Source organism: Battus philenor, unplaced genomic scaffold (genome assembly GCF_028537555.1).
Source record: "Battus philenor isolate CCGP_79_NKW_IND1 unplaced genomic scaffold, ilBatPhil1.0.hap1 SCAF_13, whole genome shotgun sequence".
Classification (NCBI taxonomy): Eukaryota; Metazoa; Arthropoda; class Insecta; order Lepidoptera; family Papilionidae; genus Battus; species Battus philenor.
Window position 1 is genome coordinate 8,880,157 of NW_027181675.1, and position 64,531 is coordinate 8,944,687.

Here is a 64,531-nt window from a genome sequence, read left to right on the forward strand (position 1 = left end):
TTATTAAGGATTTAAGCAATGTTGCCTAAGTAATTGAGAATTATACGCAATCATATTGTGGATAGTCAAGTTCCAGTACCCTTTACATAGCCGACAATTATTAGCTTCACCAAATTATCCGAGCTCGTCCGTGCAACGTGACCGAAACAATTGTGGATTCTATGCAAACATATTTTGAATAATCGGGTCCTTGTTCTGAGCTCATTGGGGATACACGTATTAATGTGGCGTACTGTTCATGAGATTATTAATATTCGGCGCCTACACCACTCATTGCGTTTTTCGAGACTTAAGCACAAAGTTTATCACAAAAAAATATATTTTTTGGACTTGATGATGAGAGCAAAAAAATTTTGGACAAATATACAATACTAAATAGCACAACCTACAAGATTTTTTAGCATATACACCTCGCTAGTTAAGCTTTTATATTTAAACCCGGGGTAACACTATACTACGAGTACGTTACTAAACATGAGCTAAACGCATGCTTTGTGAAAATAAATTACATCACCACACACAAGAATTTTGTCCATTGTAATGACATCTGTATCTTTCAGTATGCTGAAATTCGACAATACACCGCAATTTGTAATTTAACTTATTTATAGTAAATTAATGGGATTCATAAAAATAAAAACAATTAAGAAATACATAAAAAAATTGACAACATCTACCAATTAATTGTTTATTTAAAACGAAATTAAAGAACTTCATACCCTAATTTCTTCACAAAACCTAATGTGTAGGCCTACCAAAATGTTATATTTACGTATATATATCGGATTACCTCTGTGTTCTACCTCATGGACAAAATCGATATCGGCACAGTATTTAGGTTAAACCTCAGCTATGAACCGAGTCTATAACAAATGCCTAACAGATCAGGGAATTCCAAATAGCTTCGAACTATCTAAGACGCAAGATTAAATTCTCTTGTACAACATAGATGTCACAGTTTGGACGGAAAATTTTCATCTGTCTTACATAATACACGCAGTGAAACTCACTTAAAAAGTAACTTTTAACTATTGTCTATTATCATTAATAATATTATTTTATAATATTTTTTTAAAATAGTATTTATATATAATTTGGAACGCATCGAAATGTAGAATTCGAGTCTTAATCTAAATCAGCTGCAAATAAGCTTGGAGTTTTTGACAATGTATGTATTGAGTATTTCTCACGGAGGTAGTTTCTAACACTATACAAAGCACGGATGGGATTTTGTGCGATGTACTGTGATCATATATTTATAGCTTTAAGCTCGTTTTAGTACTAAATGACCGTGGTGTGGTTTGAACACATATAGATTGGCCAGTTTCACGTTATTCGTTTTAGATAACATTTTACGTGGACTTCACAGGAATTGCAAAATCTAGTGTCACGAGATTCCTCCCTTTACGGTAGACGAAGAGTTTCGCTTAAAAATTTTCAATGCGTACATCATAGTAGTGGGAGTATCTCAATGTTTGTCATGTCTGTTTCAGTATTTGCATCTAAATAAGAGGTTTATGCGATATTTAGATAATTAAATAAATATTCTATTAACTATCCAGAGCGTTTTAGCAATGCGTCAATTCTTAACATCAAGGGATAGATAATAGTAAAGAGTACATCTAAGGGGAATATGTTTTAAATAAAGGAGAAGAATATTCACACATTGTCAAAATAATAAAAAAAAAACAAGATAGAATCATTTTAAATTTTATTGGCTTGGTATTATGGGTATTCAGAACATGGCACTCACAACAAATTTAGTAAAAAGGTTTGTGTGTCATTAGTCAATGTGTTTTTCAAGGTTTTCTGATTTAAATTAAAGTCACAGGGACTTTTAAAATCAGGATAAATTTAAAACGTTCGTTTAATAATCCATTCCCCGCAGAAAACGTTTAGGGAGGTAATTTGGGAAAACTTATTGGCTACTTTATCTAAGAGATTGGTCACAAAACTGATTGAAATTCCGTCCGAATACTTTGGACTTTTGCTTTTACGCGATTTTATTAAAACATTGCATTTAGAATCTCTTTCACCAGAATTTCCTCAATCAGGTGTTATTGGAAGAATCATTGATTAACAAATAGATTCCAGATACAGCTATTAATGTTTTTTATATTAAAATACAGGACTTCGTAAAAATCATTCTTTATATGTTATTTATAAATTGCCCATCTAACTCATCTGCTATATTTATGACAAGTGTATTGTTACATGTATATTGTTATATATATTTTAGTTGTTGCCTATAATATAATTAAAATATATTGCTCCGGGATAAGCCTGTAGGTATTTAAGATAAAACTAATTTTTAGAAGAATTCCATTGTCTTTAAGTAATTGTAAAAGGTACAAAACATATTTCGACTAAACTTCGTCAACGACTTTTGTCTAACATACTTAAAATAGTATTTCTTTAAGCTTTGGTGAAGGTTTAATGGTATACAATAGAGACCAATTTGCATACATGATACATTTTTTCTGGTATTAAAGCTGTTAGTTAAAAAATTTCTAAGTAATTAAAAAGATTTAATACAAAAACTATTAAAAAAATGTAAAATAAAGTATTAGCAAAATAGTTTTTTTGTAAATCTAAACATTCTTTTTATACCTAGTTATTTAGGATAATGTACATTTAGTTAATGACAAGTTTAATAGAGATTATTTAATAAAAACCCGTCTTTATTGGATTAAATATCTTTTAATGGCCGGTTATAAATTACGAGTAACAGATATTAAATGAAATAAGGAATTGAATTTTATTGCAGAATTACTCGTCAGAAATGGCAGCGGGCAAGTGACAGCCGGCGACCGTCGGGGCCAAAATGTTCACGAGTGGCAACCAAGAGCTGGTAGTAGTGGCAGCAAATAAATTGCAATCACATGTTTCAACGTGGCATACACAGGTCCATGAACTTCAGAATTTCGCCCAACGGTGCGATTCGCTTGCATATTCAATTAGTGCTCCAACTACTACTATAGGAACAAAGCATATAAATTATTTAATTAAAAGCTGACAACTTATATAACTTTCTACATATTTTATGACTATGTGTTCGTGGTACAAAAAGTATCATTTAATTTATTCAATAAGATCAGTTTATGAAGACCATTTTCGAGCGACTAATCTTTTGAATAATGTTTATTAATATTCTTAATACGAATTTCTATTTAAGCGTCTGTACTATTTTTTTATGTAGGCGTAGCATTTGAAAATGGAAAAAAATTGAGTCTGAGGTTTGAAATTAAACTCCACCAATTCATTGCTCTCTGTGCGTGTTTAAAAATATCAATTTTAAAAACAAGAATAACGAGAATTTTTAATTAGGTTAGGATAGGTATTTTATTATAGTAAAGCAAAATTTAAAAGTGTTGTATACTTTATTTAGTACGGTTCATAAAAATAAAGATTACTTCTTATTAACGGTGATTAAGAATCATGCTTTAACCTTTCCGAAAATCCCTCTCTAATGGCCGTTTCGTTTGAGATCAAATCATTTAAAATGCACTTTTTTGTTATTTTTTTAAATACATAATTTTTATTTCAATGAGTACAGTATCTGGACAGAAGAAAAATGTTATTTCCTCAATTTTTAGTTAAATCATTTTTGTATTAAATATTATAATTTTAAAATAACATAAAATAATAAAATCAATTGTTAGCAAGTAGCAAAAGAATTATGCAAATACAAAATTTTTAGGTTTTGCGGTCAGATGTGATTTGGCTGTAACATTTATGCTTCTTTTGAAATCTTGGTTTCATCAAAATATGTTTTGAATCAAAAAGCTTTGTATTGTGATGCATTAGTCGGACATTTGGCTTTTGTAGAACGGTGAAACACTTTTATGTATAATAGATATTCACGCTGTGAATATTCTTTACAAAAGCGTTTAAAAACCTTCAGTCATTTCCTATACAAAATAACTTCCAACTGATCCTAATGGAAATCTACGGTGAAGGCCTATGCTTAGCTGTAGACGTCTTATGGCTGTATTAATTATGATAAAAGAAAGAAAAAAGTTTTTTTTTATTGTCGTCTTTCTTAATGTCTTCTTTATCGTCATCATTATCATTTCAGCCAAAGAGCGGAATGCTGTATGGACCGCCTCTCACATAGATATTTACTAGGACCGGTTGGAATCGGCCTGCATTCAATGTCTTCCAACGGCCGTAACACAGTCATCTTTTGAAATTTCTACTTATGTTGATGTAATACTTTGCGGTTTTCTTCGTTGATTCAGCCCATATACGCCCCCTGCAAGGCATATAAACCCCCCCAAAAGATATCTTTATATTCACCACGCTTGACAAACGGGTTGGTAATCACATTGTGGTATTATGGTATGCAGAGGCCGCTACTCCTCACCACCTGGATTAATGTACAAAGTGTGAATCAAATAATCATGAGAATCGAGCACGCGACCTATGATCGCATGTCTCAATCTTATAATAATAACAATACAATACTTTAAATATAATTCATTACGACCATTCTTGTGAAAACCAACAGAAAAATTAATAATTCATAAATAATTTTTAATTAAAACTGCTGCTACCGTAGAAGAATAAACATACATAGCGAAATAACAAATTGCCATCAAGTTTCTCGTGCTTTGAATACGCCGTGCATCCCAATCTTCTACCAGACGCAAAGTTTGTTTGCTTCCAGCGGAGACGCTTTTACCGATACGCAAGTCGGCCCTTTTAAAATAATTAATTAATGCGATCAATAGACTCTAAGCATACATGATTTATCAACTGAGCACAGTTACTAACCTTATGATAACAAACATTGTTTACTTTGTTATTCAAATATTATTAAAGGTACCACAGTACATAAAGTATAGTTTTAGGAGAATTAATTATATTTCCTTAACATTTATTACGTCTATATTTTTTACATTATTTGCAATAAACTAAATTAAAAATGAATAAGTTGTATCGATTGCGAAAATGCATTATCTTTATAAAAAAAAGTAAGCAGTACATTAGTTAAAAATTTCTTTCATCTTACAAGAACTTACAGAGATCATATTATCTGTTTTTTTTCTTCTACTTTTTCTGCCAATATAAGCTGATTACAAGGTATATGCGTCCCACAAAGATATCTATGGGGGATATAACATAATCGCCATACTTGGCAGGCAGGTCGGCGATCGCAGTGTGGTAATATGGTTCGCAGAGGATGCAGCTGCCCATCCTTTGGAAACTTGTGAGCAGTAATGATCCTATATGATTAATGCTCAAATTGTATATTATGTATGTTTGTATCCCGATAATCAAACCCGCGACCGATCGATCTTAAGTCTCAGTCTATCGCTGTTTCTTGTAACCCACTGTCCCGCGTACGGAGGACTTCGGTACGATTTCAAAAGTAGGTTGAGTTAAAAAAATAAGTGAGGACACCATCTCCTCATTAATAGAAGAAACACCCGACATGCCAGTGTTCCTTGATTATTGCAGAAAATAGCAAAACATGTAATAAATGTAAACAAAACTAATATAAAGTGAATAAAACAAAACTATTTAATCTGTGATAAAATGTAAAATAACCAAATTATAAAATGTAAAATAAAAGATAAGATAAAGTAAAAATAATGTGATAACCAAAAGATGTAATAGTAAGGGATGAGGCAAAGGAAGTGAGGCGATGAATGATCGGTAGAATGTAGTCTACCGCTGACTTACCACTACTCTATTGTTGTTCTCTAATTACGTGTAAGATATATTTTATGAATATTTCTTCGAAATGTTAGTACAATATGATTTGTAGATGTATATATTACATCTCTTTCACTTGTTTCTTTTTTCCTTTTTTACAGGTTTTCTTTTAACTAATCTAAAATACACAGATACATCGATGGATTTTTAACGTTATAATATATCCGTTACTTTTTTACATAGCTTTTTGTAACACAGTTAGACTAATGATAAAACATGTTTTGGCCTATTAACACAACATGAAACATTGTAATTTTTAAGCGTTAGTTTTGTTAATACCGTTTGATTTTTAACATTTAAAGTAATAAACGAGAAATATGATGCGTGTAATGAAGGTTTAATAAAATTGACAAAGTAATATTTAATTCAAAGAACGTTAACAAGCTTAGCTTTTACGGTAAAAGAAAATATTAACACAAGTTAGCATGGCTGTTAATTGTTTAGAAGTGTTAATAAGTTTCTAAGAGGCGAGAGGCCTTACATTTGTTATAAAATTCTCTTAACCCTCATCAAGGAGTTAACAACATTACTTAACTTTTTTGCTGAGTTCGAATGCTTTAAATGCTTAAGTACAATTATTAAACAATTATCTAGATATATAAACAAAATCTATGAACTAAGAACAAAATCTCGAAACATGTTATAAAAAAACATACTATGTAACTTTTTAAGCACTCTACATTGCACACGTTTATTCAGTTGCTCTCAATAATAGAAAACATCGTACATGTTTGTAAAAAATGTGTAATGACAAAAAGATGGTAAAAAAGGCCTCTAAACATGGCCACATCCTTGGCTAACATCCTTGGCCTCTAAAACATGTGAAACCTTTAAAATATTTATGTCTTCTATGTGTACCTTTTCCACATAAATATATATATAAATACATATGTATATAAATAAATATATTATATATTTATATATATATGTATTTATATATATACATACATATATTTATATATATATATATGTATATATATATAAAAATATATATATAATAACTTGTTTACTATATATATATATAGTAAACAAGCCTGCGTACGAACTCTAAACTTTGCTAATACGTCCTGTTTTCTTTATAATTTTAGACCACTTTATTTGATTCATTACGTATTTGTTACTAAAGAAAAAAAAACATAAAACAAATGTTAGTATATATTCTATTAAATATCAATCTAATAGAATATATAAAATAAATATTAAATAGCCAATTACAGAATTGGTTACAAGAATTAGTTCACCGCATGTATTTCATTTTTTGGTACATTCATTACATTCACGTATACTACGAAAGTAAATAATATTAGTAAAAACCGTATTTTTTATTTACATTTTTTGATACTAAAGCTTTGGAATAAAATAAGAAAACATATAAAAGAATTTTTAGAACTACGATACACTTTTCTACTACTTCATGTGCCTAAATTAATTATTTAAGAAAACTATTATTATTTAATATTTAAAAACAATTTATCAATAAGTCACTGATTCTAGAAAGTTATATAAGTATAAATAACAGACCAAAACTGATTCAATTGGTTTTACGTATAATCATCAACGATTTTCCAAGAAATTTATTAATGTTGTCTAGGTACAAACATTGCATCTAACATTCGAAGACTAAATCGTAAACAAATCGGATTGGAATTGTAAATTCACTGAATATTTGGAACACAAACGGAAATTGGCTTACATTCCGTTTCAACAAAGCTCCCCAGTGGTTCTTGATCCTTTAAACTATTTATTCTGTGACACAATGGAACACAGCTAGAAATTTATGGAAAAATAATGAAAATCCGTTAGAAAATGACGTGGTTATATTTCAGTACAGTGGGATATAATAATGCACATGGCTAAAGTACTATACATATGATATATCGAAACATGGACTTTCAAGAATAAAGTTAAACACAGTATGTATATATTCACACATACACACACATATTTATATATATATATATATATATATATATATACATGTGTGTGTGGAAGTGCGTGATATATGCGAATTGTACAGGTCAATGACAATGAGCCGTGATAGACCTATCGTAAAAGACTGGGACATGCGATCTTAGATCGCGGGTTCGATTCCTGGTATATAATTTTATAATTCACCCTTAGTGCATTCATTATAAAGGATTGCCACTGCTTACAAACATGTTTCCAGAGGATGAGCAGTAGCGTCCTCTGAATGCAATAATACCTCTCTGCGATCGCCAACACGCCTGCCAAGCATTGCGATTATGGTATTTACAACTTTTGGGGAGGCATATGCCTTGCAATGGACATCTAAGGGCTGAAACGACGAATGGTCAATAATTTGGAGCATTTTTGGGTTAAGAAAAATTTCAAAATCAGATGCCAAGGTACTAGACTGAACGATGATAACGTTTCAGGCGCTTTAACCGAGGCTTTCAGATTAAAGTGGTAATGGAGTGAAAATATCGAGAGACGTCGTAAAGAAAAAAGTGGACACTACTGTCTACGAAATGGAAAGGTCCCAACGGGAAAAGAAAAGTTGGCCTGCCTGAGAAAAGGTAGGGGATGTCGGAAATAACGGAAAAGAACTAGTGGAAAACGTGACACAATATATTTGCATAAGCTGGCGTTTGCCAGTTTGCCTACACCTATAGGATAGTTCAAAGTGTTGGAATATATTATTAATATACTAAGAACTAACATAAACGAAACACTAGCTAAACCACCAATAACGTTGGCTGTTAACCTTAATACAAGTGAAATATTATTATTAAATAAAAGACCTCTAATTCTCTTAAGATATTTTATGTTTAAAACCTATGATCTTAAAAGGGACCTTTAAGAGACATCTGGTTGGGTTGAAACTTAATTTTGTAGATATTAGCGATGATTGCGAAAAGAATTTTGGTTGAAAATCAATCATGTGAAGAATTATTGGCGAAGAAACGTTAAAAGTTTCATAACAAGTATAAAATAAAACATTTTTCCAAAGACAAATTATAAAATTATAGATTTATTATTACTAACTCTATATTGGAATCGTGCCCATAAATGTTGGAAAGATCGCTCGATCCTAGCGATTTTTTTCAGGATTAAAAGTTTTATTTAGAAGATATTACAAATACAAAGTACTGTTATGTTTATGTAAAGATCATTTTGTATCAATTTTATTTTCAGATTTAAAATTATTCTATATTACCAAGTTTGATTATTTGATTGCATTATTGTACCTATACTTACTACATAAAAGATGAATTCACCTTTTTACAATAATAATAGTAGGTAAAAATTATTCAAACGATTTAGCTCTCATAAATTTTACCAAAAAATCGTTACAAGTTTTACGTCAGCACATTTAGGTCGCCTGCCCTCGTTTCCTTCTTAAAATGCAATTTGTTCCAATCTTAAATACATTACTTACGTCGTTCGTTTCCGAAAAGTTCAAGATAAAACATTGTTCTTTTTATACCTCGAACGGACAGTTGGAGTCCATATTTTTAAGTGACGACTATGATTAAAGTGTTAACATTATTTTTATGTAAATTCATCAATTTAATCTTGGACTCATCAAACGATTTTTATAGAGAATAATATTATACAGGTTGTTAAGTCATAGGTGCCAAAAATTAAAAAGCGTGAATGCAGTTTATTTTTTAACAAAAAAGCTTTACAGCTTTTACACATATTTCCAACCATCCTGTAGAAAGTAATAAATCTGAAATATGTCACATTATTTTTTTTGTAATGCGGCAGGCCAATAACTTCTGTAAGTACGTCTACAAGGAAAGTTAGTAATCAACAATTAATTGTAATATGTGATCTTAACTTTAAAAATGCTCTTATAATCAGGTCACTTTGATGACATACAAATTGATTTTGATTAAGGTGCAATATGTAATTGACAGTAAATGAGTTATACATTTGTTAAGTTTTACACCTATAAACAATCACTTCATATTTTTCGATAGATTTTTATTAATGTTAGAATATTACAAAAACGAAACGTTAGATATTGAAAACAAAACTTAAAGATATTTATGTTTTAACAATTTGTTATTTTTGCTTTGTGTCTCGCACCGGGAATTACTTATAAATTTGTTTCGCAAAATTTATAGCCAACTGAAACATTTTATTAAAAACAAAAATTGATGAAAATTTGAGTAACAGCTGCCATTACGCAAAAGATTTATGAGTCTCCTTAATCGATTATTGTATAATAATGGATACAGAGGGACAGTTTGTTATCACGTAACAGATAAGTTGCCAAGTAACTAAATTATTAGCTTTCGTTAGATTATAAAGTAATTACTGAAAATTAAAACTTTATAATCAACAATGGTTCGTTGATGTAATTTATAATGTAATGAAAGAATTCCATATTTATTGGTCCATAGTGGTGGTTGTCAAAACATGAAAACGATTTTAATAATACATTTGTAAAGAAAATTTTTCTAAACATTGATTTACTATCGACTTTTAAAATTCTTCTTACATTCTCAACGTTCGTCCTATTTATTATTGTCACTCCGTGCACCCAACTCAATGTTCACGTCTACATATGCCCAGTTTTTCTTCGTCCGTTGGGAGATACCACACGAACTCATTTATAAAGGCAGAATTTATAACACATTTATACAATTTCACTATCAATATACCGCCTGCGTCGCCCAGTCTGTCTTTTGTGGGTAATTTCATAAAATCCATCTTCATAATTTATAACAAGTCAAAAAAATACTATGTTCAAGTATTATATCTAAAAGAGCACAGTCCAAAATATACTTTGTCTTGATGAATGCACTCTCTACTTCCTAGCAAGTGGAAATTGGTAAAATTCGGTGTTATCTGTCATTCACTCTGCAAAAAAAAATCCTATCAAGTTTCAAGTCTAAAACTTTTATGGTTCCAGATATATCGTGATAAGTCCTGTACATATGTGTAAATCTTTTACTATACTTTGACAGCACAGCATTATATGTAGTATATACATATAATACTGTGCTCTATAAGTAAAGTCATTTAAAACTTCCGGGCATTGGGTACATGGTACACAAGCATGCAGGTAATATTTTTTTTCTAGGTGGAACCCCAGCGCCTGTGTATCTAAAGTTGGAATATCATTTGGCTCAGCCCAAACCAGTTTGAAGGATGTTTTGTGTCTCAAAGTGCCAAGTCTTGATTGGTCCGAAAATTGAACAATTTGTAACAAAAAAACTTCAACAAACGCTGTGTGACTTCTGGCTATAAAGCAAACTCATAAGCCCAATGCGAGTATGCCGTTAACACTATTGGGGCGATAAAACCGAATCAAAATCTTGGAGGCTGTACTGGAAAAAGACCATTCCGACTGTTTTGAGGCCTGAAAAGAGCCTGACAAAAGTGCGTTTGATACGAGTACGAGGATAACTTTGAAGAGAATGAAATTGATTTCGAAAAATAAATAAAGAATTTACATTTTATGAACAAATTCATCTAACTTTTTATCACAATCATCTATAGCTAGGTACATAACATATATTTCATAACATTAATTAGAACTCTTTTCGGACAGATCTTTATTCCTGAGCTATTGAGAATACTAACTTATCATTAGCCTGTGGTTAAAAGCTATTAAAAGTATTTTTGATTTCGGGAACGTTCCTTGAGTTCATTAGCAAATAAAGTAAAAACTTGTTGATGAGACAGCTAGAATGAGCAATCTTCTTTCGACCTTACTCTTTGTTGTCTCGACCATATATAAAATTAAATTAAAAGCTCATTAATTTTAAAAAACAGAAATACGATCTTAACAAATCAAGATTTACTAAATTATCAACATAAGTTTTTAAGTTACATAAAGAGGTTGGAAAATTTAATTGTTTTCACAAAGTTGAAGCAATAAACATAACAATATTATATTACTGCAGCTATATAAAGCGAGTAACCGACAATAGAAAAAGCTTAAGCAAAAAATAACAACGGAATAGGCTCATGTTTTTCTTCGTGTTGTGGCTTTTAATAAAGGCCTTCAGATGGGCGCAAAAAGGAATGTATTAATGACGTTGTTTGATATACAATGGCTGCATTATTTCAAGCTGTAAAGAACTTTCTAACAATACCAGAAGCCGCGACGTGTCACCACTGCCTTCTCTCACTTTGCTTTCAAAGAAAATTATGATTTTGTGCTGATTTAATTATTAAAACAGTAACATTAGAAGATTATACTACACAGATTTAAAAGGTTGTTAAACAAGTACTAAAGACCGTGTTTACTTTGCAATTAAAGTATTGTTTTTAATGCTTTGATTTTTGGAAAAAATTATTTGTGCTTTAATTTATGAGCCTACATATGTATTTTATAGAGCTATCCAACTCTTCATAAAATCATCATTTTAGTTGCAGAACGTGCAAATTGAACTCAAGTTTTACCGTTATTTTTCCGATAAGACCAGATGGACGACTATCCGCCTTATAGATGGACGTTGGTCATCTGTTCAGGGCTCTACGAGGACTGCCCACTGTCTATTAAACTTGCCAATCTTTTTTCGATCGCGTAGACAAACCCCAAGCTTAGCCTCACAGTGACACCACGTTTCAGTGTCGTAACTTGTTACCAGCTCGTCACTAGAACTTTTTCTTAGAGCACTCAGGAATTAAGATATAACAGTAGATGTTACGTAGTTTACGGTATTGTACGTTTGAAAGAAAAAATATAATGATACGGCCTTTCCAACAATACTATAAACAAACTGTATCCTGTACTTTAAAATAACTTAAATATACTATTAGTGTTTACGTAATTCAATATAAGTGGATTTGTTAAATAAAAGACTAGGTAAAAACAAAAATAATTGTTAAAATGGACGAGTAAAATTACTCTGAATATATAATACTATCTACACCATTTTTATAGTTAATTAATCACGTAAGCTTTTGTTATTCGAGAGCACTGATACGAACGTGAATGGCGGCAGCGGCGCTCAGCGAAATTCAATATAATAAAGTAATCAGTTAAAAGCCGTGTATTGATGAGGTCACGTAGGTTTAATACCGTATATGTGCCATGATTCATTATTTCTCATAAATAGATACAGTCTAGCTAATCCCGTGGAGAAGCTCTCTAATATTCGAGAAACCCAATTAAGAGTTACCTTATCAATCCTGATAACGATAAAGTAACTCAAAACTAAAAAGACCTAAACACAAAAATACAAGCACTGCAGACCTATGGAATTAAGAACGTTTAAAAAAAACACTGCCATTCAAAATTTTTATGTTCAGGTTACTTTCAAAAAGGTACTATATACTCTAAAGCAAGGAAAAGCCTCCTCCATGATCATTGTTTAACATGGGTGTGCCTCAAAACTCTGTACTATACATCTTTAATATCTTTTTTTAAAGTCTTGTCTATTTCAATGTTTCAGTACGTGATATTTTGTAGCACAGGATTTTTCAGAATACTGCAATTTTATAGTAGAAACCATAAAACCATTATCAATGGTATGTTTCGAACCAAGACAAAAACACTAATATCGTGGTGAAACAAAAAAGGAACCTACCATCAATAGATTTCATATTCTTAGCACGAAGTTACTCGAATAATTTTGCTATTTATTCAATAGTGATTAAACCATGAGAAATATAATATCAGAAAGGCAATAAATCTAGCACCGGAGTAATTTGCTATCGGGTCGTATTATTGAAATAGTTCACAAAGTAAGGAAAGTGATATCAATCACAATCGTAGCAGCACCAAGAGGCGTGAAACAAATTACTTTGTAACAATGAAACATCGTGTTTATGTTTTAATATTTATTACAGTTATTTAATAAACAATTAAAAACAAAGAATATTCACTTATTATATAATAAGTGCATATATTTGCAAATTAAAAATAATGTTAATGTTGAAAAGATTATTTATTTATATAAAAATATGTCATTGGAAATATCCTTTAATTTTGTAAAATATTCAATCACAATTATGTGAATATTAATGTAATGTGAATAGTAAGTATAATATACTTTAAAATAACTTGCATTTTATTTCATTCATTACATCCATGATTAATAAAATCGGTAAAGTGGTGGATAATAGATAAATATTATTACGACGTGATCGATTTTATTTGCATTTTTACATTAATTTAAAACAAAATGATTTAAAAAATATTGAAAAATAAAACCATTCACCATCATCATTTCAGCCGAAGAACGTCCACAGCAGGACACAGACTTCCTCCAAATACATCACATCCCACATATACCCACATATACCAAAGAAGCCGGTAATAAGCGGCCAGCATCCTTATTTTGCTGTACTTGCCGGTTTGTGGTTTTTACTCTACAACTCTAACCTATAAGGCAAAAAGCTTCTCAGCTTTCCAATACACTGAGTTATGTCCAAAGCATCCAAAAAATATAAGACAAAATATTAATTTTATTATGCCTTTTCCTCTCTATATCAATTGCCAAATATATCGTTAAATATGGTATAACTTTCAACTTCATTAAAATTATACTGAATTTATTGGTGTTGTGTGCATAGTTTCAGTTAATCGAGGACGAAATTTCTCTAATATATTAAGAAGTTACTCCATAAATTTGTTACGAATTTGCGATTAATTTGTAACTTCGTTATATTTTTAATTTCTGACATATTTAACTAGTGTATGTAAATTTGCTATTAATTCAGGAATCTGGTAATATTTTGTTTACATTCGGATGCATCTTTACCTAAAGTTAACTTTAGGCTTAAAAATTATATGGGCAGCTTAAATGAGTAATTATCATTTTCATTCCAGTCGTATGACGTCCACTGCTTGACGTAGACGTCTTCCCCATAGATTTACAATCGCACGATCTTCCGCATTCAATTATATACTACTGTTCCTAATGATGTTAGCCTGGGGGGCTTTTACAGCTTCTTCGGTGGTGAGTTCAGTAAACGAAAGTGTCTTTAATTTTAATTTTCGAAGAGACAGATATAACATAAGTAAAGAAATTATAAAATATATAGTCTCTACCTGCTCATTTCACTCATACAGTCATCTGTCTGGCTCTCTCATCCCTGGATTTACTGTCTCTAGCGCCATTCAACGCTAGATCAAGTTTCGGTTTAGGGGGCAATGCGTCTGATCACTCCATGGACGCCTAGGAGAAATAAGAGATCGGCGACCTCCCAACTCGATAGCATTGCATGTTAGTAACGACTTCAGTGGTGGGTCTAAAAGTTGAAAGTGAGGTTGAAACTAAGCGTATACCGCACTCTATCCCCTCAAGCGCACGAAATCTGTTAATGTCATTTTAGTGTAGATCTATATCAAATAGAAAATTCCCGGGATTATTTCCAAATAAACGCCCATTTCCTAACCGTAAATACCAATCTTAATTCTTAATAAAATATTAATAATCGCATAGCTGTAACCGATTGTATTTGAGAAGATTCGAGACTGATTAAAAATTCTGTTTGCTAAAAAGAGTAAAATAATTTGAGCGTGTAACGTTTTTTGAATATACTATAGCCTTTTGATACAAAATTTAAATTTGTTTTTAACGGGAAAGCGTATATTGGTCGATGTTTGCTCCGTAAGGCGTGTTCACGTTGTCGATACTTCAATTTAATACGTTTATAAGCGAAAATAAGGGTATTATAAACCATACACCGGATACAATGATCGGATTTAAAAACAATTAACTCTTTATTTCGAAAACGTTGCAGGTAAACAAAAATTAATTTTTATAAAAAAAAGTGTTCCACATTTTTTAAATATATTGTATAGAAATATTTATAATGTTATTTACTGCAAATTAATATGTAGTTACTTAAAACCGAAATTTTCTCGTAACAAACTCACATAAAATTAAGTATATAACTTACTATTATGTAATATTATAAATATAAACAAAACACAAATCTTAATCATTGTTTCAGTTGTATCCCGTCCACTGCAAGTGGAAGAACTCTTCAATAGATTCCCAATAAGACCGGTAGGAATCAGCTTGCATCCAACACCTTCTTAATAAGACATACCACTAGACATATAATTGCTTACCGGTTTTTATGAAAGGAAACGATATTTTGTCAGTAATTGCGGAAATTTATGAATAGATGATGTGTATTCGTATAGTTGTATTGAAAACATTTTTAATTACGTTGCAATACACACAGTATTTATTTATATAATTAGAGATCAAATAGTGAAAGCCTAACGGTAGACGATTTAAACTTTCAACCGTAAGTTGTGAGTTCAATTCCTGAGACACCACCTTAATTCACACTTTGTTCATTAATTATATAGGATTGCCACTGCTCACTATCAAATTTTTAGAGGATGGGCCGAAGTGTCCTCGGCGTACTATGATACCAAAAATCGATCGCCAAACCGCCTGCCAAGCGTGGTGATTATGGTATATCACCTATAAGTATTTTTAGGCAAGGCCTGTGCCTTGCAGTGGTCGTCTATGGGTTATAACGACGAATTAGTGGTGAGAATACACACAAAAATTTTCATAAAATTTTTCTACCTGATTAAATTGTAGAAAAAACATCACATTAAAATAGCAGATATTACAATAGTAGTAGAATACATTTTGAGAGTTTTTAATACAGGTCGGTTATTGTAATACAAAATAAGTATAATAAATATTGACAACTTCCCAACATAAGTATATGAAAAAAAAAATTAAAAGGAAATTCTTATAAAGAAACCGGATTCGTGCCAAGGTGCCATTATTTTTTTTAAATTACAAAATAGTCATTAGTTCTCAATAAGTATAGAATATTTTAAAACGTAAATTATAATGTCACAAGTTGACGTAAAAAAATATATTAGAAGTAATAGAACAATTATACAAATCATCTTAAGAAGTATCTAACTGCATTTATTGGAAATCTATGATACAGGCATGTGTATAAGAGTGGACGTACTGTGCCTGAAATGACAAAGAATGAATAACTTACTATGTACTCAATTTTAATTACGTACTCTGTTATTTACATATACATATGCATATTTGTATTGAAGCATTAATGTTCCTGCTCTTGGGACTCAAGTTCAGAGACAGGGAATGAACGCGCTTAATTAACATTAAATTTGTACAATTTCATTTAGTATACGCGTAGTTCAATGAACAAAGAAGCTTGTTAAATTAAATGAAAACCTTACATAGTCGGTCGGCACGAGGTCCTGCCGCAGGTAACGAAATTACGAATTCTGTTCACAAAGCCCCTTAGTGTAATATTAAATTTTGCATTAAAATATTATTTAAAGTAAACTACATTATAAAATATTTAATTATGAACTCGGTTATCGCATAGCTTGGTAGTTTTGTGGGTTATTTCTTAATTTTATATTTTGCTTTAGATTAATCATAGTAATCTGCTATGTACGCTATTAGAATGCTAGTATAGCCAGAAAAGGGTTCCAATGCGGCTTAAAGTGTTGACAGTAAACTCGTACTGATTTTTTGTAACCATTTTCAAAAGTATCATTAATATGTAATAATAATTATATCAATTCATACCTAAATCTTAACGTCACTTTTTTTAAACTGTTGCATGGTTTTTTAAGTATTATAATATTTTGTAACGAACTATATTATCCGTTTAGTGCATGATAATTTAAAGATATAATACGATCTCTATTATTTTTTAATTAGATACGTAGTCGATATTCTAACGGTGTTAAGATTGCGATATTGTACGCAACTATCTCTTGTTACCTTGGTTTTAAAACTAAAATAAGTAACTAAGACGACATGCACAAGAAGATCTAAAGTGCTTTTAGTAAAGCACAAGTATTCTGTTCTTTAGTGGTAATGCTGGGCTATTTACCCATTATGCTTCACCTTTTGTTAGCAGTGTTGATATGGATTTAATGTTTTTTAACAAGTATAATTCCGTTCGTTATATGCTTATTCTTCATTTCATTGACTTGACTAGCTGACTTGCATATACAGGAAGATTGGTTATAGGCATAAAAGCTCTGAAAACTTCTTTTTTTTTAATCATTGTATAGTATGCCGAATCCAAAATCTGTGGTTTCAGAAGTAAATATTAAATTGGTTATAGGTGTTAAGCTTTTACTTTTATCTACAACCAGTCTCCCTGTATATTGTTTTAATTAATTCTTAATTAGGATTGCTATATTTTTAGCGTTCATAAATGACAAAGCCGTATATTATAACTTTTAAATAAATCTGACTAAAGATGTGACGTCTTGAGATATATTATATAAACTTTAACCATTTCTCAGTTAATTAACTTATTCACATCTGGTACGGAATTGTTTTTTTATGTATTCCTACCATTAAATAATACTTTGTGTGCCTCAGCCATGATTCTTGTTGTTACGAAAGGAAATCTGAATGAAATAAATATTGAAATGCAATTATCGATAAAGAAGAATAGATTACTTGGAACTAGGACTAAAGTTTTTAAATGTGCACTGTAAGAACAATGCGTACAAATGTAATCACATGCATATATTTATTAAAAAAGTAAATATTTTATTGATAAACAATTAGACATATTTTATAGGCAAACATATTTTTAAACGACACGGTAACAAAATAAAAATTGATGTTTAAATTATCAATAATTTTACATAATAATAATTTAATATGCCTGGGGATTATATTTCTATCCGACGTGCTTTGTATTCATTTCGAACAATTTTACAAATTAGATGAATCACAATTTTATTACTTTTTTTTCTTGATTAACATTGAGCTTTTTGTGAAATACGTATTGTCGCAATTGTTGTAATTAAAACATTCCGAGTTCAGAGTACAAATTCAACTATTTTGTTAATTTGTTAATATACGAATAGAGTATTGTATAATTTTCAGGAATGTAATGAAACAAATTTTCCAGTTTAGAAACAGAATTTATGTGTATTGCACGAATTTGATGAATTTACTACATCCAAGTATAATAACACAAAATTCAAAATAAGGTTTAAATGTGTTTTTAGAACATGAAATAATCATTAATTAAAAAATGTACATGAATTGCATTTATCTTTTATTTGTGTGAAAAGAATATTATTGTGAGCCGCTATTTGTGCTATTTATTGTGTAATTATTTGTTAACAATTCGAGCCGTGAATAATATATGTTAAGTACTTATTGTTTTATCGTATATAATAAATTATGTCTCTTTGTTAATGAAATACACGATGTACCATTTTATATTAAAATCCAGGAAATCTACTACTTAACACACTAGTTGCCAAAAATTATGTCAATATTTAAAATAGAAAATTTTCCTTTATTTTATATTTCTCATGTGAAACGCTTAAATGTCTGGCGGAAAGACTAAATTAATCCTATTTTCGTAGCTTCACTCTTTAGGGGAAAATATTTATTATTTTTGTTGATATACACTGCGGGTAAAAGTTGGTGCCGAACTTTTTCAACAAAACAACATCGAGTTTAATCTACAAAATTACGTATTTTGTTCGAATTTTACAGATAATCAACATTCAGTGTAAAATGTATCGATAATATTTAAGGTGATTAATTATAAAATTTCTAACTTACCTCAAAAGCAAGTTTGCTATGTGCAAACAAACTTTGTGCTTAGTCAAAGATGCGATGCACGGCAACTCCGAGACTCAGTTAATTTGTAGTTGTATTGCCAATATTCAAACACTAAAGTCTCCTTTCAAACTGATCACGTCTAAGAAAATATGTATGCTTAGAAGTAGACATTAATGACAATAACTAAGATTACTTCACCTACGCCGGATCTAAAAAATCGGTTAACTTGTAATAATTTACCGTAAAAGTATATTAAAATATAAAACTGAATTGTTAAGTAATCTAACTATTCAATTCGAATTATGAAAATGGATGTACTTAATCGCTAGCCAGTTAATCTATAGATGCACTCTGTAAGCATAGGTATCCCCCAAAGATATCTGGGAGATATAACATAATCACCAAGCTTGGCAGACGGTTTGGCGATCGCAGTGTGGTATTACGGTACGGAAAAGATACTACTGCCCATCCTCTGGAACCTGGTTTTGTGAGAAGTGAAAATCCTATGTGATTGATTCAGAGTGCGAATTATTTAAGATCGAATTAGCAACCATCGATCGCAAGTCTCAGTCCTCTGCTGCTTCGCTACTTCTGCTTTATTTATAAAATGTTATTTACCTACTCGCTAACCAGTATATATTTTGAATAATTAAAATGGAATGTACTTAGTTGCTAAATAATCCATCCATTTCGAAATATGAAAATGGAGTGTCTGTAGTTATTATTTGATATAAACTAAAAAATTATAAACGTCTCGGGTCATCTTTATGCATCATCAAGTCACAATGCATCAGCAACCAGTACCTTATGTCGTCGATATTAAGACGCATTAAGAACAATGCGTATGTGCTCATTTTAAAAATTAGTTTAAAAATAAACACGCATTACCATGATCCCAAATACAGAAAGTGAAACGAAAATTGGTTAAAAAAATCTCTACCAGAAATTCTAAATTTTGCTGTAATAGGGATTTTATAGTAATAAATTAACAACAATACGAGAAAATTTAACTACAAATATTACGAAATCACTTGTTCTAATAAGTTTAAACGTAATATAATTTACATGAACAACATAATAAAATGTTAAAAGCATATACATAGAGCCGTTTGTTATGTTTTCGATGATACCTTTAAAAACGAAGGGACCCCTTTACTTATTTTTGGTTCAATCTCCTTAAATTACACGAAAGACCGCTTCCAATAATACCAGCAACGGAAAAAGTTATTTAGTCGGTAATATTTTATGTATTCAGTGAATATGTATTTTGTATTACGATCCGAACCGATCCAGAACGCTTTAATATAACTATATTTTCACTGTAATTATACCAATATTTCGAAATGTTAGATCACTAGTGAAATTGCACTTATAAAGTTTTTCAGTTACGTAATCTGCGTACGTGACTACTTTAAGTCACTGACACTTGTACGTATTACAGGAATTCTTTAAATAACTATTAGTTTCTCTGATAATGTTTTTCTAAAGCGTCACGAATAACATTCCAAATTTAAATGTGTAAATTATTGGATAAAAACAGACTCTTTCATAAAGAATTAAATTGCACAAAATAATTATGCAATTGGTATTTTGATACAACTAATTTTTAATTATTTGCTCAAAGCGATGGACTTGAAATTTGTCTGCTTTACATTTATTAACAGTATGTACGTATATATATATATATATATATATATATATATATATGTATATATATATATGTATGTATATATAAATAAAATAACGTTTTTGTTGGTTTATGTTAATTAATTCAATAAGTTTAAATAAAAAATAATATTACTAGTTCACAAACAATACGATCTGCTTTCCGAGTTTTGGACTAAACAACTCACCACCCATTATAGATTCAAGTCCTCTAACTATTTTTGAGCAGCGGTGACTGAGACTTCCGATCGAGAGTTCGATTCACGGGATACAAGTTTATATAATTGACACTAAGTGCATTCGTTATATTTTTTATTCATTATTGCGATTGCTCACAAATAAGTTTCCAGTTAATGGGCAGCAGCGTCCTCTGGGTAACATAATAACAAATTGCGATCGCCCAGGCGGTTGGGCCAAGCGTGGCGATTATGGTATATCCCCTCATAGCTATCTTTAAGGGAGGGCTTTGTCTTGCAGTGGGCGTCAATAAGTTAAACCGACAATGTATTTTTTAGAAACATGCGGGGTAGTAAATTTACATTCTTCTTTTAAAGTCGTCAAATGTGTAATGCATCGAAAGATAAAAAATGGTAAAATCCTTTGACAAAGTGAATGTTTAAAGTTTTAATTAGGTTCTAAATGGCAAGAGACGACGTTAAATGCCCTCCAGCTCTCGTCAAAGACTAAAGTTTGTTCTTTTCGTTGAAGATTATTTTTATATGAACTAAAAATAAAAGTTTTGTATTGTTTAAAATAATGATAATTTATTTCTTTAACAGACGGACTACACAATATGATTTAGTACTAACTCTACACTAGGCACTGTCTGTCTCGTTGAGTGAATTACGAAACAGTAACATTTTGGTTGGGAATACTATGTTATAACTAATAAGAGCAATGCTAGACTACGTGTGTGCAGACGATTATAGACAATAGTAACGTTAAGAAAATTAAAAGCCTACGGTACTATAGTTACTTAATGCCTTAAATTAAATCGATTCGTATAACCAATTTTGCCATTCTTTGGTGAGTTTAGTTTTAGCTTTTAGATTTTTGAAATAGTAAATATTGCATATTTTATTAAGTACGTTGTACAAATAAGCGTTCATATATAAGTTAAAATACGGAGTAGAGACTGTAGGCTCCGCCTTATTGCCGTGTCGCAGTTTACAGCATATATGCGCTTAGCTACTGAGCATTTGAAGACAAGGATAGAAAGAACTACTCTGTAACATTCAAAAAATACTCTGGATATAGTCTTCTAATGTTAAGAATCTAAAATTTTTTAAAAACGTGGTATTTAAGCAAGAAGTGTTTTTTTTTGTATGACTTTTATGATTGGCCTTTGCGCTTTTTTCAAGCCAAGAAGGTGCGATGTGACTGCTAAAGAGAAATAAATGAGGAGGGTAAACAATATCGCGAATAAATTAAAAGGAATAAATTAGTTTCCTTATTCAAGCTGCAGCGATTCAAATATGTTATTTGAAAAAAAAGAAGCTCTGAAAATTATCGGACAATTACAAGAAGGCCCTATTTTATATTATATTTATATTTGGACCTATTCAAAGATATCAATTATTATGAATAAATGTATTACCATAGATATTGTGTTGGTGACTCTGAAAAATCAACTTTTCACGTCAAATTTTAAAAACTTTTTAATAAAAATATTACGTAACATAAAATTAAGATTTATAGACTTTCTTTAAAAATGTGACTTCGGTGTTACATATTTAAACATAAAACCAATTAATAGCAAGGTTGAGATGGGCAAAAAAGTGGAAGACGAAAGTGTCACCTCCCTCATGGGCTACGACAAGTATCGTCCTGCCTTTCTGAGTATCTGCAGAAAAGTTATGCAGCATATCATTGCCCGCAACAAGAGCAAGAATTGAGATAAAAATAAAAAAAAATATTTGCACCCGTATTGTATTGTCCCTGTCCCAAAAAACAGACGGAGCAAGTTTTATAAAAAAAACTACAAATTATACAATTAAAATATTTATCGGTATAAGAGATACTTTTCATTACTCTAAATCAATTATAATTTATAATTATGATTGAATTATTTACATCTTATTTATTTATAGTATTTACATATAAACAGTTATTAACATATGTGTAGTAGAATTAACATATAATGTTATTAACATATAAATAGTCGATTTGTCTTTTTAAAACAAAATTTAAATACATAAACATACTTATTAAAGTATTCTGTTCCCTCTAATTTTTCACTTTTACTAACCAATACAAGCCAAATATGAATTTAATTAGTACGTGAACAATTTTTTATATCAAGATTAATTAAGATTCAATTTATCTAAACGTGTACCAGATATGATCGAAATATTTAAAACAAATAACTTCATTATACTGATCGGCGAAAACTGTAACTGAAAATTGTAACTTTGGGAGAAAATCACAAAGTTAATTACACAACCAGAATATCTATCAATTTTATGATCAATATCTTGGACGAAGTGTTCTTTAAGAAGATATCCAAAATTATCATTTAAGTTATTCAAAATTAGAATCTTTAATATGGAATAACTTAGTTGTTTTTTTTTAAATATTAACAGATAAAGCAATTGATTCATTAACTTAATTTTTTTAAACATTTTGAGACATAAACATAAACAAATAAAAGCAAGTACATTATTTCTTCGCATTTATGTTCACCTACTCTACACTACTACACAGGAAGATTGGTTATAGTTGTAAAAGCTTTAATGGAGTGAATATCTAATTTGTTGGTGAAAACCTCACCACCACTATCACCACCTTATACAGATTTTAAATACAATTACTGTGTTACATTAATTATTTTTTATACTGGAATGCAGCAAAATACGAGCAATGATTCCTGGCGGCATAAAGTTTGCGGGGGCATACAGTAAAGGATTATTAATTTTAAAACATAGTAATCTAAATTTCTAAAACGCTGCTTATGCATTAGATTAATTATTATTTCTAAAATTATTAATTTTTGTGTACCATACCTTAATTAACAATATATGAGCTACCATTAAAGCTTTTTCACCAATAACCAATCATTGCTAGAGCAATTCAACGTTATTGTTTTAGATATTTCCTTTAAGGTAATGATAAACTGCAAGGAAAATAATAGAAACTATTTTTGGCTATATTGTACAGAACAAAAAAAATAAAAACTCCTGCCGCTAACTGTCAAGCGTTTGACCGCAATTAATTTGAAAAAAAGTTTTATTAGAATTATCTTTAGTTAATATTATTATTACCGAAGCTTTGCAATGTACAAAATAGTAAAAATTATATTTGAAGTAATCATTGCTTATTGTAAAGGTATTAAATAAAAAATTATTCTGAAAAAGATTTCATTTATTTTTCATATTCGACTGCGGCAGACCGCTAAGTTTTGACAAAACAAACTCTGTCAGAGCAACTATGTAGTTATTTATAAAAATATCAATTGACAGACACCATTCATTTCTAAATTGGACTGACGACCTTGTTAACTGTTGGTCTTCGAAAGACCCAGATAGATCTATGGTTGAAAGTTGAGTCAAGCAGTGGTCTTCTTATGGCTGAAATTATAGTAAACATTATGAAATCTTCCGCAACGAGAATATCAGAATTTAATTATGACTTCATTGTTTAAGAGAGGCTTTAAGCTACAACTCAACAATTATAAATGAGTCACCTTCAATTTCATAATTTGCGTAAAAGATAAGATATATGCAATGACTTATTTCAAGCCATGACAAAAATCTCTCAAAAGTAACTTTGTTCATTCTTCTTTTCTTTCCACAGCCGTCTACATTAGAATAGTCCTCTATAAATCCCCTTCTGGAAAGAGTGGTTACATAGTTATATGTTTTAAAAGAAGTTTTAAAAAAGATAAAATCTTCACTGTTATTGATGAATATATATAATATATACATCATATTTTCTTATTAAGGGTATATTCATTAGATAATAGGTGTAGTATTAATCATGTACATAAAGCGTTTTATATGTTTGGAATTGTTTTTCATTCATATATATACACCTGCCTGCCATTGCACTGAGTATATAAAGAGTAAAACTAAATCAATAAATATATAAATTTTTCCCAAAATATATTATTTACGAACTATACTAATATAAATAGCGTATAATCGCCCATTTAAAACAAATCAAAGCCGCACAACTGTTTGAAATTCCTGGATCAGTGTGCTACTTGTTTTAGTCTCGGTTTATAGATAAGGTTTAACCTAAATAGCGTTCATTTATCGGTTTTCTCAGTGCGATGGCATACTAAGCACTTTCGAAATTAAACCTCAAGTTGAACGATTCTGCGGTAGTATCATTAAATATCATGATTGTTTAAACATTCTCGAATTCAAAGATACACTGACAATGGAGTTACCATTTTTAAATTTATTCTTATTAACATATTTACTTTAAAAAATATATAAAATATAGTAAGATTATGTTTTATACGAATGCAGATGAGTCGAACTATACGTTACTCCCTAGTTGATAATTGGGTAATTCCCAAAATAAAACAAAATTCATAGAAAACAAAAAAATATATATTATGGACTTAAATACACCAAATCACGATTCGACAAGTAACACGTGAGCTGTTATTTATATTCTGATTATTTGAATTTTTTTTAATATTTATTTGCTCGAAATCCTCTGTTAACAGACATTAGATAGCGAAATCTAATTCAATACCGTAAGCTAATACTTCCTCCGTGCTATTTAGTAAAAGTTACTTTGTTAACTTGTTTATTATTACGTAATGTAAACAATCAAATAATTTCATTATATATTTAGAAAAATAATCATCATATAGACTCTATAAAGCATAGGCTAGATACCAATATAATACCAAAGATAGATACAATTGCCCGCGACGTTGACTATGTCGTTGGTCCACCTAGTAGAGAGCATGCCCACGTCGTATCTACCGGCTCGTGGTCATCACTCAAGAATCTTTCGGCTTCAACAGCCCACGATTGCAGCAATTCTTCATACTACGTCAGTGACCTTGAATCTTTTGCAGATCTCCTCGTTCCTTATTCGATCTAATAGCGAACCTTCGATCACATCCCTCTCTATTTCTTTCTAGGTTTCCTTGAGTCTTCTTATGACGCCTATTGTAAAGAACCTCGTCTCCAATCAATTTGTTGTCTTCATCTACGGACATTGTAAAATTTTGGAGAAAAAGATGTTTTTGAGCTTCCGAAAATACAGATAATCATTGAATACTTATTACTTTTGTTTCTAAAACGACCTCTGAATGACAATAAAGATGCTGAAATTAAACTCAATATATTTTTTTAATATCCGTATTACCATCAAAACTTGGTTCTAAGTAAAAAAATTTTTAGGAATGTTATATTATTACACTTGTTTACAAAAACTAATACGCAAGAAATAATCTAAAACATTATCAATTTGTCTAATTAAACTTAAATTGTAAAAGAATATCGTAAAAAACAAATAAAAAAGCAGAAAATCTAAACCCGTTCGCTTTAAATGCAAAACGTACGATTACAATGTGTTTGCGGAGCGTCGCCCAGTAGAACAAGAAAAAAATGTACTAATGGAACTTTCCTTAATTGAGGTTCATAAACCTCGGAAACGTTTTACAAAAATCTTGTCTTTTTGGATATAATTAGTGACATGTGCATAATTAGAAGCTTCGGTAGTTTCGACGAACACAATTTTATCGAAAAATACTTTGATAGTTTAAAATTTAAAAGTACGCCTTTTCTTCAATTCATAAACCGGTTAGTTAAATATATTCAGAATCAATTACAATAACATTAAGGAAACTGGCGGAAGACTTTTTAAAAAAATAATCTCTTTTAAAAACGTAAATAGTTTTATAAAAATGTTTATCAATATAAAATAATTAAAGTACACAATTTATAACAATATAACAAGTAGAAGAACAAAAATGGTACAAAAGTTAACCTTCGCGATCTCGACTTTCATTTAATTGAGCCGTAAAATTTCTATGACAGTCGGACAAGTTTATTCCGTAATTGCTGCCATTACGTAACAAATATTTTCAAATGCATTAGGAAAGTTGTTTTTATAAATTTTCTTATTTGTCAAATTTTAGTCTCCAAAAAAATAGGTGTTAGATCACGACTGAATAAAAATTAATTTAAATCTTCACAGTCAATGAATAACATTTCACCACGCACGGCTAAGGTTTTTTAGATGTATGTAATGGCACTTTGTGTCTTGTTAGAACCATATAATTTGGCTGTGGTTAAAAATTTAAATCAACACAAAAAATAGGTTTCAAATATTTATGCAGTAAGATAAAGAGAAAATATTATTCTGAGACACATTATATCACTTAATGATACCAAATTCATTAGACCTCTTCTTGGGGAGATCCTAATTTCTCTAGATTATACTGTTTATAAAGTATAGTTATTGTTCCGGAACATGATTTTAAAATAATCTCTCATCAATGTGTATCTCGATATGTGGTATCAAAAATATGCTTAAAAATATTTACAATATAGCAATTAATTTAAATGATTTATTATTAATATGACTATAAAAACTAAATACGTTTCTATCTCTGAGATTAATTACGATGGATAAATAACAAAATTCACTCATGTGTAGCGTGCGAAATGTTACGCATGATGGATATTAACGAAAGGCTATCAAAATCATCCATTTTAATTTAGGTAACAGTAGATTAAAGGCTTTAGATATATGGGTGGAAGTAAATATGATTCTCTCCATTTTTTCTCTAGCTAAATGACGTGAAAAAAAATTTTAGTATTAAGGTTAGACTTATTTCAATTTTGTGACAAAACTTTTGACAAGAGTTAGCCGTTGCAAAATAAAACGAGCTTTACTTATTTTATTTACACTATGAAATCTTTATGGTCCAAGGTTAGAAATATTTTCAATAATTCATTTTTAAAAAAATAATACTTAGTAATTATGAATGAGATATAATGATATTAAAATATAGATGATTTATTAATAATGAAAATATGTATAACTAACGACTTCACAAATAATGTTAATTTCATGTCCTTGTCGTTTTTAAATTGTAATTTTTTTTTTACTAGACTTTTTATTTACTAATACGTAAACTACTCGTATGTTCCTCATAATAATATTTTAAGAATAAGTCTATAAAAATCAATAAAAAGAATTAAAAGTATTTATTACAACAAAAATAAATTGACAAATAAATAAGTCCAAAATATCTAGTACAGACAAATATCTGAAGAAACTGAGGATTAGAAAAGCAAATTCGTTGAGTAACTGGAACACAAACCGGAAATTTGTTTACATTCCATTTCGGTAAAGCCCCCAAGTGGCGACCGATCCCCTGAGCTGGGCGTGACATTATTTGACGATAGCTATAAATTTAGGACAACATAAATCCAAGTTTATTATCAAAATAAAATTTGTATGTTCGTCAATTTCAAACGTATAACTCCAATGTTAACACACAAATTATTTGTGAACTCACTAGCACATGAGTATTATTTAGGTAAAAATCAAAGCAGCAGATTTATACGAGAAACATTAATGAATTACTTCATTACTTAACCACATTATTCCGATTAAAAATCTACTTTCCACAAACTTTAGTATTTTGACAAACTTTCACAATGGAGAAAAGACCATAATTCTTAAATAATTAAAAATAAAAGGGTGAAAATTTCGCATCATGTCTCCTATACGATACACGAATGACGGATTAAACCAGTTAATCCGCCGGGTAACTGGGCCACGTAGCGGTAACCTTTTTTTCTATTCCTTTCCAGCAATGTTTCCGAGTGGAAACCGCTCGCTGGTTGCTACAGAGAATATGTAGGCCTTACCTAATGAATAAAATGTAAAACACATTTGAATTATTTCGTAATACTACTTTGTATATTAAATCAAAACTGAGCAAACACAAAGTTACATTCAGTAATTAATGGTGCATATTATTTCAGCCGTAGAACGACCATTTCTGGACAAAGGCCTCCGGATCAGATAGGACCGAATGGGATAGTACCGAATAGGACTGGACTGAAACGGCCTGCATCTAACGCCTTCTAATGACCGTAACAGGGTCGTCGGAGATCCTTCGCTGAGCTTGTTGTGGTCTGCTTATACTCTACTACTCTACTATTACTCCTGAATCTTCAGGCCCCTACGGCCAGTTTTTCTGCGCGCTGCGTGGCCTACCCACTGTCAGTCCAACTTGCCCGTTAACAATTTTTGGAATGTAATATTATACTGAGTTTTTATTTCGATTCACAAAAAATACAAACTCTTTAAATAATGCGTCATTTTAACTATTTATTGGTTTTGGTGCTCACATTGATTTACATCGTAAAGTAAATAAATCCGACATAATTACTACAATTCCACAGCAAGCTTAATTACATTAACAATTTAAATTTAATTTAGCTAATGGGAAATAAATTATGTAGCTATACATATACATATCACAAAAAAATATTTGTATTTCGCTTTGTAATTTAGTATTATTATTATTAGTAGTAATGACGTCAACGAAATACTATATTAAAATATACAGAGAATCAAATCATAAAACATGTTAATACACCAAGTATTAACACTGTACTTATACGTTAACAGATAAGGATGAGTATGGATGTTTAAACGGAAATATAAGGCTCGGTCCCGAGAAATTCCGGTTAGAAACTAACTCTGCGGTTGTCTTCAGAGTCAGCTACATAATTGTAATACACGCAAAGTTAATAAAGATGCCTAAGTAATCTAGCAAGATCACTATAGGTAAACGCTAAATTTGTTATAATACAATTTTTACAGGAAAAAGTTTATTTTAATTATTTTGATCAATTACAAATATTTTCCAATATTATTTCAATCTGTTAATTCCTTATTTACAAAAGTCAAAATACTAAACAATACCAATTAAAGAAATGAATATAAGGTCACCTTATTTTCATATATTTTACTCCATTTACAACACTTTTAAACGACTTAATTTATGCATTTCGACATCTAGAGTACCTACCAACCTATTTCAATTCAATACAACAATCAAATTTATGCAATCACTCAATTGTTAAAGTCTTTATATAAATAGGGAAAAGGGATTTAAAATTATTAAGTTTGTTTTCAACGTTGAGGTAAGTACACTTAACGTCCTCAACATATTTATGGCAATTAAAACTAAGTTAAAATTATAGTAATGATTAAAAATTTTAGGTTAACCTTGTTTTTAAACGTCGAAAAGTTGTTACTTTTGAATTTAAAATTTTCCACCATATGTTTTAAAATTCGGTTGTAGATTTAAAATTTCAAACATTGCCTGTTACGGCCAAATATTCAAAAATGTTTATAATACCTCGAGAACAATAATTAAAGACTATTCATAGGAAAGTCGCTGTATGCGGGCAGCTCAAGAGCTGTCATAGTCGCGATCTTTGGGGGCAGTGCAGTGTGCATTTATCAGCTAACATCGCTTTTATGTAAACTTTGTTAAAGCAATATTTAAAAAAAGTAAAACAGGTAGTAGCCTTGTATTCTAATAAAATAAGTTTAAATTAGGATCACATTACGGCTTACATTCACAGTATCTTTTTAAATAATACAGGAACATGCCGCCTAACGTGGACCCTATACCAAGTGGAGTGGTTTTCGAATCAGATACCCAAACATCAGACTTGGGCCTGGATAAAGACGTGGCTAAATTAAAAAAAGCCACACCAAAGAAGCATGAATACGTATGGTTCAACATACTCTGGTTTCTCTATCTTCATATAGGCTCCGCGTATGGATTATATCTTGCGTTTACCTCAGCCAAATGGCAAACAAATGTTTTTGGTAAGTTTAATGTTTCTCTTACTAATAAAGTTACTGCATTTTATTTCTCTTATAAATTCTCTGTTACTTTATCTATACTTATGTGAGATTTCCTCCTATATTTTGATTATATTGTGACATTTCTGAAACCATAGGATTGAGAGACTTGAAATTCAGTAGTAATTTTTGTTTCGCGGAGCAGAAATTAGCTAAAACGAATTTAAAAAAATTCCATCTGCGGTTAAAAGAGATATCTTTAAACAAATCTTATATGCCATTGCACTTAAAATGTATATTCCCCACTATACGACCTGGCCAGAATATTTTGAAATGTTAATAATTACTAATAATTTTATGAAAACAAAGAAATAATTTTGTGAAATTATACCCATAAAGGGCAGTGCGGAGGCGTAAAAATTAAAATAAAATGGTCTTTTTAACGACGCAAAAGCCAGTGTTTTGGAATAAACTTTTAGAAAATACTCTGACAGTAGTACATTTCAGTACGTTTAATATTTTTATTTGTAATGATTTGTCCGCAAGAAGAAAGGAGTTCTCGTAAAATAAATAATTGAAATACTTTCTTGTAAATGTAAATTTATATTATAATAAATGCGGTGATAATATAAAATTAGTATAATTTTCTTTCTTTTAAAATATCAAAGTACGTCGTTGTCGGAGAGAGATTTTGTGAATAAACATACCTTTGATACTCGTATTAATTTTATCTGTTATTTTTCTGAAACATAACTTGAAGGCCCTGTATCTCCTATCATATAAATAAGAATATACACTTATTAAAAAAAGAAACTTGTAAATAGTAATGATGAAAAAATAATAATCTTAGACCCAACGGACAGTTCCTAAAAGGTTCTGTTCGATAGTCTCAAATAATATACATAATGTCGCCTAATACTTATTTATGAATTCGAAATCTTAATCACTGTGAAAAAACTTGTGTCTCGAGGAACCGAGCACATGCAGAGATATTTTTAAAATCGTGAAACATTTAGTAATAGTGAGTGACCTTAGTAATAAAAATAATCTTATTATTATTTCATAATTGTTTTGTTCGAAATTATTTTATATTTTAGCTTTCGTGGTACATCTCATGTGCGCTATCGGAATAGGAGCTGGATCTCATCGTCTGTGGACACACAGATGTTTTAAGGCGCGAACTCCTTTAAGAGTTGTTTTAATGATTTGGCAAACAATGGGCTTCCAAGTAAGTAAATACAATTTTCTTGTTATCATCGACAAAAATTTTTTTTTATTAAAATCTGTACACATCTAATTAAAACCAAGGTATGCTAAAAAGCGATCACACTTAGAAAGATATACAGGTAAATATTAACATTACTGTGTTAAATTTTAAAGTATTTATTACAAAAACGAATGCATTTATAAGTATGTATGTATTTGTCTTTTTGAGTACATTATATATTTATTGTATTCTAAACTATCTCGACACACAATTGTACAATTAAAATTTCCGTACTATGTATTTACCTGTAAGAAATTGTTTCTAGTGATAAGACCATCCATTAAACTTTGTTTACGTTATTATAAGTTAATGATTCTCTTTCTAATATTACGTGTACAAGAAAATGTAAGAAATTAATTTAAATTATAAAAAAAAATAATTTGAACTAGCCTTATTCCTATATATTAGTTAGTCAAGGAATTTTTATATTGAAAGAAACTAAAAAAAATCGTATTCTTTATTTAAGTTTATTATTACTACGAAACACTTAATACGAAAATTTATCAACAGACGTAACTGTTTTAGAAATATTGAAGATTAAATACAAATATTATGCAATACATTATGCATTATTAGTGGTAATAATATATTTTATACAATTATTCGGGAAAACAAATAAAATACATGAAATAATTAAAAAAGTATCTGTCCCGAAATTAAGCAATTTTTTACTAAATTTGTGTTTATTTAAAAATTAGTGAATAATTATACTACATGTAAAAATCATCGCTTTAGTTTTTAAATTTTTATCGTCAGCTTAATTATGAAATCAGGTCACTTCTTTGGTCAACTTCATCACGCTAAAAACGTTTAAATTTATATTAAATTTAAATTTACATTTATTTCTAACGTTTTCATTTCGCTTTGAAGCAAAAATAACTAAACACTTAAATACAAATCAATTAAAATTAAATATACAAATAATAGTACATAGTAAAAAATGTTTACACTTCAAAATTAGCACTGATCCGTGTATTGTACAAACCTAGACCTGAATTTGTTATTTAAGCTAGTTGCAACTATGTAACGTCAATGGTCGTCACATACTGTATTACAAAACATGTATACGTACAGTATTATATGAAGCCACGTCATTTTCTCAATGTAATGGAATTGACTTTACGACTCACGGGAAAGCAATTACTACCGCCATAACCCGAAAAGCGAGCGAAATAAATCCTTGTGAAACTTTAATAAACTTTTATTGGCTTTTTATATGAGTAAGCATTTTAGAATACGGCCAAAATTTGTACTATATTTGTACCAAAACAAATTAAAAACTTAATTATAATGCAATATCGTTGTAGAAAATAAAATTATAATAATAATAAATCTATGAAGTTTACCGTCATCCCTTGAGCCGTAAGGCATCCAGTGCTAGCTGAACCATTTGTTCTGCGCGCTATGTGGTCAATTCACAAGGCTATTTCGGTTACTTTCGTTCGTCTTCGGATCTCTTCATTTCTGATTTGACCTTGTAGAAAAATCGTGAATTTAGCCTACTCCGTGGCTAGTTGAGCAATTATGAACTTGCCTATGCGGCGTAGGATAAGCTGATGTACCTCTTTCGATGCCGAAAGTCACCACTAGTAACACACATTGGCCGTAGACTCTCGTCTATAGCCACTGACAGATATTGGATGAGATGTTTCATTCTATGAATATATCTATTTGTAATTTTTTATACAACAATTAACGATTGTATTACCTATGTTTGGATTTCTTAGGAAATTTTAATCACCGCAAAACATAAATAAGAATTTCAAGTATTATCGAGGGTTTTTCCTTCCAGGATTCCATATTTGAGTGGGCCCGTGATCACCGCACACATCACAAATACGCCGACACCGATGCTGATCCGCATAACGCAGAACGTGGATTGTTCTTTTCACACATGGGCTGGTTATGTTGCAAGAAGAGTCCGGAAGTTATCGAAGGAGGCAAAAGAATTGATCTTAGCGACCTTTATGAAGATCCTGTAGTTATGTTTCAAAAGAAGTAAGAATATGTTTCATGGTCAATATGCTTATTATATATTTCCTTCATGTGAAGCAGTCTTTAATAAAAAGAAAGAAATAAATTTTATAATGACGTACATGCACAAAGTGGACAGACAACATCGTTGAGGTTAACTGAAGACGCTGATTACAAGCCGCTTCCGAACTTTTGAGGTTTATGTCCATCATCATCATAATAATATCTTCTTTTGAAAAGTTCGAAAGCATTTTGACGATTTTAAGGAATAAATACATACCTCATGTGCAAGAGGCGGTAAATTGATAGCAAATAAGTATCATCTTTTACTTAATGCGTTTACACAATACAATTTGAATGCTTTACCATCTTGATTCTCACAACCAATTTCTAAATATGAAATAAAAAATTCTTTCAATATTTTTTATATTTAACTGAAGTACTTAAAATGAGATATAATATATAAAAACTGTTGTCCACCAGGCACTATATGAAGATGATGCCGATCCTTTGCTTCGTGTTGCCAACCGTGATCCCAGTGTACTTTTGGAACGAAACCTGGTTGAATGCATTCTTCATTCCCACTATCCTACGCTACACATTCGGCATTAACGTGGTGTGGAGTGTCAATAGCTTCGCACACAAATATGGTTATAGACCTTATGATAAGTAAGATTTTAATTATTTTTTTGTTTAGTCATTATTATAATTACGTGATAGAATAGATTATATTCATATACGATTTATTATGAATTGATCATTGTGTGTACAAAGTAATTGTGCAGTTTGTACAACTTTATTACGTTCTGCTTTGAAAACACTTTTCATACCGTTATTATAAAGTTAACAAAACATCATATCTTATGTGTCAAGATCAAAATCGCATTTTATGTTGGTTCTAATATGTCATTTGAGATCCTTGTATCATAATATTTTAGTGATGCTATGGGATAAATATGATAATAGAACAAAAAGAAATTATTATATATAAAATTTTATGTGAGAAGAAAAAAGTAACCGAAAAAGTTCGTGCGTTGTTAAAATTCTGCATATCATATTTGTTCATTATCATTAAAACAGTTAAAAATATTTATTTAAATAATTGAAGTTGTTGTGTTTTTTTTTAAACAAAGGCTCGCGAAAAAGAATATATCTACTTTCCCTGTAGATGTGAGAACAATATAAAATAACTAAATGAACTTAAGAACAAAAAAACACAATTTTGTCTGTTCAATAATAAAAGTAAAAATTTTTAAATATCGTTTGCGCATTATAAATATCTAGACCTTAAAATAGGGGTTCACATAATTCTATTTTATATACGAAAAATAAGTTCACCTCATTTCAATGGCATAATTCATGCAACGCGTAATAAAATCCTTTATCCTTCGTCGTCTATTTTAACGACTTCTCGACTTTTCTAGTGTTGGCACTGTTCCAAAAAGGTTCCAGTCCAGCGAGAATAATATTCTAATTATCTTATAGAATAAATACATATCTACTTAAGTAGAGAGTACCAAGAATTGTTTAGTAAACATCCGTTGTATGGAATAGCCATAATTTATTCCAAAAAAAAAAGGCTATGAATCAGAATAATCATACATAATTTTAAAGATACCGAAATAAAAGAAAAATAACATCTTTGTTTATTAAATTTGAATAACGAAACTCTTCAGCTTTTAAAGTACAAGTAATGTGTGTTATAATATGTATAAAGATTCTTTACAACTTTTTAATGATAATTTCATATGGTGATTCACTTTAACGATGTCGATGTATATGTATATATTATTTTTAAAAGATTGAATTCTCGAAACATTTCATTAAAACGATGTTTAATGTAAGATTCTTAGTTTATCGATTTTTACGAAAGGTCATTGAACCCTCGCGAGAATGTTGCTGTGTGGATGTTCTGTGTGGAAGGTTTCCACAACTACCACCACACGTTCCCGTGGGACTACCGCGCCAGTGAGCACCCTCTCGTCAATATGTTAACGCCAACTATTGTGTTCATTGAAGCAATGGCTAAGGTAAGCTTCTAGTATGTTATCATTAAATAACTAGTTAAAATTTCATACTTTTTCTTCCAAATACAGTTAAAAACGATTTATTCGTTTACATTTAATACAATATGGCGGTTTAGTTATAGAAATAAAATTACAGAATCAATAACTAATTTTCATTACGTTATTTAATTTAAAATAAGACGTCTTTCAATCTTTAACATGTAAACTAAAACACGACTATCATTATCATCATAAAGAACATTTCCGACAATAGCAATTGAGTTGATAATCGGACAATAGTATCAATTTTAAAGTTGAAACAAAGTGTACAAAAACAATAGTGTTATCGAAACTGCTTTACCGCGCCTTAGGTACGTGCGCGGCGAGACGGGGTAGAGTATCGACCGTTTCCTTACATCGGTTCGCCATTGACGCTCGCGGCAGCAGCGCTCGTGCTTTTTTTTCCTCGGCCCCCACCTCGCCGCGTTTACCTCAGGCGCGGTACGCCGATTTTAGTATAACTTGTGATCATGAATACCATAAAATACTTAACATATCAAGAACTAAAATTGAAAATACATGTCGATATAACTCGTTAAAAATTTCTTATATTTCATTACAAGTAAATATATATAAATAGGACAAGAAAACTATAAACCTCTAATGCGTTTTAAAGTTGCTCTATTTTATTGACTTAAACGTAAGTTAAATAAACTTAATATTGTGAGGACAACAAACAATGCTGTCATGTATTTCTAGATATATCGAAAAGCCGGTTAGCATTTGTGCATTTACATTGACTTACTGGCCTTTGACTCCTATTGTAGAGACGACAAACGATTTATGCAATCGGGAATGTTCCTGATAGAACAAAGATCTCTGCATCTACTCTCAAATGCTATAATACATTTTACTTTAACAAATATTCTTACGTATTTTCGGGTAGAAGTTTTTAAAATAATTGTTGTACCGTGATAGAAAACTATTCTTTAAAATCCTTAGAACATGATTTTGTCCATTAAATATAAAATTCTAATGACATCAGAATTTCTAAGTTATAATACACTCGTCTCCAACTCAAGGATGGATACAATATCTAGTAAACATTTAATCTAGATAGACTGGTAAAGTATACCTACCTATATATCATTAATTCCACCATCGAATCAGTTGTAAAAACGGTAAAATACATAAATCAACCGCGAAGTAATTAATTTTTTTTTCCTTTGATGTTCATATTTAATTATCTATCTCTTTATATCAAAGACATTATATAAATATCTAAAATGATAAAATATAATTTATTCATATTAACATCCACATACGATCGTTTGAAGTTAACTCTTGAGTAGATCACGAGAAGAATTCATGCCATTAAAGCCTAATTTGATAGAAATTATAATAAAATTTACTTTCCTCCATAAAGCATCCTTCATCTTAAAGCTGCGAGTGTTCCAAAGGCGTCTGATCTGAGAAGATCCCAAAATAAATTAAGTCTGGTTTTTTGTGGTCACTTTCACAATAACCTTAATAAAGCCGATAGAGCTATTCATTCAAGCTCTATTATCACTTTATAATAGGATTTTATTACAAGTTTTTTTTTTCTGAACTACTTAAATTTATTACTAGATAATTTAGAGACATCACATTAAAGTATATTGTAATACAGCACAAAAGAGAGTTACTAATTTCCTTATATCTAGTGCTAACATTATGTACATCAATATTTTTCTTAAATATATCAATTGTCTTATATACATAGACCAGATTGCCATATTTAACAAATAATAAAGTACGTCAACTGTTATAGTCCGACCAGAACTACGGTACCGCGCGATTTTGCAACGGGCCAACATGTTCCAGTCGGACTATACTTACACATTTATTATAATAAACATTTTTTCAGATTGGCCAAGCATATGATTTGAAGGCTGTTACCCCTGATATAATAAAGCAACGTACGCTTCGTACAGGTGATGGTACGCATCATTTGTGGGGCTGGGATGACCCGGAGTTCACAGAAAAACTTAAAGCTCAATATGGAGCTATACACAACGAAGAAAAGAAATAAAACTTAGAAATATTACATAAATATAATAAATTGTTTGCTTTATAAAAATTTAAGACTGTTGTGAAAAAAAAAAATTAAAAAATTTATGTTTATATTTTTGTAATAAAATATTAAGTTGAAAATGTTAAAAATTATTTTATTAAACAAAAAGATTCTCTGACTGCTTTGGCTAATAGCTTCTACATTTTATAAGCATTTACATGAAATGTCTAAAACGCTACAAAAAATTGAATAAACAACGGATGCTGTATGCACTTTCCTGAAAATGTAACTACTAAACCTCTTTCATAAATATATTCATCATCTGATCGACAGACTGGAAGGCATAAGCCTCCCTCAAAGATCGCCACGATCGTCGTCTTGCGCTGCCCGCATCCCGCGACTTCGTGAGACTTTAACTATGTCCTCGGTTCACCTAGTGGGGGTTTACTAAGTACTCATATATTTATTACAAGTGAACAAGGTTCTTTGCAAAATTATTATAATCTACAGTATCAGCTACATTTTTATAATACACTTTTTAAGATACTTAGCCTTCTCTAAAGTATTTAAAAAGATGTTTGAATAATTGATACTTACCAAAATTCTTTTTTTTTTTCAAATAAATTATTTACTAAAACAAATTTTATCTTTTACATAGTAACTTCTTTGCCGATGTAGTCTATTGGCGTAAATCAATACCTCCTTCTTAAGCAACTGTCTTTAAAGCAATGCGACTTGTTGAAGGTTATGTCCTAAAAATTCACTTTAAGAAGCCAATTTGATCCAAGCTTAATTGATCCATCCGCAGCATTGTTCTTAGAGAATATTCTATTTATATAGAGATGTGCCGAATAAACCTTTGACCAAATAACAATATTCTGCAGTTCGTTCTAAAATTTACGGAACCGTATACACAGTCAAATTATTCAGTTCGATTTCGTCCAATTATTTATCAATATCTGCTGTAAAGTGTCTCATTGCGCCATTATGACATAAAACATGCATGCTATAATGTCAATGAAATACGTGAGAAATTAGACACAGAACTAAGCAGAGCATGATAAACATTCAGCGAGGTAAATATTTACAACCACTACACTATACACTGACCACATTAGTAGATCCAGATTTATTTATTTTTTGTAACAAAAATATTCAATAATTAATTAAACTTGCTTTTAAAATTTAATGAACTTCTTGCTAACGAAAATATTCAGTCACTACTTTCTCATGTGTAAGAAAGAGTTAGTTATTAGTAAGCAGCCGGCAATATTTAAAGAAAATCTTAGCGATAATAGTCAAATAAATGGATGGATCTAAGGAAATAATTTTAGAAGAATTGGAATCTGCGGGGGGAGCCTTTGTTTTTAGGCAGCTGAGGACGACTTACGGTTAAAACTTCAATTGAAAATTTACCATTGTGCGACTGCATATAGCTGCGGCAACTACAGTACTTCTCTTCCACTGAAGCATACAGGTAATTTCATAAATTTGTCGGAACGTGAAACATTCAGTAATGCAATGATTAAAAAAATATACCGAACATAAAAAATACTAAGACGTATTCAACTAAACATACAGAACAACGCTACTTTTAAAGCATTTCGTAAAGGCATTCACAAATTTGCCAGACTAGAATATTTGAAACTTTTATATAGTAACAAATCTCGAAAACTCAACTTCTTAATAAATTTCGATTCCCGCTTATACTAAACAAATATATGCTACTTATGTTGAGATACATAACCACGAACTTCTTTAATATTTTCACGCGGCTTTTAAAAAACGCAGCATAATGTAACAAAACTTTGACTTTAGAAATAAAAGTAAAGATTTAAAAATAATACATCTCTTTGATTCTGCTGATAAAACTACCTATTCAAGAGGCACTAAGGTTAATCTATTCATTTATGCAATTACATTTCAAACCATATTAACAAATAAGGTGTTATTAATATATTAGTATCACAAATTTCTTTGAGGCTTTGAATAAAAACGAAATTTAAAAATAACAATGATTATTAAGGTTAACAATATCTGTTTACAATTGTTATTTTAAAAATTTTCAGTAATAATATCTAGGTAACACCTTAAAACAAATATCAATGACAATCTGACACGACATTGACAGAACTACTTAAATCTTAAGAGAAATAATTAAAAAGAATAAATTAGTTTATTCAGTTAGATATATATATAAAAAATGCTATCAGCACTTATAAAAGAACATCAAGCTAAACAAGCCGCTAAAAGAGTGACACAAGGTTAGCCGATTTAATAAATAATTTTAAGACCTTAATATCTTTATTTTTATTGATGATAGATATTTATTAATGAATAATGTGCGTCGTTACCCGAAATTATTAAATTATTTTTTTTTAGAACAAAAACGTAAAGAATGTGTAGCGGCAGCCAATGAGCTTACTCAAGCATTAGTAGACCATCTTAATGTTGGGTAATTAAACTTCTTTTACTATATTTTTTGACTTGTATGATAGATATTGATAATGAACTTACATACGCAATATTATATTTTAAGTGACATAAATTACCAAAACATCAATAACTAGTCCGTGTTACTAAATGATTGACACAAATGTGTATCAATATAATAACTCATGATTATTTGTTATTAGAATTTTCAGTTTAATCTTGAGAGATCAGATATTTAAATGTGAATTTTTCTAAAGTTATTTTCAGTGTTTAAAACATGGAAAAAATATTTGGGGACTTTACCTACTCGCACTCAGGGGTACTTTGGCAATTTGCTAAACAATAGATTAAGTTAATGCTGTTAGCCATTAGGCTTTTACAGTTTCATCTGGCATGTTCACAGATTAGAATGGTCCATAAACTATACTAAATTTAAATTAATTCTTCATAGTTCAGATTCCACAATGACACTCGCACAAAGGTGAGAAGGAGGCTTATGTCATTGTGTCAGTGTGAACCCATAACCTTTATGAAAGATTTTAGTGCAAAAGTGCATTTTATCAAATACACCAAAGCTTCAAATTATACTTACACGAAAATATAACAAGCAAAATAATTATTTAAACATCTGATCTCTGATAATCATTCAAAATTGTTATTAAAAAATACCCACAACTATTGTTTACACAACTATTGTCTACAAAGCTATTATTTACATTTTAATTTGGTTTCTTCTTGCCATTTATGCATGTATGTGGTTAAATAACTAAATATTATTTTTGTTTTAGTGTTGCTCAAGCATATCTTAACCAAAAGAAATTAGATGCAGAGGCAAAACTATTGCATCAGGGTGCAATTAACTTTGCTAAACAAACACAACAGTGGCTTGCATTAGTAGAAAATTTCAGTAGTGCTCTTAAAGAAATTGGAGATGTTGAAAACTGGGCTAGAAGTATTGAAAGTGATATGAAAATTATAACAGATACACTAGAAAGGGCTTATGAAAATACACAGTCTACAACCAGCCAATAATTTAAATAACATTAACATTATTAAACTATCAGGAATTTCTTACTGTATACTTATCAAAAATGAAATATTAATTTGTCTTAAAGCTTAAGTTTATGGAACATACTTTTCTGTCTAAAAAATCCTTTCTTCAACATTAATCATTTCTTCGATTAAATGGATAACTTTTATGTGTTGACTACTATGAAATAAATTTTTGCATTAAGAAAATTCTGAAACTTTGAGATCAATAAGCTTAAGATCCTGATTATTAGATTTAAATTATTTATAGCCACTTTCATTTTATGAAAAGTTATTCTAAACTGTGTGATTTCTGATATTCAAAAATCCAAAAATTTATTTAGTAATCGCACATAAATGTAACCAAAATAAAAAGGAAGCTACTGATAAAAATAATTATTTTGACCTGAATAACAACTTAAAAGTTATGGTTTTCCTTTCAACTTTCATAGTATATAGGACATATTACTCCTATGAACAGAACTGCTATTTGGTGTTTCAATGTTTTAGGTCAATTACAAAAAGGAGAAAATAAAATTTTACAGGAAAGTAATTGTTTACATAGAATGTTAAATTTTGATGTATAAAAAAAACAATTGTGTGAAATATAAAAAAATATTTTAGCTGTTATAGTCATAACTGTTATGTTTAAATTATAAATAGAGAATAAGTTATTTTTTCCCGATTATCATTCATTTGCTTCTTTAAGTTAATTAACTTGTATATTAAGAATCTGAATACCTGGCTTCATAAAGAAATAACCTTACTATCTATAAAGATATTGTAAGATACAACAAAGTAAATCGGTATAAAAAATATCTACATCATATTAAGTGCCTCCCTTTTTACATTGCCAAAAAAGCTAAAGCAATACGGAAACTATTTGTAAATATTAATATATATATAAGGTCATAATCATACAACGTAATCAAAGTAGTATTCTTTTAAGATTTCTGGGTTCTAAATTAAAAATAAAATTCGAACCAACATTGTAGTTTAAAATGTATTCATTTTTTAACATTTATAATATATATAATATTTTGTTTTCTCGTAAACAAATTAATTAAAACTAATTGTCTTTAATAAGAATATCAATAAATGTAAGTCAATAGCTAAAGTTGTCTACCTTTATTTTATTTAACAAAATTTTATCCTTTCTTTACTATAGTACTTATTAACTATTTAATCGATTCTACTGATTTTATCATTGTGTGGGCCAAATACAATACTGTATTGCTTTTACTGACAAACGAAAAAAAATAACTGTCAGAATGACAATAGTCAATATCAGTAATGTGTTTATAGCTATATAAGTATTTGAACAATTGGTTATTCATTAAAAGATTTGTCGCTTTATATGTTATACGTGATCTAGTCGTGTGTCTAGCTGGTGATTCCAATAATTATTTCGTAATACACATTTATTTATTTTTTAAGTGTTTATGTTTAGTTCTCTAAAATTTTTATTCCAAGATTTTATGTAAAATTAAGAGATTATTGTTAATATTAAATTAATTACTAAACTACAAGTTAAACAAAGATGTCACATTCAACTCCTAGAGTTCTTTCTATTCAGAGTCATGTAGTTCATGGTTATGTTGGAAATAAAAGCGCTGTATTTCCTTTACAAGTAAGTGTTGTAATTAATTATTTAATGAATTTTTGTGCGAAATTATCTTGTAGATTTAAACATTTTGAATAGTATTCAAGTTATAAAAGATGTTTATATGGAGCTGATAACCATAGTGAAGTTCCTACTCTCAAAAGCAATTATAATTTTAACTCACAGCTTCTAGTTTACGAGAATTCTGGACAGTAAGCTTAAAAAAAATATATTTAACATAATAATGTTTTTGGATTTAAACAGGTATTAGGTTTTGAAGTGGACTCAATAAACACAGTACAGTTTTCAACTCACACTGGTTACAAACATATCAAGGGCACGGTGCTGCAGAATGAGGAGATGGAAGAATTGATACAAGGGCTTATATTAAATAATGTAGATTACTACACACATTTTCTCACGGGCTACTCAAGGTCTCCAGATTCTTTAAAGCAAATTGCTGTAATAATCAAAAAATTAAGGGAAAGAAATCCAAGTCTAATCTACGGTAAGTAATTTTTTTTAAACTTCCAAAATGTTTTTCAATTAATTATGATTGAATCTAAGAATATGGAAGTTAAGAACTGATAATTGTTCAGATTGCTGTTGCAATCTTTAAACATAGGTGATGTGAATCTTTAATATTACTAGTATTCACAAAAAAGTGCTCACAGAAAGTGTTGGTTTTTTACAAAGAGGACTTTAGTATTGCAGTACTCCAAGAGATTCCAAAATTAGATCTTTTAAGCCTTTATTTTTACTTTATCTAAAAAGATTATTTCATTAACAAATACAATTTAAAGGAATAAAGATGCCTTTTAGGTCATTGTTATTGCTTGCATAAATAGACTTATCTTCAAAAGTATTTATGAAACTATTAAATAGCAATAAATACTAGCAAAGTAATTTTTTCGTTTTCAATTTATAACTGATTGATTTTGTTTTAGATTATAGCAAGAAAAATATTTATGTTAATATACCTAAATATACAACCTACAAACTGAGATTATAGAGCCCTTGTCCTAACAGTCACAAAATATTATAATTATATAGTATAATATTCATCAATTCAATTTAATTTTTTTTAAATTGATACATCACTAAATATCATGGGCCTTCTCACAATCAACATTTTAATGTTTAAAGAGAATCTATATTTAAATTACTTTATCATGAAATTTGATGAGAGATTTTAAAGGTGTTATCATCTTAATGGAATTTACTTTATAGATAAGAGATACAAAGTAAACACTTTTATTACACTTCAACAAACTTTTTGATAGTAGCTAACATATTTCTAAGAAATTTTCATTATTGCACACTCTATATACAGTTATTTTGTAAACTATTTTCAGCAGCTTTATAATTTTACTTGGGAAAAAAAAGTAGAGCATGTAAATTTTGGTAAGAAAGAAAATTAATCAGTGAAGTTATATAACTTAAAATAAAGAATAGGTGATTAATATTCACATAACAAATTGTCATCAATAATCTTTTTCTGACTGCAAGAACAACTGCTATACAAATGTCAACCATATATAACAAAAGTTGTATATAATTCTTAATTATCTGTGGTTGCAGGTTATTGTTTACTATACTGGCATTTGTAGTTTATGTATAAGAGATTGGAGATAACAATGCTTAATGTGTATTATAAATCTTTAGCACTTATGGCACTGTTAACTCCCTAGGTAAGCTTGGAACATGATCTTATATTAAAGTATGCCTGTCCACTCTACATGACACAACTAAAAAGGCTGTCTTAAGTTTTTATCTATTTTTAAATACATTCAATTAAAATACAAAACATATAATTTTTTTATTTAAAATGTTCTAATATTTACTATCTGAGCTCTTGTTAAAAATATATGTAAACTTTAGGTTTATCATTGCTGTGACTATGAAGTTAGTTATTTTTAAAATAATATATATTAATATATAATAATCTAATGCATAAATTTAATTCAACTTGAGTACATGATTATTAAAAATAAGTTTAGGCTGGTTATGTAGATGAGTGATATTCGTAATATATGTTTACAATGTATATGGTTAGTTATCTTTTGCACTAATTACGAATCTTAACATGTTTTTAACATGACGATGAATGAAACAAAAACTGCCGCGGAAACTGACATAATTCTCCACGACCTCTAATCATGAGGAAGAAGGAGAATATTGACATTTAGTCATTAACATATTTAAATAGTATTTCGATTATTATTTAACAAATATTTTTTATATCCTCATTTGAAATCAATCAATAAATATATAATGAAGATAATAATGAATTAAAGAGTTATATTATAGTGTATATAAAAAAGTGTTTTGTAATTTTTCAGTATGCGACCCAGTCATGGGCGACAACGGTGAAATGTATGTCCCTGAACACATCCTACCAGTTTATAGAGACGTAGTCATTCCGCTGGCGGATATCATCACACCGAATCAATTTGAAGCTGAACTTTTGACTGGTATGAAGGTGAACGACCTAGATGGTGCATTGAAGGTCATACGCGCTCTCCACGATAAAGGCGTTAAGACTGTTGTGTTATCAAGCACGGATCTTGGAGACGATAAGAATATGATTGGCATTGCTAGCACGCAAGGTAATTTATGAAGTATAGTAACCGGTATTTCATTTGGTACTTTAACGTTATCTACTCTATAATAACATTCATGTCATATACACCTACTCAAGGCTCAAAGATCCACAATAACAGGTCTAACGCTGCCGGCATTCATCGACTTCCTGCGACATTAATAAAGTACTACTACCTACTCTATGTACATATACTATATCTATAGCATAGGTATCTCTTACTGGGTTCTTTAGTATCTATTTCTTTGACAATAACTGAATATTTTACAATAGAACATTTAATTGATTAGTCACTTGTCTTTGTAATGAATAGACTGATAAGATTATTAGAATATCTTGTTTTCCAAAGCGAGTGGCCAAGTTTTGAAACTGAAATAACTGTGTTTTAAATTACTTTGTATAGTTTTACGAACTGTGACTTTGGCTTGGTATCGTCGTCATCACGGCACGCCATAAACGTTTAGTAGAGGCCTGTATAAATTTAATAACTAGGTATGCTCCCGCTCGCTTCGCTTGGCTCACAACCTTTTATGGTTATAATTTCATTATTAGCACTTTTTAACATACCAAAAAAAATTCTGACCAAATTATAAGGGTGCTATAATTAGAAAATATACATTTTTAAATCAAGGCCCCGTCAATCCTTTTTGGGATGGAATTTCGAAAAGTTCAATTTTTAAGCTGACCGACCTCGTGTTGGCGAAAGTAATATTTCTTCAAAATTTCAAGTCTCTAAACGTTATGGTTTCGGAGATTTTATTATGAGTAAATAGGTAGGAAGAAATCTCGTTTAAATATATAGATTAAAAAATCAGTACATAAATATCTTGATTGTTATTCCACATTTTTTTTAATATCGCATGTGCCGAATAAGCCCGCATGATGTAATGATAACTCAGCCTAACGACGTAAGCGTAAGTCGGTCATCACAAAAGTTACACATACGATGTTAGGTCGCACATATACAATGTGTAAGTAAATAATATTTCGTATAAAGATAATAGTTAGACAAAATAAATTACGCGCTTATTTGGATTCACAATTAAAAAAAAACATGATAAACATTATCACAATGTAGAAAATTAATGCAGAATTCAAATTTTAATTGTAACCGGTAATTAACACGTATTTGTTCTGTTAGAATAATTGAGGTTTTCATTTTTTTTAAAAACCTGTAATACGTAATATGTTAGATTTAGATGAAATGTTATTTTTTAATGTCTTACTATCTACATGCTAATTTTGTCAATAAGAATTCCATGAACACATATCTACCGTGAAGTTATACCCTCTCTACTAACATTTTTTGTCAAGGAATAATTTCCCTACATATACGTATGTCATATGGCCCATAAAGCAGCAGAACGCTGAAGTAACTTAGCCTTGGCGCTTCCAACTGAATTCCTATTTAATTTTATTTACCGAATTTCTATTGAAAATGTGTTATGGAAATCCACTACTGGTGCGGCTTATCTTCAGTGGTGGACGTCCAAATGTCCGGATCTAAGAAAACGGGCCAATCATCATTAATATACCTCAACCCCGAATATATAGGTATATATATATATATATATATATATATATATATATATATGTGTGTGTATCCTACATTCGCGGCCAAAAATTTTCTTAAAAGCGGATCTTATAAGTACATACATAATAAAAAAAGGATTTTAATAGGTATCCAACCCAATATCACATGTAAATGCCGTCAAACGAACTAATAAATAACTAAAATAGATTTTAGTACAGCTTCGCTTAAAGTAAGTTTTAAATAATTCGTCGAGGACTTGGACATAAGTCGCTATCTGTTTTTTATAAATGTAAATAAACAGAATTAAAACAACTGTAACTAAATGCATAAAGTATTATTTTATTTATATAAAATACACTTAGACATCTGAACAATAAACTAATTTTGAAATGGCGTGATGAGAGGTGTTATGAACAACTATTTTTAGATACCATCGCTTCAACTTTCATTTTACCCCTCCAACCAACTTATTTATAAAAAATATTTTTTTTTTAATCAAAATAGATCAAAGCACCTCCATGCGTGTGTAGTAACAGAATGGTTACTCTGGGCAACCATGTTAAAAATGTTTTAAAATTGTTTAATATATTATTAATAATACATTATTAGGAAACCTAACAATAACATTAAACCGCCCATCATGATGGATAAAATTTAAACAAAATTACCATAACATTTTCGAATATAAATTACTGTTCTAGTAAGTTAAATAATCCAGATATAATATGTGAATTTAAAATTAATATTGTATTATAACAATTTATTTTAAAGTACTAATTTCCTTAATAAGTTTAAAGTTAAATATACTATACTAAGATACCAGCATGTTTTTATCTTATTTTATATACTCATCTTATTGTATTTAGAATACCGTAGACGATAATTATATTGTTTTTTAATAATTTTAGGATCGTGTTACAAAATTGAGATTCCCAAAATGGATGCCAGATACACCGGGACAGGTGACCTGTTCGCTGCAATATTCATGGCGTGGTCGTACAAAACTAACAACGACATCAAACTTACGCTCGAGAAAACCATTGCCACGCTGCAAGGCATCGTAAAGGACACGTATGAGAAAGCGAGAGGTATGAAAAAACTTTAATTCAACTAGTGCTAGTAGTGTTCAACTTTACGAACGCATACAGGGGACCTAGTGTCTCGGGATTATTATAGTCCGGCCAAGCTGATCTTAACTGGCCTTCATAAATATACTCAAAAGAGATAAGTCTGATATTGTAGGTTAAGTTAGCATTAAGTTTGGCCTCCCTTGTCATCTAAAATAAGATATTGTGTAGCACTTCTATTCTATTTATTCATATTTATGTAAAACCCTTTCCAAATATTTATATGTATGTATAGTAACATATATATTTGTATGTATATACACCCTTAACTGCCCTCCGCTTCATGTCTCTTATCTCCATCCAAAGGTTGTCTGGTAGAGATCGCCTCGAGCTATCTATATAGTTTCTTTTTATAGTCGTTTTCTATGGGGTACAATAAAGTGTAAATAAAAAATAAAAAAAGAGTTTCTAGATTTAGATAAATACACCATCATCGAGAATAAGCACAATAGAGAAAGAATGTAAGAATGAATAATACCGAAACCTAATATACCGTATATTGCAGAATTTATAAATTTCTAAATTATGGTATTGGTACAGATAGTACTTATCGGACAAACCTCATCTTACCTCAATTGTTTTATTTTATTTAACTTCTTACATTAGATCAGCTTACAGTGAATACAGTATATAAGCAGTAATAAGCAAACAGTACAAATACAAAATAAAAATAACATCTATATACAGTATCAGCAAATAACATACAACAATACTTCTGTATTCCTTTGCTAATTGAAAGTATTTTTAATATATTCATTCCCCTGCTTTGTTTGGAGCAGGGACGTTACAATGCAGGCGTAAATATATATATATATAATAAATATATATATATAAAGCAATAATGTGTATATATATATATATTAATATATATATATATATATATATATAAATTATTGCTCTTTCTTAAATTAAAAAAAATCAAGGTAGAGTAAAGGCATCATCGATACACAAACGTACGAATTGATTACAGTAGACCAAGGGTCAGTAAGCGTGTAAGCTGACACTGACTTCTTATTACATCAGTGTCAAGTAATTTGTTTCCAGCCGGCAAAATATTATTAGTAATTTGTTCTATTTAAAAAAAAATACATACATTTTTATTTTGGCTATATTGTTTAGTAATGTGTAAAGTCAGCAGTATTTGTGCAAACACACACAGCTATGGCTGTGAAGCGTTAACGCCATATCTATCGTACTATTCGAGGTTATTCTAAACTGGGTTACGAGTAATGTATGTGGCATTACAACTTCCGACTTTATGTTATCTTTGACACCAATTATAAATATATATAACTGTTATTATTCCAGCTCGAAATAATACTATGTTGGGCTATTATAAGATCTAGTTGTGTTCAAATCTTATTTTGTAATCCAGGGTTTGTGTATATGTTACAGTAAAAACACGTTTTTCGTTTGAACTATTTTTTACCGAATACATTAATTATAACTAGTTATTAGTAGAGTAAATGCGTTTTTCTGAAACAAATCGTTAAAATCTGTTCCGGCCAAAGTTATAGTTCATATTACCTTATTAAAATAACAATACTGAAAATCGGTCAAATGTTATTCTGTTGGTACAGTTTATAAAAAATCATGCACTTATTCCGTTATTAAACGAATATCATACAAAATAATTTTTGAAATGGAATAAAATGTTACGGGAGATATACGAGGTAAAGGTGATCTTGAAAAGTCGTTAAAATGTTTTAAATATAACGAATAGTACAACTGCTGTAGTAGCTAGTTGCAGAGGATAGAATCAGGTTGTAAACAGAACCTAACTTTTTTTTGTATAAACAAAGTTTTCTAGACCGGTCATCGTGGCCATTTTTTAGGGTAGGCCATGCTTTGCAGAGGATGTCTATCGGCTGATATGACGACGAACCAAAGTTTTACAATGTTTCCTTCATGTAAAATCATAATTTATTTACTTACATGACTGTGTTCTAGGTATTTAAAAAATAAATTATTATATCTTGTTTTCTCTAGTACTAGTTTTAACTAAGGTTCTTCGTAGTGACAATTTCTTTTTTTTTCTTTATTCAGCCCATAGACTCCCTCTACAAAATATAAACATCCCTCAAAGGTATCTATGAGGGATTTATCATAATCGCCACGCTTAGCAGACGGATTGGCGATCGCAGTGTGGTATTATTGCACGCAGACGACGATAGTGCCCTTCCTTTGGTAACTTGTTTGTGACCAGTGCCAATTCTATATATTTGTGTCAATAACGATCACGAGTCTTAGATTTGTACCGCCGGCGTCCCACTGCCCGTAGTGATAACTAGTTATAAATATCAAATATTTTTGTAGTAAATTCTGGTTTTGACTAATTTTAACAAAGGAGTTTGGTAAAACTTGGTTCCAACTATGGAAAACGCTTTCGAACGAAAAACTATTTTAACCTAGCGTTTCACGTCAATTCTGTTATAAATGAATCATTGTGAATTATGAAAATTTAAATCCTTTAACATTTTTGCAGAGCAACAATCAACGGGCGATATTCCTCCAGCGCTCATCGAACTGAGACTTATTCAAAATAAAACGATTATAGAGAATCCCATGGTATCTATTAACGCCGTCAAGATTATGTAAATCTTTTATTATTTCTTATGAATATTATTTTACGATTTTTTTATTATACTTATAATAATATAAATATTCGTCACACGTTCGCTTCGCTTTAGTGAATTAAAAGTTTAACATAAGCATAATATACGAGTGTTAATTAGTTTTAGCAAATGGTCGTCTGCGATTACGTGTTAGCAAAACGAATTGTTTAAATTTCTGTGTCTTTGTAATCATGTATCCTTAGGGTCCAATTATGATGATAGTAAATTATGACGTGGCCTACAAGCTAAATAGAACGCATGCTGCTTAAAGTGTTTACCATTTTTCTCTCGAATCACCACAACCAACAATGCCTCGTAGATTATACTGAAGCCGCTGTACCGCGCCTTAGATATGCGCGCGGATGAGGGAGGATAGTATCGTTTCGGCACCACTATCACTGTTATTGGTCTATGGTTACAGCTTCACAACTAGTCCGTTACCATACCAGTGATCGGATGTTAGCTAAGAAATTATGAAATAGGCTTTATTATTTTACTAATAAAAACTATCTTCGGAGTCTGCTTGTGGATAAGTTACAGTTTGTCACACTGGGACAAGCTGGCATAGTTATCCGTCTTACTCGCCCATATTCACATTTCAAAATTATTTACAAAAGTGCTTTCCATATTATTACACTATTAAAATTCTAAAATATTCTATCCCTGGACTATTATCAAATTTGGAATTCACGAATCCAAAGCAGACTATTCGTGTAAGGTTAATAGGTCTATTAATAACCGTATCAAATGAACTATTGTTATTTGAAAACGTTATAGCGATGTTAAAATAGTTGTATAAACATAGCACATTAAGTGCAACAAATAGGTTCATTATACATTACTTAAATTTTATTACCTCATTGCTACAATGCACTTAAAACCAATGATTTTGCGTATTTTTAAAAATAGAATTATAATTTTTGTTATACGCTGTAGTCTTAAATTTGAGAGGATTTTTATTGGTTGTTTACTTTTAATGCAATTCACTATGTTGGTAATGAATAATATATTAAATATAATATCACTTGTAAAAAAAATCATTGTTCTACACGTTCATCCTAAAAAGACAATAATATTACGTATGATCGCAAATGAATATGTGTCTAACAAAATTGAGTTGTTTTTAGGTACAGATATTGTAAGCGTGTGCTAGTTAAATATACTTATATCATAGTCTAATTGACCGACAAGTCTTCCATTTGACATTTAAGATTAATTCTGTGATAAAAGGAGCAAATTTGTTTTTCATAAAATTACTAAGTTATTTTAAATATACACATTTTGTTTATTAAATTTTGTTAAATCAATACCAAATGATTTTATGTACAATTATTGTGTTACATAATTATGTTTAGAATAAATGTTACAGAAATATTTGCGATTTATTTTACATTTCACTTGTGTACATTATAGTCGACTCTAAAACAAACTTATATCAACTACGGTTTTTAAAAATTACAACAGCAATTATGATCAAGACAAGTAAAATGATGTGGAACATCCAGTAAATAGAGTTGTAATACTTAAGGACGGTGCTGGTGTCGTCAACAACGAAACACGGCGTCAGATACAGCAGGCAGAACATTCGCATTATTGAAAACCCAATGTCCCAAGGCAGCTTCATCTTAAAATAGTAATAAACGGTATAACTAAACAAAACAGGGTAACAGGTCCTAAGTTCTGGTATATAAATAAAACTTTACTTCTGAATACTGGCCAAAGAATATTGAATTAGAATTTCCAACAAATTCGAATTCTATATTTATTTTTCTTAATAATATCAAGGTAAGTCTACCATCTATTCGGATAAATGTCTCAAACCTGAGAAGAACAGGCCAAACTCATCTAGACAATATATTTTCAAAATAATTTAAAATAACATAATTAATTGACAATTAAATAGCCTGGAAGTTAACGCATCGTCCCCAAGATTAAAAAAAATGCACTAACATTTTTTGACATTAATCTGGCAGGGCATTATCTGAGATCCGATTGTATAAGCTATTACCCAAAGAAATATTTATAAACTCTTTTTGTTAAAAAAACATTGGGTAGGCCATATAGGACGCAGAACTGATGGCCCCTTGGACCTAAAGAATCTGGAGTACCAAAGGCCATCAAACGCAGTTAAGGACGGTCACCCACAAGGTCGATAGATGATCGTGGTAGAGTGGCCGGAACACGCTGGATTACAACCGATCCAAGAGGAAATTTATGGGAGAGGAACTTTTAAGGCTGAAATGACGGTGAAATTAAAATTAAATTAAGTTATGGTTTTACTACTTCATTAAATATTCTCATTTATTAATTTTATTGTTATTAATGTCCTATGAATCACAACTGTAAGAATATAACATGGCTTATATAATACCAAAAAGGTAACAACAGATGTTGCACCTCGTTTTCCTTTTTCCTATAACTGAAATGATGTTGTTAACTAAATCTTAAGGTCGTATAATATCGAATAAACACTGTCAAATAACACTGAATATAACCTCTCACATTGTTCATAAATGTATATGCTATTATTTAACAAAACATTTTAATTGTTTAAAAGTTAAGTGAAAAATTGTTTTATAAATGTGATAGAGTTACACTGCAAACACGTTTGTTTTTATGCACATTTTACTAGCTACGATTATCACCGTTCATTACAACTAATAAATATATTTATTTTTAAGAACACCATTTTTAAACTCATCATAAACTATTAGGACCTTGAATAAGTTCTCGCTGTTTTTTTTTTTCAAAAAAAAATTATTTAAAATACAATGCTTACAATGACATTACTCAAAGTATTTTCCATCATTAGAGACCACTTTCTCCCATCTCTCTGGAAGCAATTGAATCCCCCGTCGGAAAAATGACTCATCTTTCGAGGCAATCCATGAGTCAAGCCATTTTTCGGCTTCTTCAAAAAAATGGAAGCGCTGCTCGCTTAAACCGTGCGCCATCGACCGAAACAAGTGGTAATCGGAGGGGGCTATGTCCGGTGAATACGGCGGGTGGGGTAGAACTTCCCGCTGAAGTGTTTCTAGGAAAGTTTTGACTGGTTTTGCCACATGTGGCCGAGCATTATCATGTAATAAAATCACTTTGTCGTGTCTCTGCTCGTATAGTGGCCGCTTTTCTTTCAGAGCGCGACTCAAACGCATCAACTGAAGTCGATAGCGAGCTCCCGTGATAGTTTCATTAGGTTTAAACAGCTCATAATAAATTACGCCCTGCTGATCCCACCAAATGCAGAGAAGAAGCTTAGAACCATGGATATTTGGTTTAGGCGACGATGTTGATGCGTGACCCGGCATACCCCACGATTTTTTTCGCTTTAGATTGTCGTAGTAAATCCAGTAATCCATCCCCAGATACGGTGCAGAAAACCTTTTCTATTTTGTCATTGAAGCAACAATTCACACATGAGAACGTCGCTCTACGTCTCTCTGCTTCAACTCATACGGCACCAAATATCCTTGCTTTTGGATCATTCCTAACGCTTTTAAACGTTTTGAAACTGTTGACGCATCTACTTGTAACGTTTTCCCAAGCTCTACTAACGTCTGACATGGATCTTCTTCAAGCAATGCCTCCAATTCTTTGTCTTCAAATTTTGCCGGTGCTCCAGAACGCTCTTTGTCTTCAATGTCAAAATCATTACTTTTGAAGCGCCTGAACCAGTCTCTGCACGTTGTATTCGACAAAGCATTGTCACCATATGTCTCAACGAGAATTCTGTGTGCTTCTGCTGCAGATTTTTTCTGAATAAAACAGTGCAATAAAATTCCCCGCAAAAACACTTTATTTGGCACAAAAGTACACATTTTCACAAAAGGCAAATAAATATGTAGTTGACACTGTGGTAAAATCTATTCTACTATAATTTGAGGTTACATATAGCACTACTTTGGTGATCTGTTACCGTACGAAATTCCAGGCACAGAGTGCCGCAACGCCATCTTTCAAAAAACAGCGAGAACTTATTCAAGGTCCTAATAAATTAAGATATTAATATAAGATATAAAAATGTGATCACCGAGCCCTCCGTGTCGTAAAGTTCGCTGTATTCAGATTCCAGATGCACGCATAGCCATAAAGTCGTCGATGCAATAATTTGTGGTATTGAAGGACCGCACCACAATGTCCATAGTAAAAATGAAAAGGCACTCCTGTAAACAATATGCGTATTTCATTTTTAAATATACAACTAGATGTCTATCGACCGCTTCACGTAGCAAACAGGCTCTTGTGTAATCTTTAACAAATCAAATAAATGTTTTGGCCATGAGTCATAGTTTAACCATTTTTTTTTATTAATGCCCTTATGACTAATCTCGCGGCTAAAATTTCTAAAAGTCCTTAGCTAATCTCTACTTGCCGAAAGAATTATTCTAACCAAATTTCAAGCGTCAAAGCTTTATGGTTCAGGAAATATGATGAAATAAAGGTAGAAATCTCTTATATACATTATTAAGTTAAACAATCTTCAAACCCGTAAATAATATTTTTCGTTATAATTATTCATTATACAAAAAGAACTTGCCTAACTTCCTTATTGGCTTTAATAAATTTTCTATATGCATACGCCAAGAACCAATATCGTATTGACATATCCCATCCGCGTATGGTATCTCTCATTTTAGGTCCTATAATCAGCTTCTCAACTTCATAGCAGTTTAACATATTCAAGTTATATTCTTGTTCTAAGGCTGTTTCTGGTGTTTTTTGCCTAAAAGGAGAAAAGAACAATTTACAACAATATTTATTGACTAAAACTAATGTCTAACACGTAGTTGCTATCAATAAGTCAATGTTTACAAAGGCTTTTCACAATCTCATCCTAAATTACTCTCTCTACAACCTCTTTCAAAATCACAAAAATCTTAGAAGTGTGCCCACTGCGACGTACCAAACCATGACGACAGGAACGTATAAGGGAAAAGATATTTCTTGTTTAGAAATATAAGAGACTGCCGGTTCCGTTACGTTACCTTCCATCACCAGCCGACACCGATAATAGCGACAAGAATATTTAGGTCTAGCTACGTTCAAGACATGCGCTCTTATCAAACTATTGCAGAATATTCCACAGTTGAGTACCAGTTGTTTTTTTTTTCAACCAGGAGTGGAAATGAACCTATCGATGTCGGCACATATCTCATTTATATTGAAACATTTGGTCACAATTATCATTTTAACTGTAAGATGTCCACTAATTAACTTAGGCCTCCGTCATAGATTTACAATAAGAGCCATGGGAAGCAACCCGCATCCGGTAACTTCCGACAAGCATAATAAACCTTAATAGACGACGTCCTGCGAAGACCACACAGCTTCACTCAAGGATCTAAGACCCCAGCAGCCATCTGTTCTGCGCTCTTTGGGCTAACTGGCTATTACAGTTATTTTCATTTGCCTACGGAACTTTTTATTGCTGATTCGATTTCATAAAGAGATTCCACACATAGCCTTCTCCGTGACTCTTTGAGCAACTGGAGCCTGCCAATGGGCCCAAAGTAGCGGAATAAGTGCCATTTCATTTATTAGTAAGGATTAAAGGCTATACTTACACCAAGTTTATTACGCTATAATGCGTGGAAGGTCCACTTCCGGGCAGCGGTGTACATTTGGAGGGGTAGATCCCGAATCCGGTTTCCGTGCAAACAGCCGCAGAGAGTTGAGCAATGATTTCGGTGTACAAGTAGAACATCAGAAGCATAGGAATGTTAGACAGGTACCGAAAGTCCATACCGGTGTGAGAGTAAAAACTACTTTCTTCGTACATCTATAACAGGTTTTTTTACACAATAGTAATGAAATTATTAACAATTTCTTTAACACTGATGCTGGCACTCGATGATTGTCTTAAAACGAAAGGGGAAATATCAATATTAAACTTTTAGTACCTTAAAAAATAGTCTCTTAACAAATAAGTGTATCTCACATCGTTAGGCTAACCCATTCTTAGTTGTACGAAACAAAATCTATGGGAAACGAATTTCAATACCTTTTGCAGACTTCTAACATTGCACCATGGCGTGGTATCGGAGAGATCCAGGGCCTTTAGAGAGACCTAACAACTTACTTCAGCACTACACTAACCGCAGTAACAGGGCATGTTAGGAAAACAGATAAGAGGAGGGAATCCCCGACCATAGAGCATAAGGCTAGGCTCAAAAAAAGTATTTAGCGGACTTGAGAGATCCAATGTCAACATCGGAATATGAAGTATTCGTAAAAGCGTAGATACGGCATATACTTGACTCAGGCAGTGGATATTCACGTTACGCTTTCTGTTCCTTTTATATACTTAATTCCAAACTGTAAATTAGAACATTATCAACCTCGGTGTTAAATCCTGATCGCAACAAACAATAAGTAACAGCGCAAAGGGCAGCTTTCTTAAGTTTTTCTTCTGTAACCATTCTGCAATCTCCCAGAGCGCTGAAAGGGGTATTGAAATGGTCTTGGAAGATCCTCCATCTGTAATATGGACCTGGAAAATAAAATATCATCATATAATTATTAAAATATTCACGGATGAAAGGCAGCAGTATCTTCCATACAGTTTTGAAATAACTGTGTTCGCTAAGAGGAAAAATAAAAATATCGACCTCCTAGTACCCGGTAGCTCAATTATTCTTGGCAAGATAGCAGCCGTGGTAACGGCGGAATAGGTGGTACTAAGAATCTACGGCGGACACCCATCTACCCACCTCGACGACGCTGAATGCAGATCGTTTCGGATTTATTCTAAATCTATAATGGTCGCTAACGTTTAGTAATGGACGTTCTACGGTTAAAATGACGATGAAAATTATCATTAAAATACCTCATATGGATTTTTTATAAATACATCCAACAATGTATTAATTTGCCTTTATTATATACACAACAAAAAACATAACAAGACGAAAGACACATTGCATTGAAAATTTCATTCCAGGTGTTACATCAGCTGGTATGTTTCCGTAATAGGTTTAAGTGTAACTTTAATGGTACCTTAAATTACATTAAAACTAGTTGCCTCCGTTTGCTACGCTTGGCCCGCGCTGCCTTTTATGGTTGTAATTTCTTAAGATCCGTCTTGTTAATTTTTAATTTGTCAAACAAATATTCTGGTAAAGATTAATAGCTATATGCTAAAGTTTTAAAATATGCATTTTTTTAATAATCGCTCCCCCAATCACACTGTAGTTGAAACTTCGAGAATCCTTAGTTGATCTATTCGTTGAAGTAAATATTCCTACCAAATTTCAAGTCTTCAAGGGTTGTTGTTCAGAGATTTTGTGACGAGTCGGTACATAGGTGAAAATCGTATATAAAAAGGGATGAATTTTTTGTAATTACCTATGTATTTTTTTGATTCTTATCAGTAAACAATATTCCATGCTAGGACAACGCAACACCTCTTTCTTATAAATAATACTAGTTACCTTTATGTAGTCCTATGAAGAAGTAAGCATAGGATAGAATATCAACTGCTTCGGGCATCGCCGGGACATCTTTGTCGGCGTTAGCTGACGCGTCCCGGTAATTATTTTTTGGTTTATCAACAACATTTAGCTCGCAAGCCAATCCAACGAGCCTCAACGCTAATATTTGAAACACGCTTATCATGTACGAATGGCTCGGGAAATGAAAATGTAGATACAACAGGTATGTCCATGTGAACGCCAAACTTATTTGGTGTACATAACTAAAATAAAATGGAAGTTTAAATTTGTTACGAAATTAATTACTTTACACATTGATAAGATATCTTAACCGAATAATAAAAAAAAGAATCTTTAGTAGGTATAAAAAGGAAATGAAATAGGTAGGATTGAATTGCTAATCACGGTGTTAGCTTTGTGTGGGGCTAACAATGCCGACATTTTATGTCTATTGACGATACTTAAGCGCTTGTTACAGCCTTTTAGAATAAATAATATTTTGATTGGTTGATTGACTGCAGTAGCTAGCGTGACTGAGTGGCAGTGAACAACTCCCGTCTCCAAATTGAGGTATCCACCCACCAGATGGGTTTAAAATAGCCACCTTACTAGCATTCTAAGGAACTTTCGATGCACAATACGCTTCGGTATTTGTTATATACTTTAGTTTCGATAGTATTTATAATTTTCTTTAAAAATTTATCATAAAGAATCTGTTAAGGACTTTGTTTCAAACTATACGCGATCACTATTTTATTTTCAAATTAAAAACTTACCGCCGATCACAAGATTTTAGTATAAGAACGTTTCCGTACACCATGAGGAAAGTGTGTATTATATAATAACCACAAATTAAAAAAACTACCAGCAAACCCAACCCCGCACCATAATTACGTTTCATTTCTATTTTATCAATTTCTTTATAGTGAGAACCGAGAGAAAGGCAAAGGATAAGGGAAGAAAAATAAACAAAATCATTGAAAGACATGTTTTGTAGTTATCGTAAATAAAATGCACAACTCAAAATTTGGATATGCCAAATAATGACAACATGTTTTTATTTTAAAACGTAAATCAACTAGCAATCAATGGCGTTTTTGACATATTTTACCGAAAGAATATTAAATTATGTGAGGAAAATAATGATAACATATTAAACACTACCTTGTATATAATAGATCCCTTCATAATATAAGTGATTAATTATAAGTAATTGGGTTGTCAATAAAATTATTTTTGTATCCACATTAGTAGACTCGATTCAGCGCCAAAACTTTGACCACGTTTAGTTCATTCAAAATCATAAACATTGTTGCTAAAATTCTTAAAAAAAAAGTGTTACCGTGCGGACCATTAATGTTCCTTATATCTTCTATACATAACCTAGATCAGTGATTCCCAAATTGGTTTATATTGACCCCTAGGGGTCTATGACAAACTGCAAGGGGTCTACGTCAGCGAAAAAAAAATACAAAATTTGGGGGTCCATGAAATGAAAATGGGGGTCCACGATGGTGGATCTCAACACATACACTGATAGTACCTATTTACTTACATCATACTATCTTATAATATCAAAACATTTACATTATTTATGAAAGTACCTATGAAGTAAAATAATTATTATATATGTTTATAAAATTGTGTAAGTTGTAGGATGTTGGTATTCGCTTTATGGTCGTTAAAAACCTGAGATTCGCACTCTCCAGTCTCGTCATACCTAGCGGAAAGGGGGTTCAGCGCTGTTACCAATCTCCTAACGAAAAAAGAAACAGACTGGACATCATTAGCCGAGGAGACTTAAGATTAACCCTTACAAAATTGACGCCAAATGTTGATAATTTATTACTTAAGCATCAGGTTCATCCTTCTCACTAAAAATATTGACTTAATGCTTATGTTATTTTATTTATAGTTTATTTTATGTTTATTTAATGTTACGTATATTTTACATAACAGATACAAAATTTTATTTTGAGTAGTAGTTTAATTTAAATTCAATTAATAAATGTATAAATTAACATGTGTTTTTACTTTAAGTTTTTGACACTAAACTTCACTACAGTTAGAAATTTACAGGAAATTAATATCAGGTAAGTAGGGGGTCTACCCAATACGGAAAAACATGCCAAGGGGTCTACGACACCAAAGTTTGGGGAACTCTGACCTAGATTTTCGTCTACAATTAAGGGTCTTTTCAACATACATAACATCTTTGCAGCTACCTCGAAATATATCTAGCGGGTTTGTTTCAGATGTGATTGCTACATTCCTGATCCACCCCTAGCAGAAATCTTTTTTATATTTTTGATGTACAAAAACCAAGTTTTACTAAGCTGTCTCCACTATATTTGTACTGAGCAAGGTAAATAAAGTCAAACTATTGGTTGTCAATAAACATAAACATATAGCTGCCACACTAGAAGCTAGAAACAATCGCAAAATTTTTAACTCGTAGGTTCCAATCGTCAGCATGCTTTGAGAGAAAAAAGAACAATCGTCTTCTTTGACATGCGACTCGCTTTCAAGAACGCCGCCGCAACTGAGCGTGCTTTGAGTAACGCCGCCACGACAGGACACCGCGTTGACAAACGGCGGCACGATGTGCCATTCATATCCAGTGCGACTGTCGAAAGCTTTTATGATATAATTGACGCGAGTGTATTTTTGTCATTATTGCCTTAATTCTGTCATATATAAGCTATATATATGTATATAATATTTAAGCTTTCCGCAAGTATTACCGCTAGTTATAATTGCCTTCTACTCTACACAACCACCAGATTAATCACTAACATAAGTTTAGTTCTTCGTGCCTATGAATGTTTCCAGTTATCGACTTGTTATTTCTAAGGATTTTTTTTCTTTTTTGATAAGTTTGCAATCTGTTCCGCGAACTCAATACCGATGAAGCTTTTATGATTATTAGCGAGATTTGCCATCATGTACCGATACTACACATTAACCATTTCATAAAACTCTTATTTAGACAAATATCATCAATCTTAATAACTATTTCCATACGATTTTGCTTTACGATGGTTTCAAACAGTGATGTGGTAAAATAAATTAAAATATGTTATGGGTGAACCACCGGGAGGAGGCGCAAATCTAGGAGCAACAGACACTAATTCGGAGCGCAGAAGCGTTGCGTCACGGTTTTCGAAACAAAATAATGCAGCGATTTTGAACCACATAGCAGTCAAATGGTTAAGTAACACGCAGAACAGATAGCATTTGGCATTTTAATTTTTAAATTAATAATAATATATTAATTTTGTGTTTTTTAGCACGTCCACCAAGTATGACATGTACAGACGACTATGTTAAAGCCATCGGGAGACACACAGCGTTTTCCAAGCGGGTCATTTCCTATCGGTCCTATTCGAAATCTAAGAAGACAATTTATCCTATGTATATCTATATGTGTTGTTTAATTTAAGCGACTATAAATTCCGCCACCCTGTAGTAAAGGCAGTCCGTTCGTAACAGAATTATTGCTGTCATAGCTTTTTATTATCACACGTAAAAACAAAGGTATTATAAACAGGTATATTAGGTGTTGGATTTTAAATAAAATAACCAGATGATTAAATAAACAATTTACTACACATAATGTAGGTTCACAATAAAATATTTCTAACAGAGGTATTAAAGTGACATGTCTGATGCAGATTTAGTTTTGTGCGAGTAGTCTTATAACATAATTAACAGCTAATTAGCAAAGAAACGTTACTTAAAGGTTACTTATTTGCAGTGCGATATTTGTGTGAATCGAAAGAAATATCAATAAATAAAACACCTTAAATGCATAATAGTTACATTCCCAAACTATAGTAATTTGGTATAACGGAATGTAGAGAACAATCAACGGCTTCGTTTTAAACTCATCACTAAACAAAAACTTCGAGAAGCGCCTCAGCAATCGTCTCATGTACTATAATGGACTTTATTCTGTAACAAAAATATGTAGTAAAACAACTAAAAAGAAAATTCTGTATGTTCACAGGAAGAATATCTAGCCTCGGATGTAACTACGCATGTAAGTCATTATCACAATAGACATAAGAATTCCATCAAACAACTAACCTATAATACTGCTCAAACTGTTAATTTATAAGCTACAATATTTTATTACTTAAATTCAATCAAATATTCCAGTGTTGTAAATTCAATTGACTAGCATCTAGATTAATATCTTATTACATAGATAAATATTACAATAACACATGTTGGGTATGTTGCTATAGATAAGAGCATACACTCAGAGTGTTACTTAAGTATCCTTTTTGGTGCGCTTTACAATAATACCGATTTGTTATCTATACAGTTTAAATAATCATTTTAGCTGACCTAATATTGGCAGTATTCATAAGTATGCGACGTAAAAGATTTATAGGAATGTAGAAAGTTAAGAATATATGTATGAACCATTTGGTGACTTTCTGCTATACTGGGTTGCTATTCATATAATATTAAAAATATTGGTATTTCCACATACATACATAATCATACCGATTAGTATTAAAACTTCTGTTTAATTATAATTACAAGCAATATCAAACAAACTTTGCACTTCATTAGAAAGAAAACTAAAATATATATATATTCATTTTTACACCATAAATTTAAAAGTTAATATAGACATGAAAGTTTCTTCAAATATTCATGTTCTGTCTCAAACAGGAAAACAGTTCACCTATTTTTAATAATTTTGTAAATTTTACTATATTATTCTTTCATCCTTATAATTCTATCCAAATTTAAAACTTTAAATATTTGGCGATTACAATATTTCTTCGAATAAATTACAGAATGATCTCCATCCAATCTGTTCCAGTACAGTAAAATTTCAATATAATATGATTAACATACTTAGGAAAAAAATGTACATAAATAGATCACGATAATGCCGGGTACATACTACTTTGTTATAATATTTATTATATGTGTCTGATTTCTATTTCTTATTTGTAACATTTTGACCATAAACGAAGCAAAAGACCGGGTGTCTTTTCTTTCACTACATTACACTGATCAAGATAATTTAATCTGTTTATTTATAGTCAATTTCTTGAAACAAGCCACAGAGCATATATTAAAAACTATCGGGTTATAATTTATAAAAATAAAAAAATACCTAATAATATAACGTATTTTTTTATTTTTATCTGAGCTTATGACGTCTTACAGTGCACATTTTAAAACACCCAGATTTTTTGGATTTTTGACTAGAAATTTCCGTATCAAGAATATTAAATTGAAGTGTTATATCTTGTATAACAATATCTAATTGAACTATTACAAACAGATAAAAAATCAGCTAAAATGAAAATACGACCAATCTATCAGTTTTTCATTTCAATTCAATTTCTCCTTTTTGAATAATGTCTAAAACATTAAGATTCTATGGGTTGAAATATAAGGAACATGGACAGTTATTAATTTATGTATAACTTCGCCTAAAAACCAAAGATTTGAAATACAAAAGCATAGTTCATAGTTAAGTTTAAATGGAGTATTCATAGCCCGGCATTCTTATGAGCATCAGTAGATCATATTTTTGTTAAGGCAGAAGAGAGGTTCTTTTGTAAGGAAAATTAGTAAAACAAAACGTTGGCCATACAAAGCACAGAGTAAATTAAATCTGACCCCCAGTTATCACATTTAACGTCAAACGAAACAAAAAGAAAGTCGTTAGAATGTAAAAATATTGTGTGAAACATTAAAATAAAAAAGTAATCACATTCTTACAATATCTAGCAGTATACTGAATATAAAACTTTTTTTTTTATAAATAATAGTTGATTGCAATATCTACTTAATTTATTGAATGGTGTATCCATGTAAAAATATCTTATATTTTGATATAAAACTTAAAACCAACAAATATGCAATAGTTGCGTAATACAAGTATTTAAATTATGTATTCTGGTTCGAAATAAAAATATTATCAAACAATAATTTTCCATGGACGTCAACAAACTGTTAATTAATGAACCATTAAACTTGTGATATATTTGTCAAATGACATGATGGTTTTAATGTATGTTATTTCATGATTGTTGAAGATAAAAAGGAATGTTTCAGATGATACAAATAATCTCTTATTTTAATTATTCTGCATATGTACATTCATACATAAAAATTATTGCAATTTATTATT

At 30.6% G+C, this 64,531-nt stretch overlaps 4 protein-coding genes across 4 annotated transcripts; 3 read left to right on the forward strand and 1 right to left on the reverse strand.

Moving 5' to 3' along the window:
• The first annotated feature begins 30,490 nt into the window (after positions 1–30,490).
• On the forward strand, positions 30,491–38,010 carry LOC137933202 (acyl-CoA Delta-9 desaturase-like). Its single transcript, XM_068777044.1, has 6 exons — positions 30,491–30,716; positions 31,790–31,920; positions 33,752–33,957; positions 34,417–34,602; positions 35,807–35,963; positions 37,846–38,010. The coding sequence occupies exons 1-6, from the start codon at positions 30,491–30,493 to the stop codon at positions 38,008–38,010; spliced, it is 1,071 nt and encodes a 356-aa protein (XP_068633145.1).
• A 2,182-nt stretch (positions 38,011–40,192) lies between these two features.
• Positions 40,193–42,404, forward strand: Blos1 (biogenesis of lysosome-related organelles complex 1 subunit 1). The gene is made up of 3 exons (XM_068777355.1): positions 40,193–40,256; positions 40,375–40,447; positions 41,214–42,404. The coding sequence occupies exons 1-3, from the start codon at positions 40,196–40,198 to the stop codon at positions 41,455–41,457; spliced, it is 378 nt and encodes a 125-aa protein (XP_068633456.1). The 5' UTR covers positions 40,193–40,195; the 3' UTR covers positions 41,458–42,404.
• Positions 42,405–42,778: 374 nt separating this feature from the next.
• Pdxk (pyridoxal kinase) lies at positions 42,779–51,141 on the forward strand. Its single transcript, XM_068777254.1, has 5 exons — positions 42,779–43,084; positions 43,322–43,565; positions 45,400–45,666; positions 48,102–48,281; positions 50,806–51,141. Exons 1-5 carry the CDS (start codon positions 42,995–42,997, stop codon positions 50,916–50,918), a joined length of 894 nt encoding a protein of 297 aa, XP_068633355.1. The 5' UTR covers positions 42,779–42,994; the 3' UTR covers positions 50,919–51,141.
• A 1,229-nt stretch (positions 51,142–52,370) lies between these two features.
• LOC137933596 (lysophospholipid acyltransferase 7-like) lies at positions 52,371–59,353 on the reverse strand. The gene is made up of 7 exons (XM_068777611.1): positions 59,142–59,353; positions 58,366–58,628; positions 57,274–57,425; positions 56,500–56,714; positions 55,473–55,658; positions 54,966–55,098; positions 52,371–52,559 (listed from the first exon to the last, which is right to left on the reverse strand). Exons 1-7 carry the CDS (start codon positions 59,351–59,353, stop codon positions 52,371–52,373), a joined length of 1,350 nt encoding a protein of 449 aa, XP_068633712.1.
• Between the last annotated feature and the right edge of the window lie 5,178 nt (positions 59,354–64,531).

Bases quoted from the DNA above. Each gene is read 5' to 3' on its own strand.
- Blos1 (XM_068777355.1), top strand. From the start codon at position 40,196: ATGCTATCAGCACTTATAAAAGAACATCAAGCTAAACAAGCCGCTAAA. The intron at 40,257-40,374 runs GTTAGCCGATTT...ATTTTTTTTTAG, and splicing joins CGCTAAAAGAGTGACACAAG to AACAAAAACGTAAAGAATGT. The intron at 40,448-41,213 runs GTAATTAAACTT...TTTTTGTTTTAG, and splicing joins GTAGACCATCTTAATGTTGG to TGTTGCTCAAGCATATCTTA.
- LOC137933202 (XM_068777044.1), top strand. From the start codon at position 30,491: ATGCCGCCTAACGTGGACCCTATACCAAGTGGAGTGGTTTTCGAATCA. The intron at 31,921-33,751 runs GTAAGTAAATAC...TTTTCCTTCCAG, and splicing joins GGCAAACAATGGGCTTCCAA to GATTCCATATTTGAGTGGGC. The intron at 34,603-35,806 runs GTAAGATTTTAA...TTTTTACGAAAG, and splicing joins GGTTATAGACCTTATGATAA to GTCATTGAACCCTCGCGAGA.
- LOC137933596 (XM_068777611.1), bottom strand. From the start codon at position 59,353: ATGTCTTTCAATGATTTTGTTTATTTTTCTTCCCTTATCCTTTGCCTT. The intron at 57,426-58,365 runs GTAACTAGTATT...TTTATTTTCCAG, and splicing joins CTTCATAGGACTACATAAAG to GTCCATATTACAGATGGAGG. The intron at 55,659-56,499 runs GTAAGTATAGCC...TTCTCCTTTTAG, and splicing joins TATAGCGTAATAAACTTGGT to GCAAAAAACACCAGAAACAG.
- Pdxk (XM_068777254.1), top strand. From the start codon at position 42,995: ATGTCACATTCAACTCCTAGAGTTCTTTCTATTCAGAGTCATGTAGTT. The intron at 45,667-48,101 runs GTAATTTATGAA...TAATAATTTTAG, and splicing joins TGGCATTGCTAGCACGCAAG to GATCGTGTTACAAAATTGAG. The intron at 48,282-50,805 runs GTATGAAAAAAC...ACATTTTTGCAG, and splicing joins CACGTATGAGAAAGCGAGAG to AGCAACAATCAACGGGCGAT.